Raw genomic sequence first — 65,900 nt, forward strand, 5'->3', positions numbered from 1 at the left:
TAAAACACAGACTGAAATAAGACCACTGGCTATTCAGACATAAATGTCCCCTACCAAAAGGGTACTTAAGAAACAGGGTAAGCAACCAATCATAACCAGGGAAATATTTTCAATTATTAAACCAAAAATGGACACAGACTGAAAAACTACAGAGACGGCATTATGCCATAGCTGGTGAATTATTCTGGAAAAATAACAAGACAATCTCATGGAATACATGGTGAATTATTCTGGACTTACATGAGTAGGCTGGGCTGTACAAATTGTTTCATTAGGCTGTTCATCAACAAGCAGTGGGTCCTCAGTCTCTTCATTTTCAGCATATACCTCTACAGGAGGGACTTCCTCGGGAATATCCTCATAATCTAGCTCCTGAAAATCATCAATGTTATCATCACTATATCAATTATCATAATATATAACAAATTGTTTACAACAATCAATTTTGCCAATCTTAAAGGAAGTCTGAAGCTTTTACAATCACTTTTCATTTTGCATTAGAAACGCACAGTGATTGAATGAAACCCTTGGTCTAATAAGTGTATATCAGCCTTAGGTGATCCAGGCAAAAATGAGAAGCCTGAAAATATATCTTCTGAAACCTGAAATGTTGTTTTCATGACAGTCATACAAGAAAATCCTGTCAATCAAAAGTCTGCACTATGGACCAGTCCTAAATAAAATCCTGTACATGGGTCATAACTCATAAGGCAACACAAGTTCCAATCCGTCATTCCCTTATTGTCAGTACAATCATTCAGAAGCCTCAAACAAATCTAATGTACATGTTTCCCTTACAACGTCTTCAATGACAGCATTTACCAGCTTTTGCAAGTACAGGTATTTATAATAAACTCATTTACTTGTCTCCAATTCAACTATACCTAGAACACAAAATTTGCATCCTTAAAAATGTTTTAATAACAGTCTGTAGTCTGTTGTTATCAATGATCAATATTTACCTGACTGTTAGCTGTGTCATCAAATGCACAATTTTCACTGGATATCCCTAAATCAACTCTTTCTACTATGTCATTCTGAGACCTAGAATATAAAGACATATCAGAATATATTTCAAGCAAGTACAAAAACAATCTGAAAAGAATTATTTGTAAATTATGAGAAAAACAAGTCAAAAGTGGTTACAAACATAACTGGTAGTAAAGAAATTCACTACAAAAGCACTCTGAAATTACAAATTTTCATTCTGACTGCCTATTTTGAGCCTGCCTGCTTAGCTCAATAGGAAGAGCACAAGTCTACTGACAGCAGGGTCAGGAGTTTTATCCCTTGGGCAAGGCTTATGTTCTCTGTGACGATTTGATAGAAGACATAATGTTGGGATTTACAGACACAGAAACACAAATAAAGTCATTTGTGAATTTTCAAGAATTGACAGTGGACTGAGACCCAAGGTGTCCCTATAAGCATTGTTTTATGTATCAGTGTGTACAGGTACAACCACTGACCTAGAAGCCAGCTGGCTAGCTTCATCACATGAAGAATTCTACACTCACACTGAGTTCCGAACCCAAATAAGGGAGGGACAAGGAGAAGTGAGTGATTCAAAGTCTGTTACAGTATCCAGTCTGCAATGCAGGCTTCTTAATTCTGACAAAGGGCTTATGCAGTTTGAATCTAGCACTAAACATACTTAAAATACCAGTGGTTAACTAGAAGTATCTTAGATGGAAATTGGAATCATTATGAGGTTTTGGCTGAAATTAAATTTTGTTTGTGTATGTTGTGTCATGCGAAGTCATCTCCTTTTTAAAAGTTGAATATTCATGTTAATGTACTTACTCAACAGAGTAATTGTGGCTTTTGTCATCCTCATCAATGTTCAGTAGAGCATCCTCATCTATGTCTGGATCATCAAATTGCTTAAAAAATCAGAAACAAAAAATTTATCATTGTTTTTCTAAACATACGTGAAATGTAAGCGCCCCATGAACAGTCGTCAGATTTTGAAGGGTATGTATTTTTCAGTCTCAACAAATGAAGTTTCATCCAATGAATCATTAATTTTAATATATGTTAAAATGAAAAACTTTCCCCATTTATTAATTAGAAACAAAAGGATTTACTGGCACCAGTGTACAAGAGAAAAAGAATATTCCTGTCTTCTTCAAAATGAGGCTTAAAAGGTATAATTAGTCTTTAATTGTAATCCTGATCAATAGGCTGATACAGGCATATAAGACAAAATAGGCTATATTTAATAGTTAATATGGTTAATATGACTCGCAACATTGTTATAATTTATTTTTAAACTTTTTAAAAGATGACTGGAAAAACTAAATACCATTTTAGATGAAAATGCACTAACACTAGAGCCATCTCCCAGCAGATCCTCATCACTGAAAAAGAAAAACAGCATATCAAGCATGGTAGCTAATAGAAATTAACAAGAATTGTCCCTAAGACAGGACGCTTGAGTATTCTGTTTGGAGTTTAGAGTATAATTCAGCAACCTGGTAAAATTTATAAATAATTCTCTAAGACTTTGTTCCTCATGGTCTGCTTTACAATTGGGCTGTAATTGTTTTTTACATGTATTGGATATATACTGAGTTTGACTGCACGTAAAATTGCAAAAAAAAATCATTTTGGCCAAAGAAAAATATGAAAACAAGAGGGCCAAGATGGCCCTAGGTCGCTCACCTGAGAAACACACCATAACAGTGTAAACATGTTTGACCTAATGATTTCATGGAAAAAAATATTCTGACCAATTATTAAAATTGGAGCAAAAAATCTTGAGTATAAATAAGTATTTTCTTTGATTTGACCTAGTGACCTAGTTTTTGAACCCAGACTACCCATATTCGAACTTGACCTAGATTTCATCAAGCCAACCATTCTGACCAAATTTTATGAAATCCAGTGTAAAATGCAGTCCCTACTGCACACACACGGTTTTTCCTTGATTTGACTTAGTGACCTAGTTTGTAAACCCAGATGACCCATATTCGAACTTGACCTAGATTTCATCAAGGCTATCATTCTGACAAAATTTCATGAAGATCAGTTCAAAAATATAGCCTCTATCGCATACACAAGATTTTTCTTTGATTTAACCTAGTGACCTACTTTTTGACCCAGATGATCCATAATTGAACTGACCTAGATTACATCATGGCAATCATTCTGACCAAATTTCATGAAGATTAATTGAAAAATACAGCCTCTATCGCATACAGAAGGGTTTTCTTTGATTTGACCTAGTGACCTACATTTTGAGTCCAATGACCCATAATCAAACTCAACATAGATTTTATCAAGGAAATCATTTTGAGGAAATTTCATGAATATCAATTGAAAAATACAGCCTCTAGGCCATACCAAAGTGATTAATAGTTCTTCGGAAAATTTTCCAAAAAAATGGGAGCGGGCGAGCGAAATTTTTTTTTTTTTTTTTTTTTTCTCAATTTTGATTTTTTTCAGAGGCGGGTAGCTTTTACATGGAGCGAGCGGGTATTTTTTTTTTTTTTTTTGCAATTATGACTATACATGAAGTTAACATTTCTTTAAGAATAACACATAACTTAAACATTTACAGTGTGACTAAGACAGTAGATAGCTTTTCTGTATGTTTTAAAGACTACATGAATGGTTTTGCAAATAAATTCTTGCTAAAACTCACTGAATCACTTTGTTTTTATTTTGTATTTATAATTACTGAGGGATGAGTGTCTTATTTTTAATTTTGATTGTTCTACATTAATCTGAAGGCGTGCCCATTTAACGGCAGAGGATGAGGAATATTTAAGACAAAACAGGCACCCAAGTGGAATAACATATCTTCTGAAACCCAGTTAGATGGCTTCGACACATGAGCAACTTTGTGCCCCTAGTGAAACTCCAAACGGTAGAGGTGAGGGGAAAGTAATAAATCACTTGACCAATGAGACCAAACGGAGTTGGGCACACAAATGCTTCAACATTGCTCGAATCCATTGGAATAATTTCTTAACAGATAAGGTTAATAGCTTAAGTTTTTGTGGTAGAGGTTCATTTCAGTCAAAAATGATAACAGACGGACAAAAAATGATCCCAATATGGCCACTCTTTAAAAGTGTTATTTGTTGTGCTTTGACTGACCAAGAAATTTTGAGTTGGGAAGGTCTGTTTTTTCAGATTCTTTCTTTCAATCAATTCATAGCCAATTAATATACAAACAGGGAAAATTGGGGTTACAATACAACAGAAATTATTTTTTATATCTACACAACTTATTTGAAAAGCTAAACATTTTTTAAAAATGAATATATGCATTTTGATAGAATATCTGACTGCCGTACTAAAGAAGTTACGTTCAAAACGATTTGGGCCTGAGACAATTAATGTGATGGATCAGTCAGGATCTGTGAACAAACTTTTTTTTCAAGAAAGCACTGGCTTTGGCTCTAGATCTAAAATATTTAACTAAACAACTGATAACAAATGGTTTGAAAACTTTATCTGAACAATATTTCTATGTTTAATCCAAATATTTTCAATTTGAATCCGCGTGGCCCTGCACGTCTTACAAGTTGGGCTTTGTTCTTTTCAGAATACAGGCTGATTCGGACCATGGCTGTTTCGGACCAAATTAACTTGGCTTATTCGGCCCAAATTGTTTAAGTTTTCCTGACACTAATGTCATGAGTAAATAAAATTTATGAGTATTAAGTATAATGTCTGATGCAAAGAATAATTAAAGTCCTTATTTAAATGCATAAATGATGCATTTTAGTTTGTCAAAACTTCTTACCTGCTTGTATGTGTATATTTTATGACCTTACTTCAAGTTAAACCTCTATATAAGCTATAAGGCTTAAAATAAAATTAAGTTTGTTTGACCTTTACCGACCGACCCGAAAAAATTGCCCCGACTCAAATAATTTTATTGCATTCCAGAGAAAAAAAAATTTTTTATTTTCATAACAGTGACAGTATTACGGCATTTGACAGGCGAGTGGTGGGAAATTTGATTATCTGTGAAAATATATTATGAACTGACTTAATTGTTGATTTCAAAATGTCTTTAATCAGAGATCGTTTTGAAATGCATTTGTTCGAAGTGAGAAAATCTCAGTTTCCGAATTTCAAGAATTTGACACGAACGTAAATGTTTTGAAATATGACAAGCTAGATAGTTTTAATATTTTAATTTTGTAATGCCAGAACAAAGAGGTATAAAAATCTTATACTTCTTTTGCCAGGACAGTGGCATAATAAATGTCTGATGTCGGGGAAACCCAATCTTGTTTCTGTTCTTAGTAACATGACCAATACGTGCAAGTAGCTTAAAGCTAAAAAATCATCACTTTTGCTTGCATACTGCCATAACCGTTGTAAAAACCTTCTAAAACTCATAAAAAGCTATTGAATTAAGCATCAAACACTTGTTGAAAATAAGCTGTAATTCAGTAGTGTGTTTAGATGCCAAATATTTTCCCGACTATATCGTTTTGTACTTTTAAGCGCAGATGTAGTGAAAACATTTTTGATATATATAAAGAAAAAGTATAGACATGAAAGATACTACTTTGCCTTATGTGCAAATTAAGTCTGTGCCCATATTGTGTGTGCATGAATAGGGCTAGGGGTTTATTACAAGCATACATTTAACAGAGCATCTTCCAAGATTATCTACAAGCAATAGGTATTAATAAATAGACTTCAATTTTTATTATTACTGAGACAACAAACATTAAAAAAAAACTAAAATATAATAAAATTATTTACCTACCTACCTACCTACCCACTGTAAAAATACTGGGTCGGTAAAGGTCAAACAAACTTAATTTTAATTTAGGCCTAATCAACATTATTTTCTGAAAACTGCTGAACCTTTCAACATTTATGGTCATTACTGACTGGTAAATAAAAGTTTGTGGTCTGAATCAGCCAAAATATATGGTCATTATCTACTTTTATTCAAAGTATGTGGTCCGAATCAGCAAAAATATTTGGTCCGAATCAGCCATGGTCCGAATCAGCCTGTTTCCTCTTTTCACTGTATAATTTGAACAATCGTAGAACGTGCCTACTTCATCACCTACCGGCACATCGAAGGCCATGTGTGGCACTAGCACAGACACTCCAGATTTAAAACAAGAGCTGTCCGTAAGACAGCCAAGCTCGACTATTCGAAATATTGTCCCAGAAGCGGGAAAATATTACCCAAAAAGGTTAAATATCAAAAGAGTTTTAAGTTCAAAAGGGGGAATAATTTGACCAAAATGCATATCAGTTATGGGACTTGCTGCTATCAACTAGTTTTATAACCCCGAAGGCACATGTGAAGTTTCAATTCAATATCTGCATTAGTTTTGGAGATAGAAACTTGCATGTAAAACTTTAACCAGAATTTTCAAAGCCCAAAAGGGGGCATAATTTGCCCAAAATACATGCCAGAGTTATGGGACTTGATCCAGTGAGGTTAGTAATTGATCTAGAAAAAGAAAAAATAAGTTTCAAATCTATATGCCTTTTAGTAATAGCTGTATGTACTTGCACGCAAAACTTTAACCAGAATTTGCTAAGTCCAAAAGGGGACATAATTTGGCCAAAATGAAGGTCAGAGTTATGGGACTTGCTGCTATCAACTAGTTTTATAACCCCGAAGACACATGTGAAGTTTCAAATCAATATCTGCATTAGTTTTGGAGATAATAACTTGCATGTAAAACTTAAACCAAAATTTTCTAAGTCTAAAAGGTGGCATAATTTGCTCAAAAAACATGTCAGAGTTATGGGACTTGACCCAGTGAGGTTGGTAATTGATCTAGAAAAAGAAAAAATAAGTTTCAAGTCTATATGCCTTTTAGAAATAGCTGTATGTACTTGCACGCAAAACTTTAAGAAGAATTTTCTAAGTCCAAAAGGGGGCATAATTTGGCCAAAATGAAGGTCAGAGTTATGGGACTTGCTGCTATCAACTAGATTTATAACCCCGAAGACACATGTTAAGTTTCAAATCAATATCTGCATTAGTTTTGGAGATAGTAACTTGCATGTAAAACTTTAACCAAAATTTTCTAAGTCTAAAAGGGGGCATAATTTGCTCAAAATACATGTCAGAGTTATGGGTCTTGACCCAGTGAGGTTGGTAATTGATCTAGAAAAAGAAAAAATAAGTTTCAAATCTATATGCCTTTTAGAAATAGCTGTATGTACTTGCACGCAAAACTTTAACCAGAATTTTCTAAGTCCAAAAGGGGACATAATTTGGCCAAAATGAAAGTCAGAGTTATGGGACTTACTGCTATCAACTAGTTTTATAACCCCGAAGACACATGTGAAGTTTCAAATCAATATCTGCATTAGTTTTGGAGATAATAACTTGCATGTAAAACTTTAACCAAAATTTTCTAAGTCCAAAAAGGGGCATAATTTGCTCAAAATACATGTTAGAGTTATGGGTCTTGACCCAGTGAGGTTGGTAATTGATCTAGAAATAGAAAAAATAAGTTTCAAATCTATATGCCTTTTAGAAATAGCTGTATGTACTTGCAAGCAAAACTTTAACCAGAATTTTCTAAGTCCAAAAGGGGGCATAATTTGGCCAAAATGAAAGTCAGAGTTATGGGACTTGCTATTATCAACTAGTTTTATAACCCCGAAGACACATGTGAAGTTTCAAATCAATATCTGCATTAGTTTTGGAGATAATAACTTGCATGTAAAACTTTAACCAAAATTTTCTAAGTCCAAAAAGGGGCATAATTTGCTCAAAATACATGTCAGAGTTATGGGACTTGACCCAGAGAGGTTGGTAATTGACCTAGAAAAAGAAAAAATAAGTTTCAAAGCTATATGCCTTTAATTGATGGCTGTATGTACTTGCATGCAAAAACTTAACCAAGGTGTGACGCCGACGCCGACGCCGACGCCGACGCCAGGGTGAGTAGAATAGCTAGACTATTCTTCGAATAGTCGAGCTAACAAATGATGAACAACACCATAATTCCTGACTTTTTGAGTTTGTGTCATCAGCTACATGTTACCATTACGAACGTATGGATTCCGATCAATATCACTTTGACGCATTAAAACAGCGATAAAACCTGTTTACCGTTATCATTCCGGACCGCGTAATCAGAAAAAAAAAATTTTTTTTCGGCGATTTTTATGTACGTGCGGGCGGGTGAATTTTTTTTTCTTTTTCTCGGGAATGAAATCATTGATGCGGTAGTTCCGACGAACGACAAATCAATTTGGTATGGCCCTATCGCATACGTAAGATTTTTCTTTAATTTGACCTAGTGACCTTGTTTTTGACCTCAGATGACCTTAATTCAAACTCGACCTAGATTTCATCAAGGCAATCATTCTGACTTAATTTCAGGAAGATCAATTGAAAAATATAGCCTCTATCGCATACACAAAGTTTTTCTTGGATTTGACCTAGTGACCTACTTTTTGACCCGAGATGACCCATATTCAAACTTGACCTATATTTCATCAATGCAATCGTTCTGACCAAATGTCATGAAGATCAATTGAAAAATACAGCCTCTATTGCATACACAAGGTTTTTCTTTGATTTGACCTAGTGACCTAGTATTTGACCCCAGATGACCCATTTTCGAATTCGGCCTAGATTTCATCAAAGCAATCATTCTGACCAAAATTCATGAAGATCAATTGAAAAATACAGCCTCTATCGCATACACAAGGTTTTTCTTTGATTTGACCTAGTGACCTACTTTTTGACCAGACCCTTTTTCGAACTCGGCCTAGATTTCATCAAGGTTATCATTCTGACCAATATTCATGAAGATTAATTGAAAAATACAGCCTCTATCACGTACACAAGGTTTTTCTTCAATTTGACCTAGTGACCTAGTTTTTGACCCGAGATGACCTATTTTCGAAGTCGGCCTAGATTTCATCAAGGTTATCATTCTGACCAATATTCATGAACATTAATTGAAAAATACAGCCTCTATCGCATACACAAGGTTTTTCTTTGATTTGACCTAGTGACCTAGTTTTTGACTAGAGATGACCCATTTTCGAACTCGGCCTAGATTTCATCAAGGTTATCATTCTGACCAATATTCATGAAGATTAATTGAAAAATACAGCCTCTATCGCATACACAAAGTTTTTCTTTGATTGGACCTAGTTTTTGACCCCAGTTGACCCATTTCCGAACTCGGCCTAGCTTTCATCAAGATAATCATTCTGACCAAATTTCATGAAGAACAGTTGAAAAATACAGCCTCCACACAAGCTAAATGTTGACAGACAGACAGACGACAGACGCCGGACATCGAGCGATGAGAATAACTCACCTGAGCATTGCTCAGGTGAGCTAAAAAGGCAAAATATAGGCAGTGAAATGCACATCCTATTACTTTCATATGTTCACATAGATATTTAGAACATAATTATGACAAAATTATTGACTTTATTATTACCACTTAGTCATCTTGTATTTTTATGAAAATTTTCTTGTAAAATTTTGAGTGTAAAAGGCCGCCACTGTGGCGCTGTCTTAATCGACCATGCAGATATTGGAAAAGCAGTGGCTACAATTTCGGTACCGTAATCCTAGCCTCCGATTCTAGGATTACAGAAGTTCCATATTCCTAGTCAACCCTTTGCGGATAGGCTAGGATTACGGAAGTATTTTAGGACATGCATAAATGATACGTTGTAAACTTACTTATAAATTTCACTTAAAATAGCGGTTTTTTTCAAGGCCTTTTTATTATTTCGTGTTATCGATCAGCCATTTTGGGTTAGTATAATCTTAAACGATACATTAATGGTGGCGCGGAAATATTATAGAAATATGAGGGTCAAAGTTTATATACTTTAAATTTTATGAGTTGTTTATACTAAATTTATTTATTATCATTTTTTTTAAATTGGCAGACAAACACAGAATTATATTCTTAATAATAGCTCAAAAGGATTTTCAAAAATACACAATATTATTTGATTTTGCCTGTCACTTTAGATTTCAGCGCGTATAGAAATTAGAATCGGGCGAATTCAATATCCATATACGTTTTTTAATTTCGTTTTTGCTATTTTAAGTGAAATAAGTAAGTTTACAACATCATTTATGCACATCTTAACATACATTTGATAACTCTTAAATACTTCCGTAATCCTAGTCTATCCTCAAAGGGTTTTCTAGACTGATACGGAACTTACAGGAGGCTAGGATTACGGTACCGTAATCTTAGCCACTGCCTATTGGAAAACAATGATCTCCAGATGTTTGAGAACATAAAGCAGCCACCACAAACCCACTGCGCATTTGACAATTATTTTACGCATCTGGGGAATTGGGGAATCGCAGTTTGAATATAGAATCTACTGGCATCGGCCCTTTCCAAAAGGCAGTGACTAGAGAACCGGAATCGGTTCCCTAGACAGCGAACTTATTCATCCGGAACCGGTTCTCTAGCAAAAGTATTGTGCATAGGCTAGGGAACCGGAATTTTATTTCTATGTATAAAGCCGCCGAAATTCGCTTTGTTTCTTTTGGTAAGTATCGTGCATGTTATTATATTAATTAATTTTACTAATTTCAGCAAAGCATGCTCTTGCATTTGTCTACGTTTACTGTGTCTCCAGAAGTGTACTCGCTGCATACTGTCCGCCATATTGGAATGATATAAACTATCGTAATACGAACTAATGCAGAAATCGGGGAAAGCCGAAATAAACTTGAACGTCAAATTAAAAGGCAAAATACAATGAAAGAAGCAATTAAAACAAATTAAGTAATTTCTGTATTTCTGTTGATTAGTATTGATCACATGTTCTTTTCTTTTTCAATCTGCTAATTATTTGCAAACTTAAGTTCAATAAAAAACTGATGTACGTGAAATGCCGAGGTGTTAAAGTGATCAACTAATCTGCCGGAAGATTTAATGGCAATTAAACTATTTTGTACATCTGAAAGCATCTAAATTTAATGACGCATATACAAAACAACTGTACAATTTTACATTTTAATAATTTAAACATCGTACATGTTTAAAGCAAATAACATTTAAAACTGGCAAAGTAGTTTTCACGCATTTTGGGCATTCGTACTAGTTTATATCATTCAAATATGGCGTACACAATATGCAGCGAGTACAATTTGAAGACACAATAAACACAGATAAATGCAAGGACATGGTAAAAAGAATAATTAAGACAATGATATACATGATACTTACCAAAAAAAAAACAAAAAAAAAAAGAATTCTGACAGCTTTTTGCATAGAAATAAAATTCCGGTTCCCTAGCCTATGCACAGTATATTTGCTGGAGAACTGGTTCAGAGCGAATAAGTTCAATGTCTAGGGCACCGATTCCGGTTCCCTAGCCACTGCCTTTCCAAAAAGTATGCAAAGTTAATATGCAGAAATACGCATTTCCGAGAATCCTGCACCTGGCAAGACAACTGAACTATTGAGACAGATGTTGCTTTAGTGTTAAGTGATTGTTTTACCTTTCCCAAGAAGCTTCAGTTGGCCTTTTCTTTGACATTGTGCATCCAACAGTGTCTAAACAGAACACCAGGTGATTGAAATAAAGATATTACGTGTCATAATATTTAAGTATGTTTTTACAAAAGATATTTCTTCGTGCGTCTCAAATATGGAAAGGATTATTTTCAATCAATACCAGAACAACTTGAAAATACACAAAATAAACTATTTTCCAATGTTGTAAACTCATGTACATAAACTTCCGCTTGTTTGCAATAAATATTTAGGCGGTATTCCATTGGTCAATATTTTGGATCTGGGATTTGAAACGCTTGTTTCTATCAAACGCTTGATCATTGTTTACAAATGGCCGACAAGTGAATATTTCAACTGTTTTTCAACACCATTTTCTCAATCGTATTTCTTCGATTCTGACCATGTCAGACCGACAGGTCCATTTGAAGTTTGGAGGAAATGCTGCTGCAAGTGTTGATGCATATTTAGAATACAAAAGGTTGGTTTCATTTGCCAAATGATGTGGAACGTTCAGAAGGGTGCGACCCTTTATGTACCAGTTCATTTATGTACCAGGTACTTTATGTACCACTTTGAGACTTAATGTACCACATATATATTTTATAGTAGCTATACTTTCTATCTATATACCTATTGTGCATAGGTGATAATAGGTGATAATTTGGTTGTAATTTACTGTGAAATTGTTGATTAAATCAACAATATGGGCCAACATTTTAAATTGACTTAAATTAAATATTTAAAGTGATTAAACAGTTTAACAATGCATTTCACAAAATTGGAATAAGGAACAATTCATAGAGATCAATTAATGCTGGATTTTTTTTAAATTTTATTTTATTTTATATGTGGTACATAAAGTCTCATAAAGTGGTACATAAAGGCCTGGTACATAAGTGGACTGGTACATAAAGTCCCACATTCGTTCAGAACATGTTAGTGTTCATGTTCAGTTGTAGCATGGCAAGATGTATTCTCACAGGGTGAGAAAAATGTGCAGCCAGACTGGGACTCGAACTCAGGGCCTGGGAATTGTTCCGCTCTACCGACTGAGCTATCCGGCCATCTACACATTTTCTCCCTGTTCTAATATTCAAGTTCTCAAATTTCAGCAGGTACTTTATATATAAGCAATTACAGCTGTGGAAGACTAACCAGTGAATGCCGTCACGGACCCACGTTGGGAGCCAAATGTCACAGGGTGAGAAAAATGTGCAGCCAGACCGGTACTCGAACCCAGGGCCTCGCAATCATCCTGACGCTCTAACTGTCAGACTGAGCTATCCGGTCGTCTATTTTAATATTCAAGTTCTATACCGTGACATAAGGCCTCCGTGGCCGAGTGGTTAAGGGTGCTGACTTCAAATCACTTGCCCCCATCGATGGGGTTCGGGTCGTTGAATTCTGGTTATAGTTAACCAAATGGGGTTCCGCCATAACTTAGTGGATGTGACCATCAGAAAATAAAAACAGACGTGCTGTTGGGTTTGTGCATCTTACTGCACATATATAGTGTTTTTGGTGAAATTGTTTTAAATAAAAGCAACTTTTTGGTTTCAATGTGTTAAATTAACGATATAATGCCACATAAGTATTTTAAGTTGATGCTTTAGAAATAAAGAAATCAGACTGATAAAATAATAGTTCTTTTCTTCTATCTGCTATGCAGTGATCTCCCTACCTGTAGAGATTTCTGAAGTTGAAGGAAAGCATGCAACTCTTCAACTTTCTTAAAAAGACTGCCCCTGGAGTTAAAATAAGAAAAATCATATTAAATTTTGTAAAATTTTTATTTCATACTGGTAACAACCGTAACAAGAATAGTTTGGTATATTGGGTTAAAAGCTATAATTTCCTCTACCCTTTTCACACACACATCAGCTGGATTTTTACTAGCATTTTGTACTTGTACAATTTACTTTGTTGTTTATTATTTTGGTAAAAAAATGTTCAGATATTTCTTGAAGAGCCCATTATTGTCTGTGGCCATGGCATGTTTGGCTGAAATACCTATCATGAAATAACAGAAAGTTGATAGGTATTGATTAAATTATAAATTGAGATGAAAAGTATTAATATTGCTTGGGAAATGAAGTTGACTTTATTTTTGTATTTGGACTTTATTTTTCAACTCAAAGCAACTTCCAGATAATAGTTACATAGTTCTGAAGGTCTTCAATGGTAACCGGGTAGTCGAGATCAGATGCGTTTTTTTTTCCACTTAACTTTTAATGTCATTTTTCTGTCAAATTATAACCGAAGGTACTGTTACAAATATAAATGCATGATGTTCTTTTTTTTCAAAAACTCACTTTTTTTTCTGTGAAAGTCTCTCTTTATTTTATTTTGCACATATAATTATATATATAATGATGTTGGTAATTTAACTGAATATGTGTATATCAATTTGTTACTTATTAAAACAAGTTCTATATAAGAAATATGCTAGAATGATTTTAATGTCTCAGATGTTTTTCTGACCATTGTGTGTAACAAAGATGTTCATATTTGTTTATTTCCAGGATTGTAGGGGAGGATGATGGAGGTGTTATGTTTACCCCTGATCAGTATGAGGCATACAAGAAAAGAGTCTTACCAATGGTATGTGCACATATATACGTTTGGTATTATCATACTCATTGTATACATAATCTTATCATTAATCTAAAATCAAAAAATCTATTTCTTTTATACATATTTTTTGTACCATTATGTAATTGCAGTTTACAGTATGTAGTAGATTAGGCCTAGAAAAAAATTCTTTGTTTCCGGTAACATGCTCAAAAAATTTAGGGTAGGTAGGTCGGAAAATATTTTTTTTTGGAATTTTTTTTTATTAAGGGAGACTTTTCGGAAAATATTTTTGTGTCAAACAATGAATACAAATAAGGGGGTTATGCCTTCAGAGCATCAGTAAGTTGATTTCTAACATCACTGATGATGTTTAAAGCATAAAAAGTGCAGTTTTGCAACTTTTTATCAAAAAGTTGAAAAAATTATCCTCCAAGGCCATAAAAACATTTAGGGTCAGGAAAAAATTTAGGGTAGGTCGGGATACCAGAAACGAACAATTTTTTTTACGCCTTATCGCAGTTACATAAGGCTTCTTTCATATTGAAAAACAAACAATATATCAGATAGGTCTATAATTAAGTCAAGTCTATAATTATATAAACAATAATATCTGTAACACAGTTTTTGTACATTATGATAAGCAAGATATATAAAATATATATAGTAAGTAATTAGTTACTTTTGATTTCTGTGAAAATATTTGCATTTAAAGGTATTAGTAATTAATTGACTTGTAGCTGTGGTAAATATGTTTATGAAATAAACTATTTTTCTCGCAGCGTCTGAAGAATAGAATATTTACAGCCTGGACATCACCTACTGGTATGGATTGTAAACTAATTGGTCCAGAAACAAAATGCTTCTGTCAGCACAAGTAAGATTTAATTTATAATTTACTGAAAAAGAAGGTTAATGTTAAAATAAATGACCATCAAAAAATTATGTACTTTGTATCAATCAACAATACTTTCTTCTATATGTATACGTATATCTATAGTTTGTAATTTTGGCCAAATGGCTTTTTCATTGCTGTAACTTCTAAATAAAAACTGAAAGGGAATTCTACTTGTTCACTGGGATTTAATTTTGCGGGTTGATTCAACTACTAAATACATGAAAATTAGTCCCCAACAAATAATATTGATTTTACGGTATGTTATTCACGTTATACGTTAATTTGTATATAACTTTATACCTTTCTCTTTTCTACTTTCGTTATAGATACTCACAGCACAAAACAGATTTTGAGAAGATTCCAACAGAGCGTCCAATTCTCTTGCCATGTAAAGTGAAAGGTTGTGGTTGTCGTAGTTACCACTATGTTCCACAGAATGGTACACAGCCAATCAGGTGTAAATGTAAACATTACACAGATGAACACACTGCTATTCTACCTCATAAATGCAAAAATGGTAAATTGGTGTTGCAATGTACTACTTACTTTTTACTTAACTTCTGTAAATAACACCTCCAAGGGGCAATTTTTTATGACCTATCTGCAAAGATAATATGTTCCTCCCATTACTGAAATTTTTAGTAAATTAAAACATGTTGCCCACAGTTGGGTTGAAATCTTTCAACATGTTCATTTCCAACAAGATTAACAACACTGAAAAATAATAAGATGAGTGGAAATAAGTATTAGATATTGGTAAAAAAGCAAGTTCAAAGACTGTTGATTTTCCCCATTACTTCAAAAGTGTTCCAACAGTTCACTCCCTTTATCACAGTATTTTGGTAACTGATCAGGGTATCTTGTAGAATTCTATTGATCTATAGTTTGTTCTACTTGTTACTTTCACAGCAGCCATATTGTATAGCCTTTATAGAAAAACTTGCTTAAACATCTTGATCCAGAACAGCAACCTCTATACAACAGAAATATTTCAGCTATCCCAGTTAGGCCCTGTGCTCACTCCAAATTGATTGTAGGTTGCATTGTATATTTTTTGAGACATTCATCAATTAGCAGAATTCTATCCAATTGGTAAAAAAATAATAAAATGTATTCCAATGCTTGTCACAAAAATTACATTTATTTCTTCTTACTTGTTCAATATTGCTCTATGCAAATATATTGTTAAAACTTCTGTAAAAAACAAATTTAACAATAATAATTTCTTCAACAATGTTGACTGAGCGAAATATGTAGTTATGTTGGAAGGACAATTGTATTGAACACCTCTTGAAAAAGTTTACTGTATAGACATCACGTTAAAAATTAAGTATCTTAAATATGCTGTTGTGTAATGGAAGCAGTTTTGTACCTACCTCCTCATAAGGGAGTCAGCTGTTGATATCATGCTATTTATTATTTAAACTATTTATTCTTGTTCTTTCCAGGAGGCTGTAAGTGTTCAGGGTTTACGAGTTCCTATACCTGCGGTTGTGGACAGCCGTATGATGTACATAATATGATTGTAGAAACAAGGGAGGAAAGAGTGGCCAGGGGTCATCCTGTAGGTCAAGATGTACCTTATCAAGCCATGGGTGGTCTTACAGGGTTCTCTTCCCTGATGGAAGGGTACATGAGACTTGACCCTAGTGGTATAGGTAACTGGCTACAGTAGTTTATAAAATCTATTTTTAGTTTTCAAGTTATTTGTCGAAAAATTTAATATGAATTTTGTTAATAATATATACATTTAAGTTATTATCACGATGACATTGATACCAAAGATGATCTAATAGGTTGAAATTACTTTTGTTTACAGCCATCAGATTCCATAATTATGCTTGTCTGTGGTCAGTAAATGATCCAAATTGTTTTTTGGGTCAGGGCAAATGTGACGGTTACATTAAATTTAAAACTACATGTAAAAGTTGTTGAAGATATATAGCCTATAGCCATCAAGCTCTTAATCTAGTATGATTGTCTATCATTGTATGGTACGTAGATGACCTCAATTGTTTTAGGGGTGATTAAGTCAATAGTCAAGGTCACGTCATACTCAGATCTGAAAGTTACTCACCTTGTTGCCTCTGACAGGCCAGTGTTTGTGATATATGTGTTTTGAAAAAGCGCTTTAATTTGTTCTTGATGTAACAGTAGTTCAGAAGCTTGACAATTCATCTCAAATGAAAATGTTTCGCATACTCTCCAAACACCAGCATTTGAAAATGTATCTGTAGTTATATTGCTTCAAAACTCATTAATATGTATTGCAATACAAATTTTATACATATGCACCAACTTTAAATAAAATTTGTATTGTATTATTGTAAATGGATTTTCACTTTTAATTGCAGGAGCTCCTCCTGAAGAATTTTTAAATCAACCAATCACAGCATCAGATCATCCTTTCCTCAGAGCTAATGTTGAATCCATCAAACATCACAGGATCAATCAGAGAGCTATAGCAGGTAATATTTACATTTATATAATAATTATATATCTATATAAATTCTATAATGAAATCGGCTTTTACTTCACAATTAAATATGATCAGACAGAAAATTTTTTCGTCTTGTACCATTTAAATTCCGTATTGTACCTTCCATATTGTATGCTGACGGACTACTTTCATTAATATGTGTGACCTGACACAGTTCTATCAATAGCGCACATAAAAAATTCACCTAGTTCCATTTTTAGAAGAAAAAGTAGAGCTATTGTACTCGCCCCGGCATCGGCGTTGCCATTGGTTAAAGTTTTTGATAAAGTCAAATATCTCTGTTTCTATCAAAGCTATGAGACTTGAAACTTAAAATAGTTATTTACTATCAAAGTCTACACCAGGAGAAACAATCCCAATAACTCTGATTTGAATTTTGACAGAATTATGCCCCTTTTTAACTTAGAATTTTTGGTTTTTAAGGTTTGATAAAGTCAAATATCTCTGTTACTGTCAAAGCTTTTGACTTGAAACTTAAAATACTTGTTTACCATCAAAGTCTACACAAGGAAAAACAATCCCCATAACTCTGATATGAATTTTGACTGAATTATGTCCCTTTTTAACGAAGAATTATGCCCCTTTTTAATTTAGAATTTTTTGTTAAAATTTTTGATAAAGTCAAATATCTCTGTTACTATTAAAGCTTTTGACTTGAAACTCAAAGTAGTTATTTACTATCAAAGTCTACACCAGGAGACGCAATTCCCATAACTCTGATGTGAATTTTGACAGAATTATGCCCCTTTTTAACTTAGAATTTTTGGTTAAAGTTTTTGATAAAGTCAAATATCTCTGTTACTATCAAAGCTTTTGACTTGAAACTTAAACTACTTGTTTATCATCAAAGTCTACACCAGGAGAAACAATCCCCATAACTCTGATATGAATTTTGACAGAATTATGTCCCTTTTTAACTTAGAATTTTTTGTTAAAATTTTTGATAAAGTCAAATATCTCTGTTACTATTAAAGCTTTTGACTTGAAACTCAAAATATTATTTACTATCAAAGTCTACACCAGGAGACACAATTCCCATAACTCCAATTTGAATTTTGACAGAGTAATGTCCCTTTTTAACTTGGATTTTTTTTACTGTCAAAGCTCTAATTCAGAGTCAAGCACTGAGAAAAGTCGAGCGCGCTGTCTTACGGACAGCTCTTGTAATATTGATAATCATTGAAAATTTCTTTCAATAACCAAACAGCAAACAAAAAGGTAGAGGTATATAATAAAATGGTCATTATAACAGTAGCTAGATCTGGGATTTTTAGCTTGACTATACAAAGTATATAAGGAGAGCTATCCTACTCGACCCGGCATCGGCGTCTTTCCGCGTCCCCACCTTGGTTAAAGTTTTTTTTACACTTTCTCTTTATTAATAGCTTTCAAGCATATTTTCATTTCCATCTTATTACAGTTTTGCAAATTGTCATTGTATACCTGAGTCTTTATCATTTCTTTTAAATATTTTTACTGAGTCATAATTACAATCAGGTTTTGAACTATTTAATATGTTTTAAATTTTCAATGATGTAGTTGTATTTCAATTAGGCAGATCTGACACAGTAGACACAGTAGATGAAGACCTAGCTGAGAGAATGTCCGCAATGAAGAAACCTGGAGAGTCGGATATGGACTTTTACGAGAGGCGGTATCAGGAGAGAGTAAGTGACAGTAATTAGCCTTATCAAACAGACCTGATAACCTACTTGCATATACATTCAGTTGCCATAGTGACAGGCAGAAATGTAATGATGTATAGAAGGTTAATTATATATTTTGTCAAATTGTTACGGTCTGTGAATTAAATGATCCGAGCCATGAGAAAACCAACATAGTGGCTTTGTGACCACCATGGATCCAGACCAGTCTGCGCATCCATGCAGTCTGGTCAGGATCCATGCTGTTCGCTTTCAAAGCCTATTACAAATAGAGAAACCATAAGTGAACAGCATGGATCCTGACCAGACTGTGCAGATGTGCAGGCTGGTCTGGATCCATGCTGGTCACAAAGCCACTATGTTGGTTTTCTCGCGGCATGGCTCAAATGTCTTTTTTGCCATTAAAGGCTTAATTGCACTTGCATCCAGATCGTATACAACTACAAGAAAAGAGAAAAATTTAAGTATATGTTATGGAAACACATGAAAATTAGTTGTTTTTTATTAATTTTTAAAAAAAGGGAGAGTATTTGTAATGCTCGAGTTAAACTACCTTAATTATAAATTTCTATAAGTATTTCAAAGGTTGTAAATACTCCGTGGTGTACTGATAAATGTGGGAAAGTTTTTATTGCGGTGAATGCCCTGGTTCGATTACTGACTTGGGCATCTTTTTTCTTGATTTGGTATTTTTAAGATAGTTCAGAAGCAAAAATTCATATAATTATCCAAATGTTCATAATATGACTAAAGTTCAGTTTTAAAGAAAGATAATTTTGTAGCCAAAATCTAGAGGTCAGAGCCTTTAAAGCCAAACAGAAATAAGATTTGTTTCTAATTTACACCATTATAAATTATTCGTATTGATATATGAATATTAAAATGAATAAACTTAAATTTGCATAATACTTATTAAAAGAAGATGGAATCCTCATGAAATTTGCATTGAATTTTTTTAATCACTAGTTACTAGCATTGTATTTGTTCAAGGAAAATTTTCATAGTCTGTTTCATACTCTGGATGAACGTGTTGACACAATAAGAGCAGACATTTCATCAGACATAGACTCCCTGAACGGAAAAGTGAATAGTCTTACTGATATTGTCCAGACTCTAAATCCAAGTAATGCCAAGGATGAGAAAAAATTGAACGTTATTTTCAGAAAAATTCCGGAATCAGTTAATGAACAGTTAGAAGAGAAGGTTAATATGATCTTAAAGGATCATATGAAGGTAAACAATGTAAAAGTGTCTTCAGTACGTAGACTTCCAAATAATAGCTCTGAATCTCTTGTACCGGGTGTTGTGGTAGCTTCTTTCCAGACCGAGGACGAGGTAAAAACTGTATTGAAATGCAAATCGAACCTCAATAAATCTGTCTACAAGGATGTTTTTGTTCATGATGACCAGACAAAAGAAGAACGATTGGCAGCTAGCAACATGAGAGCTGTCGTAAATGCAATCAACAAAGGTGGTAGTTTATCAGTTCGAGGAAACAGAATTGTGAATAATAAGTTCAATGGGCATAATAATCCAATGAGTAATGTTCAGGCACATAGTGGTCGTATAAATCAGGGAGCAGCTGTGCAGAATTCAGACGGTAGAAACCCGTCACAGAACGCTAGAAATGAACAGGGTCAGCGAGGTCAAGGACAAGGTTACAGAGGAGGGTCAAGAGGTCAAGGACGAGGGCGACAAGCTCGCGGACGCGGTTTTCAGAACAATCACCGAGGGAGAGGTCAACATTAGGTCAAAACGGGGTTTTGGAACATTAACGGCTGGAGTCAGAATGAGAACTGTGATAATTTTTATATCAGAAAACATTGTGTTAACTTTTTAGACTTTGATATCCTTGGTCTAGCAGAAACACATCTTATAAATGATAATGTCATAAATATTGAGGGTTTCACTTGGTTTGGTAACAACAGGAAACATTTACATGTAAAGGCCAGATCTGGATCTGGTGGAGTTGGGTTTTTAATAAATAATTATTTTTTAAGTAAATATAACACATCTGTTGTTGAAAACACTCATGATGGTATATTATGGTTATGTTTTGAAAACAAAGTTTCTAAGTTTAAGTTTTTCACCTGTGTGTCATATTTACCACCATGTAACTCATCTAGACAGGTTGAGGCTGAAGTTTTCTATGACAATTTATTGTCATCCATTTATACTCTTCAAAATGAAGGTCCAATTATTTTGTGCGGAGACTTAAATAGTAGAATAGGAGATAATGATGATTACATTTCAGGAATTGACTGTTTACCTGAAAGAAATATTGTTGATTTTTGTATGAATAGTCATGGTGAAAAATTATTACAATTTTTGATTGACACCAATACATGTGTATTAAATGGAAGGAATTATGTAAATAATGATTTCACCTCAATATCTACTAAGGGTTGTTCCGTGGTAGACTACTTTATTGTGCAACACGAATATTTACATTGTTTTAGTGATTTTAAGGTAACACGAGTTTTAGATTTGTTGACAGAATTTCAAGATGTAATTGGCTTAACACCTGTATCTATACCTGATCATTCAGTTTTGTCATGTTTATTTAATTTACCAGTATTTTCTGAGGATAATGCTAGCTTTAATATAGATGAACATGCTCATGAACAAAATGTTTATTATGATAAATTTGACTTGAAAAATATACCTGATAGTTTCATGGAGTCAGACTCCATTATTCACAAGGTTCATGATACTGTTTTTAAACTAGAACAGGGAATGAAATGTCAAACTGATATTGACAGTGCTTATAATGATCTATGTAAATTCCTTAAAGAGGAAATGTATGAAAATATCAACCATAGAACTATTTATATGTCTAATAAGTGTAATAAGAAACGTCGTATTTCTAAACCATGGTGGAATGATGACCTATCCTACCTTTGGAATTCCCTCTGTATATCAGAAAGAAACTGGCTAAAATGTGGATCTATCTCACAATCTGAAAGAAGGGCTCTAAAAAATTTATTTGTTACAGCTCGCAAACAATTTGATAGAGCAGTCCAGCGAGCAAAACGCTCTTACTGGGTCTCTTTTCAGGAAAATCTAGCTGCGGACTGTGATACAAATCAGCAAGAATTTTGGAAAACTATAGGTAGGATAGGTGTTGCACATTCCAAAAATAAAAATATACCGATGGAAGTAGTAACGGAAGATGGTAGTATTTCCACTGATATATCTCAGGTTCTTAACAAATGGAAAAATGATTTTAGTTCCCTTTTAAATAAGAACTATGAGTGTAATCAAAACCAAGATCATGATAGTAGTTCCTATGATAACTCAGAATTAGATGAAGAAATGAATGTTTTGAATTCTAACATTACCATTGAAGAAATAAAAACAGCTATTTTTAAGGCTAAAAAAGGCAAGGCAAGTGGTTTTGATGATATTCCCATAGATATATTTAGAAATAAGTGCAGTATTTCATTTCTGCATATTTTGTTCAATGTATGTTTTACAGTTGGTAAAATACCAACAAATTGGGGAAAAGTAATTATTGCTCCTATTCCAAAGTCTAACAACGCTGATCCTCGTGATCCATTATCTTATCGTGGTATAGCTTTATCTTCGTCAATGTACAAAGTCTACTGCTCTGTATTGAATAATAGATTGTCTGTTTGGTCAGAAAATAATGATATCTTAGCAGATGAACAAAGTGGTTTTAGGAAATCTAGAAATACTATAGATCATGTATCGACTCTTTCTAACATAATTGATACAAGGAAGAAGCTTAAACCATCCACCTTTTGTGCCTTTATTGATTTCAGAAAAGCTTATGATTTCATAGACCGCAGTTTGCTGTGGAAGAAACTGTTTGATATTGGCATAGGGGGTGGCATGTTTAATGCTTTGAAATCACTGTATCAATCTGTATCATCATGTGTTAGAATTAATGGCCGATATACTGATTGGTTTGAAAACACGTGCGGTCTGCGTCAAGGTTGCTCTTTATCACCTTTGCTTTTTAATATATTTTTAAATGACTTGGTTACGCAAATAAAAGCTACAGGTAGAGGTGTTCATATAGATAACGAAATAGTCTGTATTCTGTTGTACGCAGATGATATTGTGCTTATAGCGGAAAATGAAAATGATCTTCAATATTTACTTGATTCATTATCAAATTGGTGTTCTATGAACTCTATGACTGTAAACCCAAAGAAAAGTAATATTATACATTTTAGATCACCTTCGGTTACAAGGTCAGCCCATATCTTTACATGTGGTGAACATAATTTACAGACTGTCAATCAATACACTTATCTTGGCATTCTTTTGGATGAGCATTTAGACTTTGATAAAACCGCAAAGTCTGTTGCTGGACGAGCACTTGGACTCTTAATAGCAAAATCTAAATGTCTCGGTGGCATGCCATATAATGTATTCACCAAACTATACGATAGTACAATATGGCCAATAATATCTTATGGTGCATCAATTTGGGGTATTAAGTCTCACTCTTGTATCAATGCCGTACAGAACCGTGCAATGCGTTTTTATCTGGGTCTGGGGAAATATACTCCGACTGCAGCTGTATTTGGTGAGCTTGGTTGGCAACCTCCGCATGTAAAGCAATGGGTATGTGTTGCAAGACAATGGCACAGATTTATGAAAATGGATGTTTCTAGATTGAATTATAAGGTGTATGATTATTGTAAAAGAAAGTCAAGTAATAGATGTAAGAATTGGCAATATAACTTTGTACAACATATGAGCTTGATTAACTTGTCTCAAACTTTAGAACAATGTACTCTTTTTTCATCCAGAGCTTTCTGTGATATTGTTGAAGAACATAATATGAATATTTATATTAATGACTGGAAAAAACACATAACAAGTCAAACTGGTTCTAATGGTCGTGCCAGAAATAAATTGCGCACATACCAACTTTTTAAACATAATTTTGAAACCGAAAGATACGTATATATTCCGATGCCTCTAAAACATAGATCAGCACTGGCTAAGTTCAGGTGTGGGGTTGCACCCATACGGTTGGAAACAGGGAGATATGAAAATTTTAACATAGCTGTACATGATAGAATATGTCCAATTTGTAAATCAAGTGTAGAAACTGAAATCCATGTATTAACCCAATGTCCAGCATATGAACCACTTCGAAATGTGTTGTTTGATCAAGCTAAGGATATTAATGCAGATTTTGAAAATTTAAATGATGAACAAAAATGTATGTTTGTACTCTCCAATGTTAACATTGCTAAGCTAACTGCCAAAACCTGTTATTATATTCTTCAAGTACGTTTTGAGACACTATATCGATAGTGTTTGGTTAATTTACTAACCATGTATTTTAAGCTCCATATATTTTTCTTTTAGTACATAGGTGTGTACAATTATTGTTTTAATAGTACACTATCTTTTATGATAAGGTAAGAGATGTCTGTTAATCTGTTCTCTACCAATCTGAGTGGTGGGGATACATGATATTTTAGACCATTTCATACTAGAGCGCATATAGTACACCTGTCACCCTATTTTTCAAATTTTATCATTTCTTTTTTAATGAAATCTTAAGACACTAATGTAAATGGTGTTATGATTAACGGACATAGCTTACTTTTTAAATACTTTCTTGTATATAAATTGAGACATATGTAAGGTGTATGAAGGTTTAGTGACAGTATCCCAATATCAGAGATAATTACTCGTTAGATATTTCTGGCTCGACTTTTCGAAGAGAAATAGAGCTACTGCACTCTACCCAGCGCCAGTGTTGGCGTAGGTTACAGGTTTTCGATAAAGTCAAATAGTTCTGCTACTGTCAAGTTATTGACTTGAAACTTAATATATTTTGAATTTTGATGGAGTTATACCCCTTTTGTACTTAGAATTTATTTATTAAGGTTTTTGATAAAGTCAAATATTTCTGTTACTAGCAAAGCTTTTGTCTTGAAACTTAAAATAGCTATTTACTATCAAGGTCAACATCAGGAGAAACAGTCCCATAATTCTAATTTGAATTTTTGACAGAGTTATGTCCCTTTTTGGTAAAACTTTTTGATAACATCAAATTCAAATATCTTTCTAATTGTAACTATCAAGTTATTGACTTGAAACTTAAAATAGAAACAAATCCCATAACTTTGATTTTTTGATTTGAATTTTGACAGAGTAATTTTTTTTTTTTTTTTTTTTTGGCAAAGTTCTAATTCAGAGTCAGGCACTGGGAAAAGTTGAGCCCGCTGTCTTATGGGCAGCTTGTTTTATACTTTAATATCTATATACTGTAATTGGGATCTGGGTATCTATGCCTTCATATAGAATGTTAGAGTATTTGAGTTAAAATTAGAAGTGAACCATCTCTTATAACTCAAATTTATGAGTGGCAACACATTTATTTTATATATGTTTTATGTATGACCTCTTTGTATTGTGTTGATGAGATGTTAATAAACTAAATAAATAAATAAATAATACATGATCAAAGTTTGTAAATGCACCATTGATTATTGTGTTCTGAAAATAATTAAAGAGACGCATGATAATTGCAACCTTTTCAGCTCATGATCATCATACAATTAGATTTCTGTTGCATTTATAGTATGTTCTAGGCCAATTATCTGGAGCTTTACAACTTGCTAATCAGTATGTTATGTATTTTTTTCTTAAAGTTTCTGGATATTTAATTATGTTTATAGAGTTGTTTTAATTAATCACCACTTCTGTTTCATTCTAGAAATTGTCAGTTAGTTTTTGAAAGGTTTGGTTAGTTTTTAAAATTATTAAGATACCGGTATATACTGCTAGGTAAACTGAAAGGAATCAATTCACTGACATGCTAATAAAATTCCTGGTTTACACAAAATAAAATAAAATAAAAATTATTACACAATGCTTGGATTGTAAATATAATAGAATAACAGTGTTTGATTATTCTTAAAGGTAGATATTTCATATTTGAGTTGCTTCCCTTTAAACAGGAATTGTAAGTTTCTTAGGTTGGCAATTAAGTTATGATTTCTCTTTTTTCAGCAAAAAGCAGAGAGGGAGAGAGCAAGAGGAAGTCGAGCATTGCCTGCTGGGAAACTGGCTGTTGGGAGAAGAACTACAGCACCAAGAAAGTGATTCATTACATCAAAGACTTTATAAAAATGTTCATTATTGTAATATTTATTGGCAAACAATATCAATATGGCTGTGGTATCATTATGCACTTCAACTGCTCTTTACATGTTCTAAGATTGTTTATATTTTGTTTCAGTGAAAGAAGCAACAGTACGTTGAGTGATTGCTGAGTTGTAATTCTACTAGGTGTAGTAAAAAGTTTCTAAGCTCATACATTAAACTTACCATCCGGTTCTTACAAGTATTATTATCTCTCATTTTGAAAACATTTTAATCATTTAAACAGATATTTGTTATAAATTCATTCATCCTGTTTATATTTGTGTTTTATTTTGGGATGTTGTTAAAAACAGAATCACAACTTTTATCGATGTAAACAAATGATGCTAAACTTTAAGTAACAAAAAATCTGTTTATTTTTTCTGTTAAAAACTATTGGAAATATTGTTAATATGAATTTTGATGAATGATATTATGAACCTCATATCAAGTTAATGTATTACTAGTACTTTATTTAAATCAAACATCTATATTGTGAAACTACATTGATATTTTGCTTGCCTATAATGATGTTTGTGACCTAGTCCAAAAGAATCGGTCTGATGTGTATTTTATTTTTTGTTAGAAGCTGATTTGTCTGTGATAAATTATTTATTTATATCATTTTATTCAAATATAGATGTTGATTTGTTAGAAACATTGTTCTTTTTGTTTCTTTTTGTGGAAATTATTTTATTAGGGTTGGAATAGTTTAAAATGCCATTTGCTCTGTTGGCTTGACTGTTTTCCACCAATTTTTCTCCACTTCATATGGGAAAGCATAATTATGTTACATTTTTTTTGTACTGAAATATGTCAACAAACAGCCTTTTTATAAATAAGACAAAAACACGGAATTTCACAGAGTAAAAACTGTCAAGAAAGCTACTGCTGCAAAGAGAAAAAAAACACTTCCACCTGTATAATATTATAAATGTCAAAGTATGGGGAAAATACAGGTAATTTAGATAGATTACTTTTTCCATTTCATCAGTATAACATGGGCTGGATTAGGATTGCCAGTGTTTACTGATTCAGAACTATTTCACTGTATAATTATACTGTTGCCCTTGTGTAAAGTTGGTTTAGGGTAAGTAGCAATATTTCAATATCAACATCATTTCTCCAACATTCGTAACATATTATAGACTGGAAAATTTAAAACAACACAATAAACATTTAAAATCTGATCTAAAAACAAAGATTTAATGAAAGATATAATTTATTTCTTTCTTCCAGTATCACAAATATATGATACAGTGGTATTCAAGAATAAATAACGGCGGATTATTGAACCTAATTAATGAGGAGCTTGATGATACGTACAGCTTTTAAATCAAACGGTTTGTTCAAACCAGCTAGTCTATGCAGACATATAGGTTTTCATTTAAAACAAAATTAATATGGTCATTCTTGAATATCCTGAAACTAAGTCAGATCTGAATGAAATTCTATACAGGTCTATGAAACATGTATACCAAGTTTGGAAAGTAATATCAGATTTTTTTTAATTCATAAATCAGAATGTTTCCTTTTATCTTAAACATATTGATACATTTAATTTTGTTATGGAGGAGCCTCACCTGCCTCTCAACGCTTTGGTTCAAAACCTCGGGTGTGTAGAATTATTTTATGTGAGGAAGCAAACTAGTTGGCTTACAGAATGTTGATGGTTCTGCCCAGATGTCCATCTATGTCTGAACTAATTTTCACAGGGGTCAATAATCCTTCGCCATCAAAATCTGCAGTCATGTTAAGCAATAAAATGTAAATATTTAAACAATTAATCAGCTATGTTTGGTGATCAGTCCAATATGCAAGCATGTTCAACAAATTTTGAGATATGAGGCTCGCATACATTCAACTATTTAATGCAACACTCTAAAAATAGTGTCATGAGAACTTCTTTGAAAATATCTGCTATTTTGTGCCACTCTGCCTGTTTGAAGGTACAGGACATATGCAATTAAACAAATCATGTGACAGAAAAGTAAGTTAAAATCACTGAAAGAACGTTGCTTTCTTTACCTGCATAGATGATAGATAGTAAATTCGTGAAAACTTTATACGTAAGTTCCATTGATCGCTACTTTAATTGAGTTGGTATTTGTATTTACCGGTAAGATGCCTTTGTCTAAAATGGTCTATTGCTTAGTTTAGTGTTTTTGCATTAAATGGAAGAGGATTGATACAATTGTACATCAAGTTATACAGTATTACAGGAGCAATAATATGACTTCTTCAATTTTAATCTTTTCCATGGTTTATGGGTGCACTGGTTTCCCCCCAAGGAAAAATCTGACAGGGGAAAAACATGGTCATTGCACCGATAATAAAATGTATACTGTGATATGTATTGTCAATATGACTGAACAAATGAAAGATGATCAAAAGTCATAATTTCATCACAGCAGCTGGGCATCTGGGTAGAACCACTGACCTTCCGTAAGCCATCTGGATGACTTCTTCAAATGAACAATTCAATGCCCCAAGTGAGGTTCAAACCTACATATTAATGAGGGGCAAGTGATTCTAAGCCGCTTGGCCTCAGAGCCCCCTATGTCCTTCGAAGAAGAGCTTCATTGTCTGTTGGTCAGTCGACCAGTAGACCGTTTTAATTCCCTCTAATAACTAGTGAATGACTGGTCTTAATATGCTAAATTCATAAAATGACGGACCATGGTTAGTAAATAACCCTTGCTCTTGTTGACGTCAATATATGACGTCAATAGGTCAAAAGTGAAGGTCACAGTCACTTTGAGACTGAAAAACTTTACGCTCAATATTGACAGAATTTGTTATTTACTTTAAATCAATAGACTTAAACAAAGACAGGAAATAATAATAATAATAAAAAAAAATAAGTATATTTAGTTCCATTTTCAACTTGCATGTCATGGCGCTATTAAAAATCTTTCCACGTTTCCCTAAAATCACTCCACCTCTCCCTAAAATCTCTCCACTTCTCCATAATCTTAGCTGAGGAAGAAATGACTTCTCCCTAAAATATTAGCATAGCTTAAGCCCTGAGTAAACAATGTAAAACAATTAAGTATTGTCTAAAAATTACATGATACATAGGCTTTGAAGGAGTGTGGTGCTAGTAATCAGACTCGGGTCTACAGGGTAAAATATCAAAGATTTTGCTATGTACTTCAATGCTGTCCATTGGAGTAGGAATCCTAAGGAATGTAATGTTTTTTTATTACCCCAGCCAGTGCAAGGACATTCAAAAGGTCTGGCCAATTATTTTTGTTTAATATATTGATAATCTTAAATTTTTAAGTTTCATATGAATATAATAAGCTCTGTTTCTGACTGGTGTCAGGCTATCTGTTGTTTTTATTGTTATTAAAAAGGTGATATTAATATTAGTATTCATACTATGTGAAAACTACCACCCTTGCAGATATGTTACAATCAAGTTAGCATTCTACAGAGAAGTGTTAGTACCCAAAAGGTGTATAAACCAGAGGGTTAAAAAGAAAATGCAGGTGTTGTACAATTAGCATACAAAAAAAAAAAAAAAAAGAAAAAAAAAAAACCCTACCTACCTACTCACACTAAAAATTCTGGGTCGCGTTACTGCAAACAAACAATTTTTTAAGGATGGCCTAACTATAAAAAGTATCAGCCTGCAACCGTTAAACTTCGTAGGATGTTTGTCTTTGGTCAGTAGATGAATATATTTTAGTGGGGATCAAATTGCAAATGTCAAGGTCTCAGGGACCACGAGACTGAAAATCATTTCCCTTTTAATAAGACTGGATTTGCATCCAGTTCTCAAACTCCATAGGGTGATTGACTGTAGTGATAGTCGGTAGATGGCGCATTTACTGTTTAGGGTGTCAGTAAGTCAAAGGTCAAGGCCACAGTGACCTCGAGACTAGAATGGTTTCCGTTCAGTAAGTTAAGAATCCTTGGCCGTATTTCCTTCAAACTTCGTAGGATTATTGCCTGTGGTCAGTTGATGTCCTATTGTTCTGTGGTTCAGTAGGTCAAATGACCAGGTTATTGTCACCTCGAGACCGACAATGGTTTTCGCTTAGTATCTTTTGAACCAGTAAAACTATAATTCCTGTCAAGCGCGTAGCTGCCTTTGCGTAGATACACATCTGCTTAGTAAAAATCTAACGAGCATGCACAATTAAAATGGCTAATTTATTTGGTTGCATCAAGAAGTCTGTATCATGCTAAGGAGATTGCTTCATGCGCAATCATTGCTTACTTCATATTTTGTTTGAATGTTATAATTAATGAGCTCATCGGAACAAGCAAACTGCGTTGGTTATAGCCCGAGTTTTTTTTATTATTCTTGCATAAAAACTACTTTTTTCACTGGATCCGCCCATGTATTAACGGGAGAAAAATCGTGTGCAAACAAGGCAATTCACGTGCTGTTAATACCCGATTTTTATTTGTGAAATGCTTTGCCAGGGATATATTTATGTATTTTTACGCACACTGATATTTGGCATCTGCGTCTTGTTTCTTCCTTAACAACCTCATCTTGTAGCATTATAAATACAATGTAATAAATCCATAGTATGTTTAGCTGTATCTGTTTCCAACCCCAAACGTACTTCCCCCATCAATGTACGCCCTAGCTTCTCTTAGAGTTCACCCCCTTTACAAAGCGTCTGTTCAGTTATTGTAAATAACTGTGAATAAATAAGTATCGCGTGTAACTTGTGCTATTGTTCGTTTTTTAGGTATTATATTTATGATTTTGGTAAGTATCAGTCTGTATGTTTTTATCTAATTTCTTGAAGAATTTATATAAACAGCTTGGAAACTTGACACTACGTTCGTACTTATCCGTACTCCAACTGCGTGTCCGTACTCAATATAACTCGAATGCAAAGTTATTATTCTTGAAATTGTGATCGAGTCCACCAAATTGTGAAATGATATGAACAATTATTGGTAATTTTATGTTTGTAATAATGAGAGATAAAAAATCGCTTAAAAACCTTCAGGAGGTGCTTTTGATAGCGTTGTTTATTTCCGGGCCCTGCCTGGGTACGGATATTTAAAACATGTTTACCGTTTCCAAGAACAACTGGAATGGTAAATAAAAAATGTACCGGAATCGTCAAGTCATCACGTATGAAAACAATACATAAATCGTCGTGAAATATATTTTTATGCAAGAATAGCGACAATACACGTTTGTTTTGTGAATTAACATCTGCAGAAGCCCTTGGGATATGTTTGTGACCTCGACCTTCGGTCTCGGTCACAAACAATCCCGCGGGCTTCTGCAGACGTTAATACACAAAAAAAACGTGTATTATCCCTACATAAACATACAGCGGACATGTTCCTTATCTAGGCATTATGTGTATAGCAAACTGATTCATATAATTACATGGTTTGACGTGCATTGAAATTCTCCAAATGTCTTTGTAGTTTCATAATAATTTAGGTAAGTTTTATGCTAACGGTTTGACAACTGATAAATGTTGCTTGAACAATCGGCAAAAAGAGACCTCTTCAAACCTAAAAGCTTTGAATAGGTGAATTAGACATTTTGTATAATTCTGCAGACATAATTTGTAACGAATGATAATTATAACGTCAATTTCAGATCTCATAGATATATCTTTAACATAGACAATCACATCTGCATGAAGCCTTCAAAACAGCGCGTAAAAACTACGAAAAAGAACTCAAACATGAGAAAAAGTCATCTCTGAGTGAAAAAGTTCTAAATGCAAAAGGTGACTCGAAAAAGCTTTATAGATTTGTATCTGAGACAACAGGCACTAGGTCGGAGAACCCTATGCCAACTGGACATGACAGTACACTGGCTGAGAAATTTGCAGATCATTTCATGAATAAAATCGAAAAAATTCGAGAATCGTTGAAACATTTCGATAAGTTTCAACCATGCGAAAAAGATATTCCTTGTTTGACAGTTTTAAAGATCTGAGCAAGGAAGAAGTTAGAAAAATTATAAACCAACTACAGACAAAATCATGTGAACTTGATATTCTACCAACAAAAGTGCTAAAATCATACTTGGATGAGCTGTTGCCTGTTATTACTAAATTGGTTAATTTGTCGTTGCGCGACGGCATCTTTCCAACAAATTGGAAACAGGCAATTGTAAGACCTTTGTTGAAGAAAATGGGACTGGAACTTGAATTCGCAAACTACAGGCCTGTTAGTAATCTATCGTTTCTGTCAAAATTAATTGAAAAGGCAGCTCTGTTCAGGCTCAATGATCATGTAAACAAACACAATCTTCTACCAAAAAACCAATCTGCTTACAGGAAAACCCATTCTTGCGAATCAGCACTGTTACGTCTTGTAAATGATTTACTGGATGCTATGGAGAAGAAAGAAGTTACGGCGCTAATTGCCATCGATCTCAGTGCCGCTTTTGATACTGTAGATCATGACATTCTTGTTGATGTGTTAAACAAGCAGTATGGCGTTCGTGGAACAGCACCCAGCTGGGTTGATTTCTATCTGCGCCCCAGAAGTTGTCGTGTAAGTGTCAATTCAGCCATGTCATCTCCACGCCAATTAAATTGTAGCGTTCCACAAGGGAGCTGCTTAGGACCTTGGCTATATTTGACATATGCGGGGACACTGTTTGATGTTATTCCGCCGCCGATTTCAGTTTATGGCTTTGCGGATGACCACACTGCTAATAAACGCTTTAAACCATCATCTTTAACAGTAGAATCCCAGGCAATACGAGAACTTGAACAATGTGCTAAAACAATCAACAACTGGATGAATGAAAATAAGCTGAAAATGAACACTTCCAAAACCGAGTTCATCATGTTTGGTAGTAGGCAACAGCTCTCTAAGTGTTCAACTGACAAAGTATGTATTGTAGGTGATGAAGTGAAATCAGTGAGCTTTATTCGATATCTAGGTGCATTCCTGGATGAAAACTTGAATCTAAAAGAGCATGTAAAACGAAAGTGTAGAACAGCAATGCTCAACTACTTCAGAATAAAATGTATCCGGAAATATCTTACCAAAGAGGCTACCGAAACCCTTGTACTGTCATTAGTGATATCCCATTTGGATTACTGTAATGTCATTCTATATGGTATTGCTCAAAGCGAAGTAAACAAAATGCAACGAATTCAGAACACGTGTGCAAAACTTGTCCTAAATCGAAGAAAATATGACAGTTCCAAGCAAGCGCTGTATGACCTTCACTGGCTACCAATCAAAGCCAGAATCACATTCAAAATGCTCACCTACATGTATAATTGTTCGGTTGGAAACGCTCCAGAATATCTTTCTGAACTTCTCGTAAAACAAACACAGACATGGAACTTGCGTTCTTCAAATTCCGTTACTGGGTGTTTCGTTGTTCCTTTCAACAAGCGAAAAACGTTCAGCGACAGAAGTTTTGGTACTGTTGGACCTAAACTCTGGAATGAATTGCCTATCGAAATAAGGAACTCAGACACAATAGATATTTTCAAAAAGAAGTTGAAAACTCATTATTTTGGAAATTACTATGCACTCTTTTAGAAACTGTGACTGTATTTTTTTAAGAGATTGAAGTAACGTGAACTGGATGATTTTATTGTGTAAATACATTCGAATTCTTACCTTGATAACAAACAGCTGTCTTACCGTATCTTAATGTTCTAATATTTTATTAATCTTATCTGATGTCTGATCTTTTTTTTAATGCTTACTAAATAGTTTATTCACAATGATATTTATGCTCATTTATGTTATATGTCATTAAATATTTTAATTTTTTGTCGTATTTTTATGTATTTGTAAAACGCCATTGAATATGTTTTCCGTAAAAATAGGCGTTTAATCAAATAAAACAGTTTCAGTTTCAGTTTCTTATAATTGTACTTAAATGTATGAAATTATCAATTATTTCATGGTCCCAATGTTGTAGAAAATAAGATAGAATTGAAATCAAATAATTACAGCTAATTAAATCCTACGCGTATGCCACAAGTTTGACACCAGTACAAGTCATACGATATTACAGTATTTGACAACCAATTCACAGTGAGGTAAATATTTCTCTCTTTATAATTGGTGATTTCAGTTTTTCAATGGGCTAATGGTAACTAAATTTTATATATTGATCTTATCATACGACTTTGAATACATCATTTCACAAATTGTTAAAATAGCCATGAAAAGGATTGTTATCTAAAAAGAAATGAACTAAACCCATTAGGGTTATTTCTCCAAAGTTATACTTTGTTTTTAATATGATGTGATATAAATTCCTTCATAATAAACTGTGTCTCAAGTACAAATATACTTACAGATGTTTATAAAGCTAGTTAACTGAGACTGCCATATACATTTGCACGACAGCCTGAATGTTTGTGAAAAGAAATGCACATAAACTCCTCTCAATATGTTTGTCAACCATGTTGTTTTCTGGTGCAGACATTCTACAGTTTGATCACAAAACATTTTATTATTGGATAATGTTTTTCAAAAGGCTCCTTTTATAGACTTCAACTGTCATAATTGCTGTCTTCAAGTTTTGTATGGTGGTCCTAAAACGATTTCCGGACTTGTACTCAGTATTGTTATTATCTGGTTCATTGAGAGCATGTAATTATTGTGCTTATTTTAGTCTTGCCTTGAAGGGATACGTATCTTAATTATGATACTGTTATATTCCTTTATTTAAGTTTAAGTAATCACTGCTAATCAATTCAGACCTGATTTGATCTGGGCTGAATTGATTTCTTAAGACATTTTTATAATGCTCATTAGAGTCAGTTTTCGAAGTCAGTGTCTTATTTAAATATTGATATATGGCAGATTTTAATGGTAGAATAGCAATGGTAAAGTAACTTTTAATAAATGTAATAAGGCAATTAGTCTGTAATACATTATATTTTTATCTTACTTAATGTATATTTATAGGCTAGTAGATTTGCATACAGAAATATACAGTCGTTCTTTCGCGGAAGATGCATATCTAATAATCGTTTAATTACATACACATTTTCACTTAAAGGCCTAGATTTTGGCAGTGGGCCAAGGGATTTCTGTCTTCACCAGCACAGTTGGGGGCTAATGACCATCACAGTATATGGTTCCAATAAACAAGGGTCATTGTTTATTGGAGAATCAGTCTACCTTACCAGTGTATCTATTAGTGAGAAGGAGAAACAATGTAATTTATTTTAAATTAATACATAATAGATAACTTTTAAAGTTATACTAGTTGTTTTTTTTTGGGGGGGGGGGGGGGCATTTCTATGTAAAGAAAAATATTTGTTGATCAAACACAATAATAAAATAATCAGAAACTTGTTTTCACAAAAATGAAATAATCAGAAACTTACTTAAAGAAATATGCAAGTTTTTTTATTTTTTTCAAATTCTGTCTGGAGAATTGTGATATTTCAAAAAAATGTGACTTTCACTCATCTAAAGCTTGCAGTATACTGTAAATAACATTTCTCTAAAACTGAAAACAAAATGTGCATTTCAAAGTTACGAAGCAAAGCATGAAAAAAGTCCCTTTTGGCAACATACTGAAAATGAAAATTGTGTATAGATGGAACACAATAATTGATTACATGAATACAAGAAAATCAATTTCCAGTTCGAAAAATATTGTTTGTCAGCACAAAGAATTCATGAAGTTTTCACCATACTTGTGTTTTATTATCATTATTATTTTCAATATCATTACTGTATCTTTTATCATCCTATATGTAATATAGTAATAATAGTAATTATTATAATAATAATAAAAATAATAATAATAATCATAATCATTATTATTATAATAATAATGATTATTATTATTATTATTATTATTATAACGTTAAAGTTATAGTTATTATCATCTGTATAATATCAAAATAATAATTATTATTATTATCATTCCGCATTCACTGAAGAAAAATTAATTTCTTTCAGCTCCACTGCACACATCTTCATGGTCTACTTGGGGTCCCTGCTGTGCTAATTGCCCTCTAATCAGTTGCTATTACATAATCGCTGATAAGCAGCAGATAAGATGGGAGTTGTATATTGGATTTGGGGTGTGGGGGTGGGGACACTTATATAATAGTGAATCTAGGCCTTTAAATTATTATATAAATCATACAGATTTGCTTTTAAGCCTTGGTGAAATTGAAATTACTTACGACGACACTGACGACACAAATGACGTTACACACCCGATATGAAATTTGAACGTCAAAATGGAATTGACGTTTCGGGTTCTAATGAAGTTTAACAGTATGTAATAAATGCTTTTATCTACTGTATAAATGTACATGGAGGAGACTTAAAATAAAGTATAAATCATTTGTATATCGTAGTCGGACCACACATTACAATAAACTATGGTATCATAATTGTTATCATTATGTTTTAAGGTATTAGACCCTTAATAGAGTATCTCCTTTTGAAGAGAATTTAATTCCTACCATAATTCTACTTTGACTGCAATTTTTAGGGGGGCGTAGGTTCAAGCCCCACTGGGACCAAAATTTTTTTTCCTTGTTTTCCTTTTTTCTAGAAAATGTTTGTACTTCTTTCAAGACTTATTATTGATCTATTGTACAAAAGCGGAAAATTTTCATTTGATAAGCGATTTCTTGCTGTTCAAAGTGAATTTACCTCTGAAACAAAAGGGGTAGAGTTATACATCTTTAAAAATGCTGAGTTACATGCAGTAAATGTTCTCTTTTTTGCCTTCAATCTTTAGACCACATATTGTGGAAGAAATGTAGGTAGGTTTTACTTCTGTCCCAATGTTATTTTTGAATAAAGTGAGCAAAATTCAAAACAGACCCGCAGGATTCGACCTTAATTTTTCAATGTTGGAGTTAAAATTCTGTCACATTAAATCCGTTTACTTGAGGTACCCTTAAAAAATGATCTTGACAGTTTTATTTTGTGTTTTATAATTGTTTACAAATAGTTTGGTGTTTCTTTTATCAAAATTAATGGTATGGTGAATTCTCAGCAAACATTTTGGAAACTAGCCATCACTTTGAAATTTGTCTCTACTTGAGCTTGAGGAAATACCATAAATAATACAAAATTTATAATAAAAAAAATCTACACGGTAAAAGTTGTTTAAAAATTGCAACACAGTGCGAAAAACGGTTAACTTTAAGAATATACCAAGCAAATGCCATTTTTTAAACATTACCTTAACAGTTTATATATGAATGTCACAAAAACAGCAACAAAACATGTTAATTACTCAGTCTAAAAGCAAATCGGTCAAGGGCAACAAATGAGACGATATTACTTGTCAACTATTCAATCTTACAGTTTTAACAATGGTCTTTGTACACAGCTGTTACACACGCGGAAGATTTACTGTAATAGTTGAAGTGTAGACGATATTGAAATGGCGAACAGAGAAGTATCGAAAGATTTCAGCGATTCATTAAACTGTGGATGTGACTCTGTAACTGAAATGTTTTGTGAATCATGCACAATAGACGATAATTATTCCACGGCGGAAGAATTTTGTGTTGATTGTGTAAAGTATTTCTGTGCAACGTGTATGAGATTTCATAAACGATTTCTTCTTAATCATGTACATCAGGATCAACATTCTATGCCGCAGGACTTTTGCCTTGAAATATGTGAGGTACATCCTAAGGAGATAATAAAATTTTTCTGTGAAGCTTGTAGCAGATTTGCCTGCTCAGAATGCAGGAGTAATCTTCACCAAAACTGCAAGACTGTCAGACACGTGCCTAAATTAGTACAAAGTATTGAAAAAAGTTCAAACTTCCAATCGTTTAAAAGCAAAATTGATCATAGTGAAACAGAACTAAAACGAATAACCGAATCATTGATACAAGCAAAATATTCAGATGTAGAAAAGTGTTGCAATTATGCGAAAACAGCCATTAAAATTCAAAGAGAAGAAATGAATAAGCAATTTGATGGTCTCGAAATGAATATTCAGAGAAGTATCGAGAAAATCAGAACTGATGACACCAAGCAGCTGGACGATCTAACATCACAATATAATCAACTGAAATCGAAATGCGAGTCTTTGAGACGTAACGTGGAAATAATGCTAACAACAGGACAGCGGAGCAAGCTATGCATTACTATGAAGAATTCTGAGAATGTTGTGGATTTATTTGAAAAGAGTATTGCAGAAATTGAAAATCTAAGCAAAGTGCAGAACTACATTTATAACCCGAACAGATATCTTCAGGCAGTAATAGAAGACTGTGATAGAGTTGGATATCTTGCCGATTCAGAAAACTTAAAGGTAGGTTACAGTTATGCTTTATACTGTTTAAGATAAGCATACATGTATACGTATAAATACATTTCCTCAAGATTCAATGTGGTGCAGCAATGACTTAAATATAGGACTGATAAATGCTTTATTGCCGAAAAATGCACCGTCACAGATAAACAAATAATAATCATTACGATAGACATTATTATTATTATTATACCAGATTTGTTGAGCGCCCTTTTCATATGAAGTATACGTTCAAGAGCGCCTTACAATTAAACATGTGATATATCACAGATATGAAGTAAAATCACAAAAACATAGATATGCAATATTAAGACTAAAGCTGAAACTGAATAACTTGATTAAACACCCAATTATATAAATGATTTATTCGAAGGCTTTGTACATAATAACAAAAAAAAAAAAAACAGTTATTATAAAAATAATAATAATTACAATGATAACAATTACCGCCCTTTTGTAACACGAAACTAAACTTCTTTTTAAATAAAGAGATGTGCCCATAGGATATCATGTTGAACTATATATGAAGAATTCATATGTGCAGTTTGAAAAATATCATGGTGGTTCGTTCATAAACTTGGTTTAAAATACACATTTTGTACAAATACGTATATACAGTACAGTGCAAAATACTGAATCTTCTTTTCAGTCGATCAAAAGAAACAGACAAGGAATGCATTACAGCAGACCCAAACATGGTCTGTTCAAGAATGCGTTACAGAGCTGTGGCAAAAATGAAACTTGTGATTTTCTGCAAGACGACATGAATGTGTGGAGAGCAGAAATTATCAACATAGCTGTCATCGGTTGTTCCGGAGCTGGCAAATCAACGTTTATAAATAGTATGTGCGAATTTGATCCTGAAGATACGGCTGCGGCAAAAGTTGGGTTGACAAAAACGACCAAAAATATTACTCCGTACTCACTCCGAAGAAATGAAAACGTTAAGCTTTGGGACTTTCCTGGGTTTGAAACTATGAATGTGAAAAAGGAAAGGTACTTAGACTTATTTAGTTTAAAGAAGTTTGACTTTCTTATAGTTGTTACATCAACGCGTTTGACAGAGACGGAAATATACTTGATGAAAGAAATTGAACATCATGGCAAATTTGTTTACCTGCTTCGAAGCCATTTCGATTGTGATGTAGAAAGTTGTTTACTGCAAAATGATTTCCGGAATGATGACATTGTGGAAACGCTTAGAACACGGGTTATTTCTTCGTATACCCAAGTCTTAAGGGATTTAAAAAGTAATGGCAACGTGTTCCTCATTGACGGTTGCGCTTTAAACCAGTATGACTACGAGAGGTTTGAAAAAACGATTATTGCCGATGCCGCTAAAATCAGTGAAAGTAAAGCACTTGAAATTATCTTTGCCTTGCCAATTACAACGAAATATGCGAGGGAAGTTAAGACTGTCCGACTTGAACAACAATTAACTCGAAAAGCTTTGCATGCTGCACTTTGTCTTCCTTTATATATAGAAGTTGTGAGGTCTTTATTAAAAGAGAAAGAACTTTATATCAGGCAGTTTCCTAATCCAATTACATTAGGGCTTAGTTTAAATGCAGATATTTCAAACGTAGAGGTCGAGCTGTCAGATTTAGAAGAAAGACTGTATCACAGTCATGTTCATTCGGCAGTAGATAAATTGTTTCAACACTGTGACAAGACGGCACAATTTCTGTTACCTTGCTTCGATATTGTCCAAATGTACACGCTTTGTAGGGTTTGGTTACAGAAAAATCTTGAGCGTTTGCTGCCAAGTTCATAAGTAAATGAATGCATTAGTCTGCTCAAATACAAAACGATATTTGATTTCGCCTACATATACGCAGATTTTATAGTGGTTATAATTCCATAGATGTAAAGGAAGCAGAATGAAACAGGAGACGTTATAATGGATTCTATGAACAAAATATAAAACTGGAAATGCTTAAGCTCAGGAATGGAAATACCTAAATGTTTCATTAGATGCAATATTGAATAGTCATAGAACTAAACATATTGTACAAGGAAATATACTTGCGAGGATGCGGAACAGTGTTTAAGAAATGCACAGGACATAAGAAGTTGGAGTGTTTAGTTTATACCGATATGGAAATCAGCGTCATTTACTCTAGTCTCACTACTAGTCAAAACCGCTCAGAATAGTGTAATCGTCAGGTGCTAGCTTGACAATGGGGTTTCAATAACCCGATGACTCAATTTTTGAGGTGCAATTATCTTCATTTTATTGTTTTAAGGTTATTGTGCAGTTACATTTTTTCATTTTTATCGTCTTGTACAAGTAAAGTTCCGCTCATAATACTTCATAAGCGATAAATTACGCCATCTGTGCCAATTGATTCCTGAAATCAGAGTGCAAAGTACTTTTTATTTCGAGCCAAGATGAAAATATGACTTTTCTCTGACTTTGGATATTGAATCTAAAATTCTCGAAGAAGCAAAAAAGAGAAATATCCACTTCACAAGCAGAGACATTGATAAGTGTCACAGGAAGGGTAAACTCGTAGATAACGTAAGCAGAAGGGTGATTATCGAATTCACTAATTCGAAGCTTAGGTAACGCCTGTATGCTTCTAGGAAGGAATTATGCCGATGGTATATTTGTACAGGAAAATTCGACTCCTTATCGTGAAAATCTTGCCTTCCATGCACGACAGTTAAAAGGAGAAAATACCTTTTGAAATATTGTCAATATGAATGATATAATAAACCTTATATCAAATTAATGTATTACTTTATTTAGCTCAAACATATATATTGTGAAACTACATTGATATTTTCTTGCCTATAATGATGTTTGTGACTATGTGTAAAATGATCGGTCGGATTTGTATTTTATTTTATATTAGCAGCTGATTTGTCTGTGATAAATTATTTTTATACTATTTTATACAAATATAGATGTTGATTAGTTAGAAACATTGTTGTTTTAGTTTCTTTTTGTGGAAATTATTTTAGTTAAGTTTGGAATAGTTTTAAAAAGCCATTTGCTCTGTTTGTTTGACTGTTTTCCACCACTTTTTCTCCGCTTCATATGAGGACGTGGAGCTTTTGAGCAGTGTTAGCTTGGTCCTTTAAAACACCTTTTTCTTAAAATTATTGCATGGACTTGTCTCCTTTCAGTTGAAATTCTTTTTATACTTATGAAGCTTGTCCCAATCACTTCATAACATTTTTGCAAAGTAGTTGTGCCTGCACTTTGTGCATATTATCAATTTATGCATTCTATGTGTTTCAGTTCTTTATTTTATTATTTTCACATACATTTTAATTGTCATCAACCTAAATGTCTGAGGAATTTAACATGTAGAAATATGATATTTCCCTGAGAAAATTGATATTGACTAACAACCTGTAGAATCTTGAGATGACAAGGGTGCCATGTATCAGCTAGACAATGGAACTAAAAATCCAACCTTCAAGAAGTCTGTTATTACCCATTTTAAATATATTGTGTAGTTAACTTCATCAAAAAAATAATAATCAAAGTATCATTTTCTGAATAAGTGTTATTAGAGGTAAAAATATCCTGAATAGATATTTGGAAAAAATGGAGACTCCACAAAATCTTTATTGTAGGTTTTGGTTACTAGTCTAAGATAGATATCTCCTGCAAAACATGTACTTTTATCTCTATGCATATAAAAGCATGCACAGTTATAACACTTTACAGTGGTAAGTGATTAATCTGTAAATTGTTATCAAATCAAGAAATATCCTTGGGAAAGTGGTACATTTTTGTACTGAAATTTGTCAACAGAAATCTTTTTATAAGCCACAGAATTTCACAGGATAAAAACTGTTGAGAAAGCTACTGCTGGAAAGAGAAAATCGCTTCTACCTGTATAATATTATATGTGTCAAAGTATGGGAACAATAAAGGTAACATAGATAGATTACTTTTTCCATTTGAATCATTAATATAACATGGACAGGATTAGATTGCCAAACAGTGTTCACTGAACTGTTTTTCTGTATAATTATACTGTTTTCCTTGTGTAAAGTGGGTTTAGAATAAATCTCAATATTTCAATATCAGCATCATTTCTCCAACATTCAAACACCATTAACCTTGAAATCTGATCTAAATGCAAAGATCTGATGAAAGATGTGTTAATTCTCTCTTCTGGTAACACAAATGATACAATAGTATTCAAGAATGAATATAGGTGGATTATTGAACCTAATGAAGAGCTTATATATAAATATTGATGCAGCTTTTGAATCGAACCAGTCAATATGCAGACGCTTAAAACAAAATTAGTATGATCATTCTGGAGTATCCTAAATCAAAGTCAGTTCTCAATGAAATTTTATACAGGTCTATACAACATGTATGTCAACTTTGAAAAGTAATATAAGATTTTTTTGTGCCTTCTGTGTTGGCAATTTGGGCAACAGAGACGTTACAACACCTATATTCACTTCAAATACTCAGATGAATAATGCATGTTCCAGAACGACTATTGACAGTTTGAATGTTAAATGAAATGGTTATCACAAAGATAGTTATTCATTTACGAAATAAACATAACGTATAAAATAAAATAAGACGATGTTCAACTGCCATCATATTTTAGAATATTTTAACTCGTTTCATTAAGCATACATTTATATGGCATTTATCTTGAAATGTTACCGGATATTGTAGTAGAACGCGTGTTTAACTTTGTATCAGAGTTAAAGTATTCAACTTTTAGTCCAAATTTTATATCTTTTTACAAATAACAGATGCGTTAAACGACTGTGCTATAATGTGTAAGAATGTTTGAATTGTTTGAATAATACTCACCTTAACTTAAATTTTAGAAAACATGTTGATGACGGTTTTATTACTCATACTGAAGTTAATGAGACAATTTCTATGTTTTATGTTAGATGTTCCACTAAAGTTTTTCTATACGAAACATAAACATTTTGTGTTATATTTCTTTATTTTCAAATAGAATCACATCAAAATATATGCATTACAAAGGAAATGTAAAGCCAATTACCGGTAATCAGTTTAAAAATGCGACAATGCGTTTAAACGAAATTGGTTGACGATTTCCACCAAAAGTACTTTATTTTTCGGATATATGTACAAAATTTACAGCTATCTTTGCAAAATCGATGAAGTAAAAAAAATGTCGATAGTTAATTGAAATATTTAATATGTCTACACCAAAGGCATGAACCTACTAAATAATTACAAATCTGATTATATTTGGGAATATCAGATGTGGGCACTATTTTGCTGTCCGAGTTGCTCCTGTGTAGAATGGACGTTCTTTTTATCTTTAAAATATTAGTGCATTTAATTTTTCATGTTTAAAACCTTTGGATGGGCCTCTGTTGCCAAATGGTCTCGAATCATCTGTCCCTCAACGCTCTGAGTTCAAAACTTTGGGTGTGTAGAATTCTTTCATGTCAGGAAGCAAACCTATTGGCTTAGAGAAAATTGATGGTTCTACTCATATGCCCATCTGTTTTTGATGCTACTTCTCCATTTTTTAGTGGGATTTACATGTCGAACGCTCATTAGTCTGGCAATGGGCCGTTCTGCGTCAGATCATCCGAACTGCATGCACCAGCTTTCGAAGAAACGTGATGGTATTTTCCATAACGAACTGTTTTTCCCCGGGTTAGAAGTATACACAGTGTACGACAAATGTGTTTCGGACTGAAAATAAAGTCGACTGAAAGACCAATTAAATCATTTACTTACGAGATACTTCAGAAAAAACAATGTATTTGGAAAAAATCCAAAAGTAAAACCATGGGCAAAGATGATTATAGTTAATTTGTTTTTAGATAACAATCCTTTTCAGAGCTATTTTAACAATTTGTGAATTGGTGAATTTAAAGTCGTATGATAAGTTGTTAAATGATCACATTTCTTGTTCATCTAAAACCGTGGTCTTTTACAGCACGCAAGGGGTCACCTTGAAGGGGCAGATTAGATAAGAGATAATAGACTAAAATTTTCAAATGAATAGAAGACTACACATTTGGTGATCAGGTCACGGTAGGGGGATCTGAGAAGACACAAAATATTTGTTGCCTGATTGATTCTATCAGATCTTGAAAAAACATTATTGTATACATATTAAACAAAAATAGTATTATATTTGATGATTTAAAATCACAGCAGGAGATCTGAGACGACAAATAATAACTGTTGCGTGTTTGAGATTAGTTTAGGTCTAGACTGTAACGAAGTTATATCTTATTCGATCATCTAAATGCGCAATAGAACATCAAAGAGAACATAAAAATACCAGTTCATGTGACAAACTTAAGGATTGAATCTTTTTTTTTTCCAAAGGTACAAAATAACAAAAATGGATATCCACACAGTTAAAGACTTATGTCGAGTTTGAAAACATTTACATGCAAAACTTTCAACAAAATCTCTGTGTCAAAAAGAGACATAGTTTTTACAAAACAGAACTTAAGAGTTCTGAAACTGATATCCCACGTGAGGTAAACTCATGATGGCAAAAATGTGTAATGTATCATGAAATAACTCAGCTACAGTTTCTGAGAAACCTGCCTGTATGTAGTACTTCAATGAAAATTTTTAAGTCAAAATGGGGCATACGCTTGAGTAAATATTAAATACTAGAGCTATTTGAGGTCATTTTATGATGCTAAATTTGTAAAGTGTATAAGCATTTGGCTAACGGGTTTTGCTTTTTGCTTGCGTTTCGTTTAGTGCTGTTTTTTTCAACAGTATTTCAGTAATATTACGACGGCCGTTGCAGTACACATAACATAGTAACTATTTTTCATTGATTCTGTACCAGTGCTAACCTGTTTTCCACAGGTAATTGCCAACTCCTTCGCATGAATCAGAGGTGGAAGACGAATAATTTCAGACACAGTAGTGTCATTTATCAATCGTCACTGAGAACATATGACTCGCCCAAGGATCAAACTCACGACCCAGCCAACCGTAGATATTTTCTTCTTCTCGGCGTTCACCGCCTACACGGTCACACCTAACCAAGCAATGAAGGATGCCGTCTTCTTCCGGTCCTCCATCTTACTGTGCACTTTGATTTACATTGGGGTGCTATTTGGCCACAAACATTTCCTTAGGTTCTCCAGACGTGGACATCTCTGCAGAATGAGTTCAGCAATTTACTGTTCGAGATCACAGGGGCACATTGGAGGAGACAATTTAAGCTTTGTGCACATGTGGGCATTTAACCTGTTATGTCCTGTGCGAAGCCTAAATATGATGACTTGTTCCCATCTGTCTAGTAGGTGGTAGTCATCCTTCGTTGACCTTGGTTTGTCAGTACATTGACCAGTTATCTGTAGCTCCAAGCTTGGCTAATCTGTCTGCATTCTCATTTCCCGGTACACCACAGTGTGCAGGTATCCATTGTAAGGGCACAACTCTTGATTTGCATAGGCTGAACAGTGCCCTGGAGATGGATGTTTGTTTGGAATTTTCCAGTGCTTGGAGAACTGACAGAGCAACCGTTAAGATTACCACCTTGGGGCAGCTCTCTAAAGACTCCTCATGGAGTTTAATAGCTTGTTTGATATCCGTAGATATGCGATTTCCCTTTTCTGCTTAGCTGGCGGACCCTTGCAAGTTTTAAGAACCCTACTTAGACACTAACCAATTACCAGTACTTCTAATTTAAAAGTATAATATTTTTGATAAAATGTAAGTTGTGATTACATAATTTATTTTGTTATTTCATCCCATGAAGATGTCTATATGTAGACTGGGTTTCTTTAGAGAATAGCTGATTTTTTTTAAGCAACTGTCCTCTACATTTTTCCGTCGCAGTTCCTATTTGATGCGGGTCTACTTTACTGTGAATGTGCTGTGCTCTGTCCATCCAGAGAAATCTACTCTAACTTATAAAATACCTTTCAATACAAGTGAATTTTGAAAGCGAATCTTTCTTTCATGCAAATGGTGAAAACAAACAACTCATCTTTATAAAAATTTCATACTGAAAATATGTGTTCCATGCATGTAAAATTGAAGTTCTGATCAAAATCAAAAATGAACGAGGATCTGGTTCTTGGGTTTCACTGAGACAAACATTCTGCCGAAGTTCAAAACAAAAGCTGTTTTTAAAATAATGATCTGTCCCATTTTCAGTTCCTATGATACTGGCCTTTAATCTACTAAACCCCAAAAAGATCACATCAACAGCTGACCATAGACAATCATCCTATAAAGTTTTAATGTTTCAAAAGATACTGAGCGGAAACTATCTTCGGTCTCGTGGTGATAGTGACCTTGTTATTTGACTTATTGATCTGCAAAACGATAGAGGATATCAACTGACCATATGTAATAAGGCCAAGTGTTCTAAACTCACTGAACGAAAACCTATTTTTTATCTACTTACTACAGTCAGTCACCTTATGAAGTTAGCCCATTGTGAGACCAAGTATCCGCTAATTATTTACGGGAACTGACTAACTGACCAACAGATAAGAGCCTCTTCTTAGAAGGGCATAGGGGGTCTCTGTGGCCGAATGGTTAACGTCACTGACTTGGAAACATTTTCCTCTCATCAATATGTGGGTTCGAACTTTAATCGGGGCGTTGTATTCTTCGTGAGAGGAAGTCATCCAGCTGGTACATTTTATTACCGATATAATAGCCCTGTATTCCCCAGCCAGATTTTTTTGCAGGAAAAAAATAAATTATTAAATATTAAATGCTCCTCGTATACTGTATATTTTGTACAAGATATTGATCAATCCTCTTCCATTTGATACAAAAAACACTAAAATAAGCAATACCATACTAGACAAGGGCATCTTAAAGTATGATTTTGAACTTTTTAATGTTGATCTTCGACCTTTTCAATACTTGTTTTGTATTTGTTTCATCTTAGTTCTACGTGTGAAATACACATAAAAAATCTTTATTGAATAGCTATCATTTTTACATTTGGGAGATTGTATACACTTTTTTGAAGACGTATCTTTTTAAAAAGCATTTTTACAATATGCTAGTATGTATGCTTCAATGGAAAGTTTGTGACTGTTTCCGGTGTTTTCGAGAAGCCCGTGCGCAGGTCTTTCCTACAGAGAAAGGCCGATGTGCGAGGTCGATATCCGACTAACATACCGTCATTCCTTCTCAAACGATTCTGATGAAATTTTTGTCACACACTTAGATCTATATATAATAACCATGGAGAAAGAAAGATTATCCTGCCACAGAAAACATACAAGTAAGGAATTTTTTTTTTTGAAAATTACGTTAAAAATAAACAATGGGGCTCAGAGGAAACATCATCATCATCATCATCACAATTATTTCTTTAAGCATCCTTCATCACCATTTATCGACACAATTATTTTCATCATCATCGTCTCCATCACCGTCATACCAGTGTATCGTTTATTTGTAGAAGTTATGGCGTTATAATTGTTCTCGTACTTTAGTTTATGTAGGTGTAGAAAGTGGTATTAGTATACATGTAAGGCCGGAAATGAATGTTACCCCATCAAATATTACCTGAAAGGCTTATGCCGGATAATAATCGTCTGCCTACCAAAACAGTACTTAGATACTTGGACAATTTGAAACCTCAGAAAAGTAATATTTAGTTTCAATTTGTGTAGTTTTTTGTGTCTCTGCCAGAAATATCATTTCTGGCTGAATTCATTTGACGTGCCGAGGGTAAGACCCAGGCCCGTAGTTCAAAGATCAATATCAGACGTGTAGGTCAAAGGTCCTGAGGTCCTGAAAATGTATGCATATAGTATGTCATGGTCTAATTGAAAGAACAGCGTTTTTATTCTCTTTTCGCAAAGCGCTTAGTTTAGTTTAAACATAGTTTATTTCAAACAAAATTGCAATATTTACAATTCATGATACATGGTACATAAGATAATGCCTGAAAAAGGATCAGAGCCGAAAGCAACAGCTTATAGAGGTCTTCTCCTACAGAAACATATTGTTGTAGGTACAGTACGGCAGTGTTTATGATCTTGTCTGAAATATTATCTTTAAGCAATATAATAAATCTTAGCGCTTAGTCAAAGAACTATATATAAGAACAATATCAATAAAGGGGTACAAAAGTGAAACAAGCACCCATGGCTTATGAGTGTATAAGTTTAAAGTGAGATAAGCAGAGAAAGAAAGAGAATGCATTAAAGTATAAAGATTCATTCGGATTGTAAAATGGTGGCAGCCAGTTATATTACATAATCAAGTGCTCATGAAAATCTTCTACTTTCCATGATGTAGGTTTGAACTGCTTGAAATATCTGGAAGTTAATATCATCGCTGAGATTCCTGTCTCCATTCAGTAAGGTGTGAAGTGTTACAGTACAAAAGATGGAAGCAGTCTCAAGAAGACGGACTCTGATGTCACTATAACGGTGACATTCAAAGAAGAAATGATGGTTACTCTCCGTAGTGCCACATTGACAAAGAGGTGATGGATGAATGTTTTTTTCTAAACAAATGCTGGTTTAAGGAGCTGCATTCAGTACGAAGACGAGCATGATGGACTTGCCATTTCCTGTCGCCTACGTAGAAGTATTTAGGACATTTCGATTCGTTCAATTTAAGCTGCGTCTTGAAGGAGGCCAGGGACGGTGAATTTTGTAGCTCTCTCGGAAGTTCATTCCAATCTCTCAGAGCCGATGGCAGAAAAGCATTATAGTAAAGGGATGTCCTTGTGTGGAATGACTGGATGTCATCGGCATTGCGTAGGTTATACCGAGAAGTTTCTCCAACAGACGGTGGGACTAAGGATGAGAGGTAATCAGGAGTTAGGCCGTTTTTCATTTTATATAGTAGAGTTAGTTTATGGTTTTGTCTTCGGCGCTCCAGGGAGTCCCAAGGAACTTCTCTGTTGAGTTCATTGAGAGACACAAGTTTAGTTGTCCCAGAAACGATGCGGGCAGCTTCATGCTGAATTTTGTCAAGTTCGAGTTTCTCATACTGCGTACAGTTGATATAAACCACATCAGCATATTCAATAAGAGGTCTAATAAAAGATAAGTATATCACTTCTAATGATCTTCTGTCAAGCTGAAACTTTAGTTTACGCATGATATGTATTCTTTTCCAGGCTCGCTCTTTAACAGAGTTTATATGAGAATGCCAGGAACAGTCATCAGAAAGATAGACTCCAAGATGTTTGTGTACAGTTACTGAAGAAATAGACTGATTATGCATAACAAGTGGTGGATGTAAGGGTTTGGATAACTTACGTGAGATGGTCATAGTTTCCGATTTGGAAGGATTAAAGGTAACTAACCATGTATCGGCCCAATTTGATATCCTATCAATGTCGGATTGGAGTATTTCTGCAGCCGAGACAGGGTGATCAACAATTATATGCAAGCTCGTATCATCAGCAAAAAGATGAACATTTGAACCCAAGTCGTCAACGATATCATTGATAAACACTAAAAATAAACGGGGGCCAAGAATAGACCCTTGGGGAACTCCTGCGTTCACAGTAGACCAGTTTGACTGGGTACCCGGTAAGACAACAGACTGGCGTCTGTTGAAGAGATAATCAGAAAACCAATTAAGTAGACGTCCATCCAATCCAGCATTTTTTAACTTGAAGAGTAGACCTTTGTGCCATACTTTGTCAAAGGCTTTGCTTATATCAAAAAATACAGTTCGTACTTCTAGTCCATCATCGAGAGCTTTACAGAAGGTATTGTACAAGTATGTGAGCTGATTCACTGTTGAATCTCCTGGTGTGAACCCAGATTGTAAAGACGAAAGAAAGTTATTATCACGTAGAAAATTGAAAAGATACTTAAATATAATGCGTTCAAATACCTTTTCTATGCAACAAAGCAACGATATCGGTCGATAGTTGTTGGGTAAAGACGGGTCGCCTTTTTTGAATATAGCACAGACGTTAGCGTCTTTCCAAGTTTGAGGTACCTTGCTGCATTGTAGTGAAGAATTAAACAGGGAACAAAGAGGAAATTTAAGCACAGGAGCAGTTTCGCGCAATATACGGTTGCTAATTCCATCGGGTCCGGCAGCCTTGTTGATATTAAGGGACTTCAGGGCGTCTTCAACATCTTGAGGGGTAATAATAATAGAGTCAAGTTTGTTTCTTGGTTCTGGATAGTAAAAGTTAGGAAGGTCCTTATTGGAATCGTCAATCGAAGCCTGATTACAGAAGAAGTCATTCAATAGATCAGTTTTAGACTTAGAGTCAAAGACTAGTTCATGAGTGGCTGGGTTTATAAGTGGAGGAACAGTTTGTTTGTCAGATGGAGAAATGAAGTATTTAATAAGTTTCCACCAATCTTTGGTAGTAGCAGAATCAGATTTAAGCGAATCAGCCATTTTAAGGAAGTGATTTTGTTTAGCAGTGCGGATAAGTGATACTATTTCATTACGTATTGTTCTGAATTTATTCCAGTGAACAGGGTTCTGAGAATGCTTAGCTCTGTGGTAGTACTTCTTACGTTTCAGAATTTGCTTTTTTATTTGTGTTGTGATCCATGGTTTATCATTAGGTTTAACATTTATAATTCTTGATGGTATGCACTCCTTTGAAAGTTCAAGTATTTTGTTTGTAACAAGTGAAGTATAAGTGTCAATATATATCATCATTCTTTAGTTGGTCCCAGTTTATGTCGCTGATTTTACGTCTGAGTGAGGTGTAGTCTCCCCGGTCGTATAGCCAAACAAACCGTTTAAAGGACTTGACATGAGGTTTAGAGAAGTTAAATAGTGAATAAATAGGACAATGGAACCGTTGGTTTTGATCTAGAACTGGTTCTCCAACACCAGAGGTAATAACTTTGTGGTTACATGAAACAAGAAAGAGATCCAGTATAGAAGAAGAGGACTCAGTAAAATGAGTTGGTTCGACAATGAGTTGCTCTAGGTTATACTGCTGACAAATAGAATGGAGTTTTCGAGTCATGTGTGGATTTGATTCATTAAAGTTAAAGTCGCCAGTGATAATGATGTCGGATATGCCTGTATCTACTGCCAACCCGAGCGAGTCTTCGATTAGATTTGTATGATATATGTCTGCGTTTGGAGGACGATAAAATACAGCGAACAAGATATGTTTAGAATGAGAAGGAATCAGTTCGATCCAGATACACTCCAAGCCCCTGGGTTCGAGATCTACCCTCCTTTTGTAGTGCAATGTTTCCTTCAAGTAAACAATTACGCCACCGTAGCCATTTTCATTTCTATCTTTCCTCTCTGGAGTGTGAAAGTTTTGAAGTACAATTTCATTATCAGAGATATTTTGATTTAACCATGTTTCTGTGAAGGCAAGAACATCAAACATACCAAACTCAGCTTCTAGAACATCAAACTTGTTCAGTAGGCTTTGAACATTGTATTGTAAAACTGAGAAGCACCTAGTGCTTGTTATAATTTCTGATAGTGTGTTAGACATGGAGGAAACTATAGAAGAGGAACTGTTAGAGGTTGTTAGCAGTGGGCCTGGATTCGGATGAACATCACCATCTGCAGCTAAAAGGAGACAAAGCCAAGATGTGCACAACAACCCTGTGAACACAAGAATAACATGTCTAGTAAAAGATAGATTTTGAGTAAATTTAAGTCCGGAGAGCATTCGCTTAGCCGGGTATTTAATGTTGTGTTTTGCTCGGAGCTTTAACTGAGTGATCAGAGAATACGTGTGTATTATGTTCTGTGAGGTATGTTGGTGGAGCACTGTGAGTATAATAATGTATAGGAAAACAGAGAGTTTCAGTGGGCGGGAATACGCTTGCACAACCGCGGGGAAAACATTGTTAGGCATTATGTTATTCCTGACAAGAACAGCAAGAACAGAATGACAACGATCATGCAAGCGCATATGAAAGTAACCAGTGTCAAGCGCCCACCATATAAACTTGTCCGAATGTAAAGTGTAGTCAGAAAAAAATAGAGAAGTAGATAGTGTACTTGTTTAGAATAACAGAAAAGTATAATAAGAGAAAAAATAGAATCCATACTGATATTATGTAAGCAAAATATATATAATTAGAAATATGATATAAACTGATACGTCGGTTACATGTTCAAATTACTCATATATTTACCAGGCAAAAAAATGACTATAAAATGAATAAAGGTACACTAAAGCACTGAATTAGTTTATAGTAAAATGTTCGACAAATGTAGTATACGCTATTTCGTACGTAATTGTGATTTTAGAGGTCATTCATTAGTAATATACATGTATGAAATTACTTTAGCTAACAGGTGATGAATAGAAGGAGTCAAAAATGTGCATAGAATAGAAGAGTGGTTACTCGTAATAATTGTGATTTTAGAGATCATTCAAAAATTAATATACATGTATGAAATTAATGACAGAATTGAAGATACTCATCGCTTGTCTTACACGCACACGCATGTAATATAACCATGTACACATGCACACATATAATCATACCCGCCTGTACATCAAAAAATATATATATATACATTTACACTTACTCATATACACGTACATACATGTACAACATTCATGTACATACATATACATGCATATGCACCCATACAAACACTTATACACTCTACCATATATGAAATTAATGCTATGTACACTATGGCTTTAAGCAGGAAAACATCTAAATATTCTGATGATACAATTCGTATTCAGTTTATCTCAACAGGAAGTCGATAATAATTGAATGTGGAATTGACCATTGAAATCTGGACACATCGGAGGTGAATTAAATGTTAACACGTTCCATTTGCAGTTGACAGTTTCCAAACTGTCAAGTTATGTCAAAAACATGCCAATTTGGTATACAAATCGTTTTATCCTGACATTTTGGAATAATGTTTTCTTTACTTTTACAACATCGTTAAACGGTATTATCAATTTGCCATAAAAAATGCAGAACTTAACCATTAAAATCGAGACTGTTGCTACTTCATGTAGAGTTCTTATGTATGTACGTATCGAAGGAATTCGTTACTTTCTTCTTAGACAAGAATATTCATCAACGTTTATCCATCAATGTTCCTCGCAAACAATACTATAAAGTTTATGGTTCATCCAATCTATAGATAGCGTAATTTCGCTAAGGCATTCTGAGGAAAGAGTATATTTGCAGTGCAACGTCTTCCTCTTAACGAAATTTCGCTAAGAGCGAATAGGATTTAAACCCTTGGAATAAAGTGTAAATAGCAAACGTTTCTAGTTAGGGAACAAGTCGAAATATTTCCTGCAGCCAGAAGTTATACCTGGCTAAAAAGTAACTTATGAGTTGTTTTTTTTATCATACCATTACGCTTTATATATGAAAAATAACTCCATTCTACATGTTGTACAAGTAGACCTATGAAATATATATTTCTTAATTCTGAAAGTTATTGTTTTGAGCAAAAGTAACTATATTTCCCTTTCATGTATGACATAACTTTTAGCTCAACTGGCCACATTCCTTGACTATTGAAATACTTTACTAGAGCTATCACGAAATGTGATTCATGCTTTCACCTGGACTTAACTGACATATATAGAGCAAAAAAAAACTCAAGACCATAATCCATGAAATTAAACAAAGAGGAATCTAAAAAATCCCTTATGTACAACTAGGTATCAATATTGATCACTGCTGAAAGTTTGAATAAATTATGTGAAATAATGAATGAGGAATTCAGGTCACAAGACTTTCTCTATATATATATCATACAGAGTGCCAGCTTTATTGCAATAACGGCGTTCCATAAATGCGATAAGCCAATCGCATACCGGTAAAATATCACGTGAAATCACCCAGTGTCCATGTGCTTTACTACTTGTTGCATTCCAATGTACCTGCGGCCTTCAGGCCGCAGCTAATAATTGTATGTTAAAATATTTCGCTTACTCCAACACATGAAAAGCGGATCGGACAAGTATAACATTTTGAATGAGGAAATTATTTTCAAGTTTGAGAATAGCGTAATTCCGCTGAAACGCTGCAAAGAAAAACAAAACACGTTAGTTCACGTCATCCTTGAAAGAAAATTAATTGATAGGGAATATTTGGAGTTATTAATTGTTTACTTTCTTGCGATAAAATCGCCATTTAATTTCTGTTGTTTTTTTCCAGTTAAATTCTTTGTTTCGTCACATCATATGGCGATTTTTCAGCCTTCTTTGGTGGAGTAAGACTTCGCGTGCCCCTCTCTGCTTTTCAACAGTTATATCACACCGAAAAGTTTTCGAGTTCTGGAATGTATTTTAACTATACTATTATTATGATATTATATCCACTGCCCTGCCAGGGTATAATTACATTGCTTATAACATCTGTTTTAGTAGAATATGAAAGTAAATGGATGAAATATGTCTGCTCAGTAATGCTTTTCAATGGTACAGGTCTACACTTGAATTGTGGATAAATATATATTATTATTAGATAAAAGTGTATATTTATTACATTTACTTCATCAGCGAAAAAATGTACATGATAACTACATGAATATAGAGATTTCGCAGCTTGGTATAAACACGTGCTAGTATATAGATATCGCTTAAAATGAGCTTGCCAATACGGGTAAAGATATGACAAATTAAGGGCCATAACTCCAATGAAAATTATAGGCACTGGCCAGTCATGTAAAGTTTGGTAAAAGCGGGCCCATTAGAATATAAAGTATTATAAAACTCTGATCACAAAACAATGAACTAGTGTGAATCCGCATTGCTGTTTCACATGATATGCACATTTCAACTTTGTGACATACAGAGAGACAAACGGACAGACCAAAATTTATGGGTCGGTCACTGCACTAATGCTAGAAAAAACTTCGAGTGTACTTTTACATATACTTTCAAACCTGTCTATAAAGACAAGACTAGGTAGAGCCAAAATGTGGTCTTTATTTGGAGGTAGTCACAGGCTAAATAAATGTTAAAACTGGAAACAAAACATGTGGTCTTTAGAGTCAGGTGGCCTCTGTTCAGAGGTGGTCTTTAACACAGGTTTGCCTGCATCTCTTTTTAAAGTTATGCTAAATTGTACTACAAAAAAAACATCCGTTGAATATAAAGAAAGAACAACATTTTGATTAAAAACTCAAACTATATTTCATGTAAACTGCTTTTACAAACAATCATATTTTTACTTCAAATACGAGCTATATTCCGGACTTACTAGGAACCATCTTCATGAAATCTCACTTTATACATTTCACCTGAAAAAAAAAATGCTGCTTTATTGTAAAATATAAAGAATGAAGATAAAATGACAACCCGTGTGTGTTTGTTTTTGTGTATAAACCACTTTTTGAACAATAATTATGTTTAACAAAACTGCGTTGGTTTTCTCCGTAAATGATAAGCACAAGAAACAATTTTAAAAGAAAGTAACACGAAAGTACTAGTTTAATATAGTACAGCCTGTACAGAATCAGCATGATTATAGGAAGTATGGTCTATCAATCGTGATGACCAAGCTTAATTGAACAAAAATCTTAGTAGTTTCCTATGGAAAACATGACACGATTAACAAATATTCTAGATATATTTTTGTAATAAAATATCGGCGATATATCATTTTCTCGGTACGGATTTACTTTATGTTACGTTAAGTTTAGAGAGAATATGTGTTAAGTAGCCAGTTAGCCCAGTCGGTAGGTCCAAAGTTCGAGTCCCTAACTGAAGTCATACTTTTTGACAATTTGCTCAGAAAGTGGGTCTTTATCATGTTTGCTTGAACAGTCTTGCAACGTTTGCAATATTGTGTTCTTTTGGAATTCGAGGACGAATTTACAATTTCTTTGGGGGGGGGGGGGGGAGGTACGGACTTAGTCACGTTAAAGAGTGTATGTGTCAGGCAGCCGGTCAGCTCAGGTTCGAGACCCGGGCAGACTTCAAATTTCTGTCACCCTGGATTTATCACAGCATTTTTTTATTAAACAAGGATTTTCTATTATTGAACCTAATGACCTAGTTTTTGAAGGCACATGAACCAGTTTGGAACCTGACCTAGATATTATCAAGGAGAACATTCTCACCAACTTTCATGAAGATCTCATGAAAGTATGGCCTCTAGAGAGGTCACAATATTTTTCTATTTTTATACCTACTGACCTAGTTTTGACTACACGTGATCCAGTTTCAAACTTAATCTGGATATCATCAAGGTGATCATTCAGACAAATTTTCATGAAGATCAATTGAAAAATATGGCCTCTGGAGTGGTCAAAAGGTTTATCTACTATTAGACCTACTGACCTAGTTTTTGACCGCAGTTATCCCAGTTTCGAACTTGACCTAGATATCAGAAAGATGAATATTCAGACCAACTTTTATGGAGATCCATTGAAAAGAGAGGTCATAAGGTTTTTCTATTTTTAGACCTACTGACCTAGTTTTTGACCGCAGTTGACCCAGTTTCAAATTTGACCTAGATATTATTACGATGAACATTTTGATCAACATTCATAAAGATCCCATGAAAAATATGGCCTCTAGAGAGGTCACAAGGTTTTTATATTATTTGACCTACTGACCTAGTTTTTAAAGGCACGTAACCCAGTTTCAAAGTTAACCAAGATATCATCAAGGTAAACATTCTGACCAATTTTCATGAAGATCCATTGAAAAGTACGGCCTCTAGGGAGGTCACAAGGTTTTTCTACTTTTAGACCTACTGACCTAGTTTTTGACCGCAGTTGACCCAGTTTCAAACTTGACTTAGATATCATTAAGATGAATATTCAAACCAGATTTCATTTCATACAGATCCATGAAAAATATGCCCTCTATAGAGGTCAAAGGTTTTTTACTATTAGACCTACTGACCTAGTTTATGACCGCAGTTGTCCCAGTTTCGAACTTGACCTAGATATCATAAAGATGAATATTCAGACCAACTTTTATGAAGATCCATTGAAAAGAGAGGTCACGATGTTTTTCTATTTTTCGACCTAATGACCTAGCTTCTGACCGCAGTTGACCCAGTTTCAAACTTGACCTAGATATCATTAAAATGAACATTCAACCAAATTTTATTTCATACAGATCCCATGAAAAATATTGCCTCTAGAGAGGTCACAGGTTTTTCTATTATTTGACCTACTGACCTAGTTTTTGATGACATTATCAAGGTGAACATTTTGACTAACTTTCATGGAGATCCATTTAAAAGTATGGCCTCTAGAGAGGTCACAACGTTTTCCTGTTTTCAGACCTACTGACCTAGTTTTTTACCCCAGCTGACCCAGTTTCAAACTTGACCTAGATATCACCAAGATAAACATTTTGACCAACTTTCATGAAGATCCATTGAAAAATGTAACCTCTAGAGTGGTCACAAGCAAAGTTTACGCACGGACGGACGGACTGACGGACGCCGGACGCCAGGCGACCACAAAAGCTCACCTTGTCACTTCGTGACAGGTGAGCTAAAATGCGTATATTTTACAGATTCAAGCAATAAGAAATGAATTAATGCAATAACAATTACCAACCTTTCTTAACTTTCAAAATACTCTCAGCGCTGTACCATTTCCTGAACTGGGGACTCTTTGTTTATCGATAATGCCTCCACTTCATCCCTATCACTGCATGTCTGTAAATACATTTATGTAACATTTGTTCTATGGTTACTATTAACAACTAAAAGATATAGTTTCCGATCTATATAGAGCTGCAGGAGACAGATTTCACATTTTACCAACCCTACTGTCTTTTATCAAATTACTCCGATGAACATATACCCCTCTCACCTCGGGATCGAACGGACTACCCTGCTTATCCTGAATCTGCGCTCTATCTACTGAAAGAGCCAGCTAACAGCAAAACATTTAGATCAAGTCATAAGACGGACGGGGGAGGGGGAGGGGGTGGTTAGCGGAATCAGTAACCATATTACTTCCATATTACATATCACTGATTAATGTTACATTAATGTTTACAATTTTGATCACCTCTTATTTTTTTCTGTCTTTATAAGCTCCCCATAATTAAAACCAGGTATTACAAAAAGGAATGCACCAAACATAATGTCCATTCCCAATAAGCGTACCTAATCCTGTTATCGAAATTACATTGAAAAACAAATTAACTACTTATTTCCAGGTGAATTAAGATAAGAAATATCTTATTTATAAGAAAATTATATTAAAAGTATCTGGCATTTGAATTCGCTTAAAAGTTGCAGTAAGTTCATTGTGAGTTGTTAGGTTTTAATTCAACATTCTAGTCATTCTTTCTTTTTTTTTTTTTCATTTTTAATCCATTTCTAACATAAAGATAACCGCTAGTTTTTAAAACTTTGTTTTATCCCTTTAAACTGCTTTCATTTCCTTCGTAACTAGAGAGATCTCATCAAATGTTTATACAATATCCATTATGAATTAGAGTTTCATGATATTAAACGTAACATGTAGTAAACAATTGTAATAATGTAATTTAGAATCATCTATCGTTATATCCATACCTTTTAACTTTTTCATCAATATTCCTGCGATCAACTAGTACAAACATTTTGTTTCCATTGACCGTCAAAAATCCTATGATGTGCACATAATTCTTAGTTTAGTTGTTCGTTCTCTAAAAAACAATATAAAAATACACACGTATGAAAATCAGCACTTCTGAGGAGTGCATATTTAAAAAATACCGATATTTTAAATACTAACGTTTTCTTTAAATTACGTGCATTGCTAAACATAGTATTAAGTATGTCAGTTGTGCTAAAGAATTTTCTTTTGTATTATCAAAAGAAAAGGTCTTACATCATATGGTGCACTTCTACTAACATATAATACTCTAAAAAGAATTGTAAATTTCACTCATGAGAATTCTTTTTATGACAGGTAAAATACATTTTGTCAGCAAAAAAAAACAAAAAAAAAAAAAAACACAACAAAAAAACGACGGTTTTTATAGAGCCTGTTAGTGTCCAGATCTTGTCTTTAAGACATAATTGATTGTATCTAGAATTTATGTACATTTCTACACGCCAAGGTAATAACTTAAAGTATTATGAAATTATATAACCTTTTGTCCAAACATTCCAACTATTTAAAAAAGAAATAAAGATATATAACATATTTTACTTACTTTAAAGGTTTCCACTTGCTTTAAATATGTATATGTCTATCATGTTACTTTCTGTATCTGAATCCAGACGTTCCTGAAATAAAAGCGCAACCTTTTAAAAAATAAACGGAAAACAGACATTGGCGCGAAATTTCCTATTTAAACAAATGCAGCCATTCAGAATAATCAATTAAATGTCTACAAAGTGGCGGGCCGAGTAAAAGAATTCGATAGTCTCTTATGCAATTTTTCATTTTTAGTTGTTTTTTTTTTAAATAGAAACTTGACTAGGAAAGATAAAAATAAAATTAAACTTATATGTGAAGTTCTACTTATATGAAATACTGTTGAAAACGGCAAAAAGAAAAATCAAACAAATATACAGTGCAGACTGCAAATAACAAATTTGAAAAATACATATTTCGCAGAAAAAATAAATGACCATGTAATATTAAATAATTTTCAGACTCAAGTAAAATATGTGTGGGAAACGCAATAGCTGATTTATGAGCTGGAAATAAAGTTAGGTGTTTTGTGATAAGTATTAATAATGTGTGTATTTAGTAAAGTAATCGCTTTAGGTATAATATTGTTCAAAACCAGAAATAAAAAAAAAATGTAAGCAGCGATAATTAATAAGTTTCAGAACTACTAAATTTACTCGTTAAACACATGTCATAAAAATCTGTAGAAAATGAAGTATTTGTAATTGTTTTTAAAAAGTGCAATGAAACAGAATCAATATACTTCTCCATCAATCCATTAGCATATCCTAGGGCATGACAATCACAACTGAACTTCAACACTTAAGCCTCAGAAAAGTTCTTCTTGCTTCGTTTCTGATTTTGAAAACCTAGACAACATAATATAAATGTACAGTATTGTCAAACGTCTCTACAGAATACATGTATTAAATATATGTGATACAATGGACTCATATTACTGGGAAATTCTAGAAAACTGAATAAAAAATAAAACTGTCCTAATACTTGTTCAACAAAAATTAAGTTGATTTGCTTTTATACTAACCAGATTTGAATGACGTTAATTCACAGTTGCATGACACAAAATAAAACGTAGTGTAATACATTAACATTTCATTTAGAAAAATTACATTAATTTTTAACATTTTTATAACTCACCTTGTATCCAAATTATTTCATTTTCACACTATTACGTTGAAATTTGAGTGCGCGTTACTTATTTCCATTAATCTAGTATATAAGTGTATAACTTTGATCCTAAATCATCGCCGGAAGCAGGCTGTAAATTGCAGGATATTTACCAAAGAAGCCACGGTATAGTCAACCTTGCCGTCTTTCCCAGGGTTATGTACATAAATACTCTTCAATTGACATGATTTATGACGGTTAGAGCTCACTTTGTCCCAGGACGGCTAAAATGTAGCTACTCCTATAGACCGGCTCCTGTCCCTATGTTTGTTCTTATTTACATATATATGTTTATTCATTAAGAGGAAAGTAACTTCAGCAGGTTGTTTTTACATTGATATTTTTATTGCCCCTGGCTCCAAACATAGGCATGGTTCAGCCTGCAGATAAAAAATGTGCTATTTTAGAGGCTTAAGATTTTCTTATTTTGCTTGCAGTATTTATATAAAAAATATAAAAAAAAATAAAAAAAGGCTTAAGATTTTCTTATTTTGCTTGCAGTATTTATATAAAAAAAGTAACCATGCAGCCAGGGAGCCAGGCTACTACTCCTACTAAAATGTCTCTCACAGAATTTCAGATCAGAGCGCGAAGTTATAACAACATGGAATTCCAGAGAGTTACAGATAGCATCTGTAGATTGGCTTAAATAGCCCTATCAAATTACCAGCACCCTTCTCCATGGTCAGCTTTTGACATTGAGATGAACATTAGGTCAGTTTATTTGTTAATTGGTTTAACTGCACGAGAATAACATATTGCTCCAGGAAAAAAATACAACTGATGTATTACTTAAAATGTATTTTGAATGAAATGCTAAGGAAATTTAACACACTTGAAATTTAAGTATAGCATGTGAATCAATGAATGTTAAACACAGTTAGCAGTCCATTTTGGAGTTACAGTAATAGATAGTTTAAAGGTCCAGTAGCACTTTGGATGTAATGATCACAAGTAGCATTTCTTTTAACAAGAAATTTAATCTTTCTGACGAATTTGGCCGATAAGATAATTGTAGTGCTGCTTTTTTAAGTTGAAATTATACAACAGAAATATAGCATAGTATTTTTATTCAATGATATTGCAAAAAGGAGAAATGTCTTCTATTAACTGTTTTCCGTGTAGAAACAACTAAAATGTCAAAAATATATTGAAACATGTTTTAGAGTAAAATAGTTTTTTTTAACTGAAATGTATCAACAAGAAATAATCTTTTGTAAGTTATTCATAAGTGTTACTGGACATTTAAAAAAGAAAACAATCATGTCACGGTAATATGAAAACAAAGCACTGCGTTAATCGGGAATCGATCGGACTTCAACTCACCCCGTAACATTTGAAAAGAACTGCCTGATGATGGCCAGGACCGTGGTACACAATTTTCAAGTCGATAGTAAATGTCTCATTCGGTATATCGCATGTTACCGTAGAGGGATCGATCTCGATTTTCGTAGTTTCGCCCAGGATCGGTTCTATATCAATTTAAAGGAAGAGTTTGGAATAAAAAAAAACACTGCCCGTATTTGTAATAATAAGCAAGATATTGCGGTTCAGACAAGTTATGCGGACACTACTTCGGCACAAGGAAAAAGCGTATTCTTCCAAAAAAGGTCCATAGTCAGACGCTCTGTACACATTTTTTAATTCGATAGACTAAGTATAAATCTCGATCTGTACATCGCATTTTACGGTAGAAGGATCGGTAGGATCATTTCCCGTTTATTTTGTAGTAGTGAACAACCAAAAAGCATGTTGTTAGGAAGTGGAGAAGAAAGATTTATAGATAAATTAGAATCTACAGCAGTAGACTACGTTCTTGTATGCGTTCAATACCAATATAATTTGATTAGGCACTAAGTTAAAAGCGAGGATATGATACCATTTGCTTTTCCAGTATTTTCTTTTGAAAGCTGCATTAAAAATAATCTTGTCATAAAATTGGTGGATATTGGAACATACTCTCATCAGTATGTAAATATCGCGATACTATAAGTATATCTTGTAGTTACAGAGATATGTGCTTGTTATGGTACTTGGCCAGTGACCTCACATAATGACATAAAAGACATGTGTGAACTTTCCACCAAATGCATGCAGCAGTATCGGAGATATGAACTTTCACGCAAAACTTTAACCAAAACATTAATGACGCGATTCTGACGCACGGAAGCTTTTTCTCTTATTCTTTTCTTCGAAAGGTGGAGCTCCTTGCCTACCTAATTGGGAAAGTGTAGATTTGATTGAGCATGCGCCAGGGATGAATATTCCTGTCTTTCCATAGGGGTTTTAAAAACGTTGTCTAAAACAGCGTGCACTTTGGTGACGTCAACCAGTACTGGCACTATTATGACGTCATAAACTATTAAAGTAGTGTAAGGAAATACCGAAATTTACTTGTCACCACGATCTATTTTGAACGTGATAGGCAAGGAAAATGATCTTACATGTCTGTTTTATTAAAGTTTTCTCACGACAAGGCACACAAGTTACAAAAATTAAGTTACGTGCCTTCTATCAGTATACCAAGTTGTACTAGCTTTACCATATACTTTTTTAAGTTATTTCGGGATATATAGTTTCTTACATTCTCATATCTAGGCAAAAATCAAAGTTTCACCTGATGTTGATGTTTTATATATATTTATATATATATAATATAGAAAGTTTCATCAAACAAGTTCAACCCAATGCATTATCTATTTTTGTACACTTATTGAAACAATTAGACGGATATTCTAGCCCACGGACTTTAAGCCACCTGACGCAAGTTTTAGTCACATAATAAGAATCGGGGAATAAATGAATTTACCGTTTTATGTATCGCCTCCTGTATCAACATAAGTACCGATTCGTATTAAAAGTAAGACTATAAAACCCTCTGGTGAAACATGTAAATATTTAAACTAATTTTCTTAGTTTTATTGTAAATTAATTTTTAAAAAGTTCTTCCTCGAAAATAACTGCACTGCCATTTGTTTAGCACGATACATTTTGTTTCAAGAATATAACTGATAAATACAAAATAAAAATATATAATTACTCACCTGTTAGAAATAACAAATTTATTTTTTAGCATTTTAGAAATAAGATTAAAAATAGAAAAAAAAAGCATTTCCTTTATAAGAATTCTATAAAGTTCTGGATCCTGTTTCTGCTATAATTAGTAAAAACGCATAAAACATGTAATCAAAATAAGGTCAAACAGCAGGCATTTAATGAGGTGATGTCGGTCAGCACAGCAGGCCATGGAGATTTATGAGATACTAAAAGTTACAGCTATTTGCCCAGTTGATAAGCCCCTGGTAGATTTTGGTAACCTTCTCTAACATTTTAGCAGAACTGCAACGACAAATGGGTGGGAAGGGGGAGATTTAGAGTTATGTAAATGCGCCGAATCTCCTTAATTTCAATAGCAAATTTCATTAGAATTATCATTGAAGCTGAGGTCGGTTTTTGGCATCTACGCAACGCTGAAATAGGGGTTTCTCACATCATATTATGTATTTAAGAAACAAATTCGCCAGGTTTTGGACAGCTGTTTAGTTTAGATATTGTTTTAATGGGTGTTAATAATCGACATTTCAATGATTCTTTCAATCAGTTATTTGACTAATTATATTGATTTTCCAGTAAATATTTTTACCATTTTTTTTTCGGCATAATGAAATAAATACTGTATTTCTTAAAAAGTTATATGAAAAATTACCAACATTCGAAATATGTGCATACAGATCTCAACTGACGCCTCATATTCATATATCTCGAGCTGATATTTATTCTTATTACATACACGTTTCTATTCCCCGTTAAGTTACACTGGTACCGGAAACGTCAATATATTTCCATACACTGAAGCCTGAATTTCATATCAGGTATGTGACGTAATTCAGTGTTTGTTCTTGCAATATTTATTTCTATTTACTTCAGTATTGTCAATCCTATTCAGGCTATTATACAAATGTATGGTATTTACATTATATTTATACGTGTAGATGTGCATGTAAGAAAAAGGTTATTATCTTTGCATCGGGAAATATGCAGTCGTTCTTTAGCGGAAGAATATTGCGCTCCTAAAGTCGTGCAATATTTCCGCTGAGAACTCGTGCATATTCCCAATACAAAGCTAATAACCTATAAATGTCAACCTCTCAGAAATGCAATATTTATATGATATCGACTAAGTAACATGAAAAATCCGACGCACATCTTGATGATTATTTTTGATTGGTTTCAGCCAAAGATATGGAAAAAACAACTCGGAGAATCTAAAGGATAACAGTAACGTACAAGTGTATGACCAAATTCGTAACAGATCGCATCTGTAACAAGTGTTACAAATGAGATCGCATATGTCGCAGAAATCAAGAACAGTTGTTAAACGAATGTGATCGGTGTTATCTGATCACATTTGTCACATGTCGTATTCGATCGGAAAAAAGGAACAAAAGCTCCATTTTTACATCTGGAAAACATTTGTAACATGTTTAGCTCTCTTCTACGAAGTGACAAAGTAAGCTATTGTGACCAAGCTCTGTACGTCGTCCGTCGTCCGGCCGTCCGTCCGTTCACATTTTTCTTGTGAATACGATAGAGACTACATTTATTATTTGATTTGAAAAAGCGTACACAGAACTTATATTTATCACATTTTTGATGTCGCAGGAGTGAAATAAAGTCATTATATAAAAAGATAATACACTGGTCACTAGTGTAATAAAGCTTTGACATCGACGTCGTTTAAAGCATAGGAGACGTCGGTCAAACTGACTTGTTTATATAGTAAAAGAACGTAGAACGTTTCATTTATCGACAGGAAAAGGAAACATGCGATAAAAAGAATATAACATTTGTGACTTTCCACATCTATATGTATAATAAGGTATCACGATCTGTAAAGGAAGGTTTACCATATAATTACATGTTAAACATAATAGTTTTATTCTAATAACTTATACAGATATACATGTTTACAAATATATAACTATGATCTGAAAAAACATGCAGGATACACAAGTACCACACTTGTTCGAAACGAAATAACAAGAATGACACGTGAACATGCATATAATAACAAAATATCTCACTGTTGTATGTCTTGTGTAATACAAGACAGACACGCAGAGATATACGTATTATAACTAAAGCGTTATGTACGTATTACCAGAACAGAAGAACATGAACTTTATTACTTATTAATCTGTGTTATTTCTAAGCTTATATGCAGCTTTTAAAAATTTTCCAAACTTAACAATG

General features: G+C 33.7%; 3 protein-coding genes across 3 annotated transcripts; 2 read left to right on the forward strand and 1 right to left on the reverse strand.

Annotated features, from left to right (window-relative positions):
- Window positions 1-240: 240 nt before the first annotated feature.
- LOC128554444 (uncharacterized) lies at window positions 241-11,662 on the reverse strand (the record flags this gene model as incomplete). Its single annotated transcript, XM_053535728.1, has 5 exons — window positions 11,456-11,662; window positions 2,306-2,360; window positions 1,804-1,883; window positions 963-1,044; window positions 241-372 (listed from the first exon to the last, which is right to left on the reverse strand). Coding segments are annotated over exons 1-5 (387 nt in total), but the record flags the coding sequence as incomplete, so codon positions are not given.
- A 110-nt stretch (window positions 11,663-11,772) lies between these two features.
- Window positions 11,773-26,724, forward strand: LOC128554441 (protein FAM221A-like). The gene is made up of 8 exons (XM_053535726.1): window positions 11,773-11,949; window positions 13,994-14,072; window positions 14,825-14,919; window positions 15,267-15,457; window positions 16,389-16,598; window positions 17,295-17,408; window positions 18,995-19,107; window positions 26,113-26,724. Exons 1-8 carry the CDS (start codon window positions 11,873-11,875, stop codon window positions 26,203-26,205), a joined length of 972 nt encoding a protein of 323 aa, XP_053391701.1. The 5' UTR covers window positions 11,773-11,872; the 3' UTR covers window positions 26,206-26,724.
- Window positions 26,725-37,507: 10,783 nt separating this feature from the next.
- LOC128554442 (uncharacterized) lies at window positions 37,508-41,392 on the forward strand. Its single transcript, XM_053535727.1, has 2 exons — window positions 37,508-38,479; window positions 39,129-41,392. Exons 1-2 carry the CDS (start codon window positions 37,595-37,597, stop codon window positions 40,251-40,253), a joined length of 2,010 nt encoding a protein of 669 aa, XP_053391702.1. The 5' UTR covers window positions 37,508-37,594; the 3' UTR covers window positions 40,254-41,392.
- Window positions 41,393-65,900: the final 24,508 nt, after the last annotated feature.

The sequence above is a fragment of the Mercenaria mercenaria genome, unplaced genomic scaffold (assembly GCF_021730395.1).
Source record: "Mercenaria mercenaria strain notata unplaced genomic scaffold, MADL_Memer_1 contig_5042, whole genome shotgun sequence".
In the NCBI taxonomy this organism is placed as follows: Eukaryota; Metazoa; Mollusca; class Bivalvia; order Venerida; family Veneridae; genus Mercenaria; species Mercenaria mercenaria.

Coding starts and splice junctions, on each gene's coding strand:
- LOC128554441 (XM_053535726.1), top strand. CDS start 11,873: ATGTCAGACCGACAGGTCCATTTGAAGTTTGGAGGAAATGCTGCTGCA. Junction 11,950..13,993: donor GCATATTTAGAATACAAAAG/GTTGGTTTCATT, acceptor GTTTATTTCCAG/GATTGTAGGGGAGGATGATG. Junction 19,108..26,112: donor AGAGGCGGTATCAGGAGAGA/GTAAGTGACAGT, acceptor CTCTTTTTTCAG/CAAAAAGCAGAGAGGGAGAG.
- LOC128554442 (XM_053535727.1), top strand. CDS start 37,595: ATGGCGAACAGAGAAGTATCGAAAGATTTCAGCGATTCATTAAACTGT. Junction 38,480..39,128: donor CCGATTCAGAAAACTTAAAG/GTAGGTTACAGT, acceptor TCTTCTTTTCAG/TCGATCAAAAGAAACAGACA.